Source organism: Centruroides sculpturatus, unplaced genomic scaffold (genome assembly GCF_000671375.1).
Source record: "Centruroides sculpturatus isolate CEXI.00-Female unplaced genomic scaffold, Cexi_2.0 scaffold116, whole genome shotgun sequence".
Lineage (NCBI taxonomy): Eukaryota > Metazoa > Arthropoda > Arachnida > Scorpiones > Buthidae > Centruroides > Centruroides sculpturatus.
The window spans coordinates 817675-889763 of record NW_019384401.1 but is presented as its reverse complement, the minus strand read 5'-3'; the positions used below and the strand labels follow the sequence as shown (position 1 = coordinate 889763).

The 72089-nt window shown below is 32.2% G+C and overlaps 2 protein-coding genes across 3 annotated transcripts; both read left to right on the top strand.

Annotated features, from left to right (window-relative positions):
• Positions 1-13952: 13952 nt before the first annotated feature.
• LOC111618672 (pyruvate dehydrogenase (acetyl-transferring) kinase, mitochondrial-like) lies at positions 13953-38703 on the top strand. Of its 2 annotated transcripts, XM_023360236.1 has the most exons (13): positions 13953-14315; positions 17016-17154; positions 20336-20407; positions 20527-20711; positions 25889-25975; positions 26350-26427; positions 27551-27627; positions 27711-27812; positions 27960-28070; positions 32011-32124; positions 32203-32377; positions 38212-38231; positions 38321-38703. In XM_023360236.1, exons 1-11 carry the CDS (start codon positions 14213-14215, stop codon positions 32371-32373), a joined length of 1239 nt encoding a protein of 412 aa, XP_023216004.1. In that variant the 5' UTR covers positions 13953-14212; the 3' UTR covers positions 32374-32377; positions 38212-38231; positions 38321-38703. The 2 variants fall into 2 exon arrangements, with proteins under 2 accessions (XP_023216004.1, XP_023216003.1); XM_023360235.1 differs by lacking the exon at positions 38212-38231 and having other exon boundaries at positions 13954-14315; positions 38321-38374.
• Positions 38704-61362: 22659 nt separating this feature from the next.
• Positions 61363-70974, top strand: LOC111618656 (gamma-glutamylaminecyclotransferase-like). Its single transcript, XM_023360211.1, has 5 exons — positions 61363-61384; positions 61591-61628; positions 63876-64087; positions 67812-68130; positions 70829-70974. Exons 2-5 carry the CDS (start codon positions 61595-61597, stop codon positions 70972-70974), a joined length of 711 nt encoding a protein of 236 aa, XP_023215979.1. The 5' UTR covers positions 61363-61384; positions 61591-61594.
• Positions 70975-72089: the final 1115 nt, after the last annotated feature.

The following is a 72089-nucleotide window of genomic DNA, read 5'->3' as shown; positions in this document are numbered from 1 at the left end:
TAAGGAAAGGAAAGCAATGGAATTCTTTGTCTAGAGGCGCGAGGTAATAATGCTCACATAACGAGAAACAACGCCACACTGAACAGGAAAACGCGTGGGTCGCCCTTTGTTTTCGCAAAATTAGCAACAAGATCACGTGGCCATGCGACGAAATCCGAGACAAATTTTTCGCAGAAAAAAAATCGACGACAAACGAAGTCAACGAAAACCGAGTATTACTGTACTGTAATAAGGACTGAGAGGGGCATGAAGCCCAAAATGCATATTCATTGTAAATTACAGAAAATAAAAATCTACTTTTTCCATCAAAATGAGTGTTCCTGTATAATTTGTTAGTAACTTTATGCCAAGTTCCAAAAAACATACATTAAAATGTAATACTTTTACTATGTTAGCGCCGCAAATCCTGGATAAAAATCCAGGATTTGTGTAACAACATAATGGTAGTGTGGAAAAACTTTGAATGAATTTGGTAAACTTTTGGGAGTTTATCAAATTTATGTTTTATTATTTAAAAAATGTTTTTGTTGAAAACTCAGAGTATGAACGTAGAAAATATATTCTAAATAGATTAACATGTTTAGAACGGACGGCGCGTCATTTTAAAGTAATGAATTTCAATCAGCATAATGGTAGTGTGGATGATAAAAAGAATGTTAAAGGCTTTCTAAGGTTATGATTTATTGGTTTCCGAAGCTTCAATGCCACCAAAAATACCACTTAAATTTCATATCAAGTTTAGAAACCAAATTTTTCAATATTTGTAATATAACAAGTACTTGTAAAACAATTGATAGGTTTCTGTTGAGTGCCATCAGCGGTTTCAATGAGTGAGCAAAAAGAAATCTTACGTGTGATCGGACTGTGCAAAATTACGAACAGGATGAGTTCCAATCCGTTTCTTACGCTTACTTCTCGATCCCATTCTTCAGAAATGGGTTACGGATTGATAAATAACACAGGGCATATACGAAAATAAATACTTTTACCAAATTTATTCATTCTCAGGTTTCTATTTTGATTTCAGATCGAATCGATTTGTTCGTTACTAATATCTTTCTGTTAGTAGCTTACATAGGCTATATCTGCGTTTAGAGGTCGTCCGTTGATTACGTGTACAGTTTAAAGGGTATTTCATCAAAGGTCGCGAAAAGTACATCATTGTACACGTGGGAAAAGAGGGAATATAAGCATTTCTACGTGGACTTTTTAGTGATATTAGTATATTATGAATTTGGACTTATAAGCCCACTTACTAAATAGGTAAATGAACTATTAAAAACTATTTGCAGAACTTTTTAAAGTCATTTCTTCAATCGAGGTTACGAACTGTTGTATATATAATTAACGGAGAAAAGTTTGACAGTACATCACTGTAGAAAGGAGGCCAAAAGTAGCTAAAAAAATTACACGTAATTAATTAAATTAATAGACGACCATTTATCGAAATCCACATTTTAAAAATATTTCTCTTAATTATTTGGGAACTGCAAATTCGTCGTAATTAATATAAAATTTTTTTCTCCGAAGACAAATACATACTATTTTTCATTTAAATCGGCGCCTTTTGATGATTTGCTGTAAAGTATAACATCGTTTTTCACAAAATTGGCGAAGGGGCATTCGAATAATTTACTAGTGACTATAAAAGCGATTTTACATAAATAAAATAAAATAAAATTTTAAAAAATTCGAATCGAATGCAAATTGTTAGATACGGGGAGAAACCGTGACGTGTGAACGGAGATTTTTGTATTGGGCTTTTTGCCATTTAGAGGAGAGAGAGATTCGATGGAAGAACAAAACTGTTATCAGATGATGTAGCACTTTTGTTTCTCGTCTGGAAATTATTAAAACTCCCAAAATGAGATTAACAAGAATCTGTTTGAAGAATTTTTCGAAACTTTTGGATTATTATTCTCAGTTTAATCCATCTCCTCTATCAATTAAGCAATTCATCGATTTCGGTAAGTGGGCATTTCCTCTAAACACCTTGGATTTTAAGCCATTTTTTTATACATTATTCTGCTCCGTGACGTCAGTTCTTTTTAAAATGTGCATTTCATTGTCAGTTACGTTTTAAAAACAATGTATTGCGTCTTTAACTACAGGAAACAATTCATTATAAATACAGCGTTATTATACGCATTATGTATACTGTATATTTTCCTGTTAAATGTTCAGAGAATTTTTAAAAAAATATTTTTCTTTCAGAACAATCGCAGTTTAAATTAGAAACTTTGTAAAGCCAGATTTATCATTCATAAATATGCATTTAGTTTTTCTTTATCATTAGCATTCACTATTTGTCAAAAGTAAAATAAGATCTATTAATAATCTTTGTCTTATATTTTAGTAAACAGATGCTATTGAAATATCTTTATGTTCATAATGTGTTTTATATATCTCTGTATAAGTTCTTTTCTTTATATTATATTTTTAGTATTTCAGATATGAAGTGTGCATTTAAAGGAAATAGTTTGTTTTTGTTTTCAAAATTTGCCCCCAATAAAATGTGGAACTTTAAAAATGTTTGTGTAAACAAATTATATTTTTGGGTCAGGAATGGACTACTTGAGAAAAATATATTATTTTCAAGTGAAAACTGATATCAATAGCTTCTAATTAATATAATTTTTGTCTTTTGAACTAAAATATCTAATCTAGTTCTACAAATAAATATAAACATATACATACATACGTGTAAAAATTAGGAGTAAAGACCGTCTTTCTGGTGTTAAGAGATGAAATAAAGACAATCTAAGATTCTGTGTTAAGTTCTTAATTTAAAAACTATTTATTCTATTAATAGCTTTTTCTGTTTTCATCTGAAGAAAATGATTATGTATTATCATTGAAAGTAATTGTAATTATATTTGTTTTTTAAACTTAATATTGTCTTTATTTCATTTTATATCATAAAGACAGAGTTTATTTTTGTATGTAAACATAAACATAAATACATGTTGTGAGTATTCTAAAATTGTTTGCATAGTTAATTAAAATTACATTTCATTGTATTCTTTTTTCTTTTGCAAAAATGGATTATAATAAAATGTTAAGAAGTTATATTTATAAAATATATAAGTTATGTAAATAAGTGTCTGTAAATTTTAATTGTCAGCTTAACAAGATATGATAAGAAATTTTCTGCAGTTTGATAACTTTATTTAAGTTATCTGTTTAAAAAACTGATATTGATATCTCTATAAGTGTTCTGGAAGTAAATTATTATTAACAAATGTAAAAATAAAATTTCTTGGAATGACTAAGTTAAATTAATCTATTAGAAGAAAAACTTTTTTCCATTGAATTGATGTATCTTAATTAATATGGTTTTTTTAAATAGGAACTATTCTGACAACTTCTTTCAATAAAACATTTTCTTGTATTAAATATCGAGAGGCTCAAAATAAATTAGAGTAAAAAGAGTTTATTTCAAAATAATATAAAATGTGTTTAAAAATATCTTATCCTCACATAAATTTTTTTCCCCTTTTCTTCAACATTTAAAACATGTGATGTGAATAATTACAAAATTTACATTTCCTGGATGCTATTAGATCTATGATATATTACTTATCTTAGCCAAAAATATAATTTACAAATTTATGAACTGAAATAGGTGAAGCATCATAAGATGCTTAATTTGATCTTTCCAAATTTCTTTTTGGAAATAGTGATTTATCTTCCGTTTCATCTTTTATCTTTATTTTTAAAATTGGTAATGATATCTTTTTTAAAGTATAAATTATATTTTATAATAATTTAAATATTTATCAGCATTATTATGCTGCAAAGATTTCTGAGATATATTTATAATGAAAGTAGTTTTGAGCAAATTTCTTCGATGAATAAATAAAATTCATTTTATTTTTGATAATTACATTTTATTCTTATTTAATATTTTCATTTAACCATAAAATGAGTTTGCTAACATGCAATTTATTGTATGTAGAGGAGAATAAAAGGAACTTTACTATTTTCCATAATTCTTAGCACTTTTAGGTAATTTTGTTCATAGGAGTGAGCTGATAGGCTTGATCATTCAAAAGTACTAGGGAAGTAGTGGAGTTTATTTAATTGTGCACGTACTCTAATAAAGAATTTGGAAAATAAATTAGAAAATATTACATTTATTATGTTTTCATCATATCAGTTATATATAAATTGATAATGTTTATTATATATCAAAATTATTTATTTTTTAAATGGATTTCAAAGTTTCTTCCTTTCATATCTAATATGTTTAATAAATTAATTAATTTTAATGTGTAAATGTTTTATAAATCTTATCTTGACTAATTTCCTCATTAAATAAGTATTACCTACTAAATTTTTTTCTTATTTTTCTTTCTTTTATTTTACTATCTTTCATTACATTTTAATCATATTTGTATGATTTCATTTTCCATGTCTGCAGTTTAATTCCCATGACTGTTGCAATTAATAAAAAAAATATAAAACAAGAACTTTATTTGTACTCAGTTGTTTTTCATATTTGACATTTACAACAATGATAAAGTTTGCCAATTCATATTTGCATTTGCCAGCAGTGTCAAAGATAAAATGACATTGAATTTGACCTTAATGAAAGACAGACATCAAGCTAATTTGATTTAATGAAATTTTAAAATCTTTTAAAATTCAGTATGTAAATTTAAATATTTTATAAAAGTGTTCATATTAAAAAGGGTTTTTTCTTATTTATAGAATTTATAAATTTATAACATAAAATAATTTTCATAAAAAGGTAGATATATTTTTTTCTGTTTATATTTTTTATTCAGAAGATAGCTATATTTTACTTGAAAGTACTGTATTTGAAATTAAAATTTTTTATTTTGAATTCAAATCTGCTTATTAAAAGTTGTAATATATATATTTTTAATATATAACATAGTAATTATAATAACTATTAATACATTCTAAAAATAGTGTTTTTTTTTAAATTACAGTTTTATTTTATAATAAATGTCAAGATTGCTTTTAAATTGCTGAATTCTGTTTCATATAATGCCAACATGAATGAAACATAGAACATTTTGTTTTGATACTTCTTTTTAATTTACAAATTTTAATATATCAGCAATCTATTTTTTGCTTCAGCTATTTCAACATTTTTCCATCTATTGTCATTTTTAATATATTCTTAAATATTCATTCTGAATATAAAAATAAAACTTAAAAATTAAAATTATACATTTTAAGTTTTAAATCAAAATTAATATACTCTTTAGTTGATTAAAAAATTTTATGTATTAATTTATTATGGATATGAAATAATAATTCAGAAATTTTTAAAAAGATATGTAAAACACATTTTCATATTGATGAGATGAGAAGACAAAATGTATGTATTATTTATTATTTAGTAAAATAACATCTCAAGAATGCTGGCAAAATTGTATAGATTTATAGAAAAATCTTTCTTATAATATTGTTTATATTTTATAAATATATCAGTTTTTTGGAAGTAAAATAACAATAAGAATTTTTATAGACATTTATTATTATTCTGTTATTAGATGAAAGATTGAATATTATAATTTTACATTATAAAAATAAGATATTTTTTAAAAATTTCTGAAAGTTGTATACAGACTATAATATTGAATGACAAGCTTAAGAGTTGAGTGCTTAGCTCTTATTTATAGAAAAGAACTAACATACTAGGAATGTTCCGTATCATAAAATCTGTAATCAATATAAATGATATGATATTGAGCAGTAATCTATGAGACAATCAATATTGTAAAAATATTAATTATTAATCAATAAAATTATATCAATGATAATTACAATAAATTACTTAAACAGCTTTATTTTATTTACGTATTTACATACCTCAAAGCCAGTGTGAAACTTAAATAACAACAAAAAAAAAAAAAAAAGAAAACAGTTTTCCACAAATGTTTTTAAACCATAAATGGTTCTTTTTCAGGTGAAGGTGAGGCGATGAAACTAAAATAACATTTTTTCGTTGTTATTTAAGTTTCACACCAGTAACAGACTTTGAGGTATGTAAATAACTTCACTCTGGTGTTGGTTACTATTGATTTGTAAGCTTTATTTTAATATTGTAATCAGAATTATGTTTATTGTCACTAATATAAGTCAGATTACTGCTACTATTTTAAATTAAATTCTAATTTGGTATTAGAGATAGGAATTAGGTGCCATCTCTTATTAAATTTAATAATTATAATTAAATTAATATTTATAAATAATTTAGAATATTCTGGAAGAAAAGAATTAGCTTGGAGTGGAACTCTAACCCGCAACTCCTGCTTACTGTGTGGATGTGTTGCCAGTTACACTACTCAGATATCTATTTGTAAGGTGACCAACTTTTTTACAATGAAAAGGAGGACACTAATAAATTGAAGGAAAAAATATTGTAAATAAAAACATTTTATTCATTGCAACAATAATACACTATAATAATGTCTACTGCATGCATGGGTGCCATGTCATGTTTCGATAAGAAGTAAACAAAGTCATTTGCACACACTCTTTCTCTCTCTCTCAAGGTCTCCTGTGCGAAAAGCATGCGTCTCATAATTGCATCTCATCGCACTGTACAGAGCCTTGATGAATCATCATGTTAAATACAAACACGTCATATCACATCACATGCAACAGACGGTTTGGCATTGATTGAATACGGAGATTTACAGATTAGTCTGCAAATATCAAAAAGGAGGATATGTAGGAGGACACTTTTTGAGGGAGAACAGAACTTACAAAAGGAGGACTGTCCTCCCTAAAGGAGGACGATTGGTCACCTTATTATTTGATCTTCCCTTCCAGACATATTAATTATGATATTTAATCTGGCAATAATTTGGTATATTACTAAAATATTGGGCTTGAGGATGTTTATATATGTATTCCCACTAAGTTGTAAGATTATCAGTTTTTCAGAGTAACAAATTTTGAATGCACTGTGGAAAAACTACTAACTTGAAAAAAGTGATAAGCAAAAGAAAACATACAGATAAACTTGGGAAAATTTTTCTTTTCTTTGATGATGGCTTAATCAAGGTGGTTAAGGTGTCAACCTATCACTCTTAAAAAACCAGAATTAAGTTCTGGGGTGAGCAACTTTCCAGGAATTTTTTATCGGTGGTCTGTCCTGGACAGTGCTTTTTTGGGGGGAAAAAAGGTGGTGGAACGCCCACTAGGGGTGTTCCACCCAGCTACTAGTGAAATATAAAACAGTCGAAATGACAGTCACTAGTCGCAATTAGCACTGTGATTCCTGCATTGCCACCAAATCATGACATGACCAAACACGAGCTGAGCAATATGTCACAGTCACCACAAACTAAGTTTGCAGTATGCATGCATCATACACAAGATTTGGCACACAAACAGGAGCAGGACCGTCCTAATTTTGTTGCCGATCTTCTATGCTCAACAGAGCGATTCAACACGGACCAAAAATCAAATTTTCAAAAATTCTCTTAAAACTTTTAAAATATATTGAAAAAAGGTGATGGAACACCATTCCATTGTGTTCTATGACAAAAAAAGCACTGGTACTGGATATGTTAAGTCCTATCTAGGGTGATTCCATCCCATTAAGAGTCTGATCAAACCTACAATGGGTATAGAAAGAAGGTTCTTAGTGCCTATGAGACAAAGTATAAAAAAAAAAAAACTGAAACCAGTGGGAGTGAAAATAATTAAGAGAGTAATTAGGATTCAAGAATAGCTGTAGCCATGAACAAATTGTTGGGGTTAGATTTAGAAATGAGAGACAACCTGAAGTGGTATTTTTTTTCTTTTCCAGCCAGCACTAAGCCTATTAATTATAATTCACATATAAAAAAAATTAACACTAACCTATTGAATTATATATATACAGGTGAGTATATATACATATATACTCACCTAAATTCAATCCTGGATTGCCTAGAGAAAGAAGCTGACTCCTTAACTGCCTCATCTATCCAGCTGTCTCATCATCATCATCATTGTTGTCATAATAATAATCATCAAAGAAAGGAAAAGCTGTTCTCAAGTTTGTAGAAGGGAGTTTTTTGGTTTTTCAGTATGTTCAGAATTTGTTACTCTGAAAGTTGGCAACTCTGTTTTAAATAGATTGTAATTGTTAATTTCAAACATTGGTAAGTTGTAATGTAAAATAATTACATGTCGAATTTTGGTAATTTCCAATATCAATAGCATTGAACTTCAATAATGATATTAAATATTGTTTGTTTTTCTGATTTTGATATTTGAAAATATAACATTGATAGTCAATTTTTGATAATATTGAAGATTATATTTGATAATAACATGTAATAAAATTGAAAATAGATTTCTAAATAGTTCTCTGAGACTGATAATCATTATGTAGAGAGTTGGAATTATCTGAACCATCACTTCAAAATATAAATTCAAGTAAGACATCTAATAATATCAGTTAAAGTGGGATTGACATAAAGAAAATGAATGGGAAAGAATGAATGGGACATAAAGAAAATGAATGGGAAAGTATATGTACCATTGTTGGTTTCAGGAAAAATCACAATGGCAGATGGATATGCAAAGAATTTTTTATATTTTTGCAAGGTTTAAGGCTCTGATAAAAAGCACTTCAAGCTGGGAGACAGAGAATTTAGTTTACAGTATGTACTACAGCATGGAGACAAGAACAAGAATGAGAACATGTGGTGGTATTTCTGGTGTTGTAAGTACTGTACAGGATGCACTCTGGTAGTAGAACGTGGCATAACCAAAATTAAATTAAAATTTTCTTTAACAGGTTCTTGTAAGTTCAGACAAAAGAAAACTGTTTTGATGAGTTTATAATTGTGAATTAAAATTAGCAGTTAACCTTTACTGTATCAAATTTATTTTGAAATGCAGATAACCCTCAGAGCACAAGTTATTTATGTATAAAAGTTGAATGAAATCATGATATAAAACTGAAATTTTTTTGTGTTATTCATTTTAATGAACTTGTCTTACTTTTTAATAAATTTTATCTAACAAAATTATTATTTTGGTCTTTATTTCATTAGCTTATTAGTTTTATTTGTTATAATAAATTGATAATTTTTCCTATTTATAAATTTAATAATTATTTCTGAACAGATATTTCAATATTTTGATACATATTATTAGATTCAAAATGTCAAAGATAAAATATTAATGATGTTAATAATTTTACTTAATTCAGGGAGGAAAGCATGTGAGCAAACATCATTTGTATTTTTACGAAAAGAACTTCCTGTTCGTCTAGCAAATATTATGAAAGAAATTCAATTGTTACCTGAACATCTGCTACGAATGCCCTCCGTATCTTTAGTACAAAGTTGGTAAGCAATGCAAAGAATATGTTAAATAATGAAAAATATATTTATAATTTAACAAATTTAAAATAGATATTAATACAATATGAAAATGTAATCTTAATTTTCTGATACATAACTATTGATAAATCTTTTTATGTCATTTTTGATCTTAATCAAGATTGAACATGTTTGTTCGTTTGTGTATTATTTCTTACCAGAAGTAAAGGTTTAACAGTGGTGTTTTACATGCACATTTACTAGACCAGTAATTGGTCTAGTAGTTTGCATAGTTATGTATGTAAATTCAAAATACCTATAGTTTTTTTATTATAACTAACTAGGATATCATGTGACTTTCTTGTATTGCAATAGAATTGAGTTGGAGCCAGAAAGAAAGAAGCAATCCTTGCACTTGTTAAGCACAGAAAAGGTGATCCTTGTACCTGATGGTTGAAGACAGGTAAACTTTATACTTGCTGTTACGAAAGAGGCTATCTTTGCATTTGTTAGCCATAGGAGAGGCGATCCTTGTGATTTAGTCTCTGACTAGACCGAGGCCTACCAGGTTAACACACACGATTAGTCGGCTTACAAAATATCTCTTTATTCAATACGGCTCATGTGAACTCTCGGAAAAAAATTCTCATTACACAATCACGTGTCCCGAATACAAATATCCCTCATCCCTTCAATCTCCTTCTCCCTTATTCGCGTAGCATAACAAGGTTCATACTCGTTTACAATAACACGTAAAGAATTTTCATAATAGTCTACTCCTGGAAATCTGGCATTTAAACAATCAGGAATCGGACCAACAGCTATCACACGTGGGGAAAATCTTCGCTTCCGTCGATACCTCAGGTACTCTATCTTCCTTAATTGTTCTGTCCACACTATTCTTTCCGTGTATACCACACTTGAGATTTGGTTCTATCTCCCTTTTCTCAATGTTCGAACGAATCTTCCTTCTCGCTCCAGTCGGTTCCGACTTTCCTCGATGGCGCTGATCAAAACTCTCTCGAATGGAACTCCTCCCAAGGAAAGAAAAAAAGGTGTCTTTGCACACATGGACCTGCTATTTATATCCTGGCTTGCTACCCTCACGTGACCTCTTGGGTAGCCAATCCAGAGGTCTGGTTTTACACAAAGGAGGGAGGTACAAAGTAAGGAGGACGTGTCCAAATGGACGACAAACACAAGAAAACCCGATACAGTGTGACATAATAACTTACGCTAAGTACAAAGAATATTAACTATACAAATAATATTCACATACATTACTAACAACAACCAATAAGTGGCGGAGCACTACACTTGCACTTACCAACATGGAGAGGCAATCCAAGAACAAAAGCAATTGATGCCACCAGTGGCTAAGTGGATAAAAACCACTGAACACTGGTAGTTGGTTGTGAGTTCATGCCTAGCCAACAGGCTGGCTACACAGAGTTTTCCTGGTTTTTTCATGTTAGTAACACCTAAATAGTAGACAGTTTCTCATAAAAGAGCTGCTGAGAGGCATTCTCCCTCAGCAGATCTTCCAAGTGTCACATTACTGTAAACAAATAAAACCAAAACTTAAAAACAAGCAATGTTAATTGCTTTGTTCTTGTGTTCTGTTTATTTTTCTGTTTATTTTTTGTGTCTATTTTCTGTTTATTTTTTTGTGTCTATTTGATTGTTTATTTTTTGTCTATTTTCTGTTAGGTTTATGCAATGTTGTTTTTTTTTATTTGACCTCTAAATTCTTCAAGTAGCAAGGACATTGTCACTTTGACCCTACTTTATATTGAAAAAAAGAAAGCATGGACCCCAATTTTTTTCATTTACATTTATTACATTTCTGGATTCTTCATTGCAATCAATAGAAAATGGCAAAGTTTTATCAAAATCAGCCCATCAAATTTTGAGAATGAACTCAATTCTATAAGCCACATAGATGTGCACATAGACCTTGGGACATTGCACGACTTGCACAATATCACTTTGTCACAAATGCTCTTGTTAGGACCTTGTATCTTCAAAAGTTATGAACCTTCATTTTTTATTTCATTTTTGGATTCTTCATAGTAATTAATGGAAAATGGCAAAGTTTTATCAAAATTGATTGAACAGATTTCGAGAATGAATGTAATTCTGTAAGTCACATAGAAGAGGCTTTGATAACACTCTGCCTCAAGATATAATATATTGTTTAATTTTATTGTATATTGTATATTAATTAATAATAATCTAACCATAAATATGTAATCATTTTTAGAAAATTCACAAAATATATCAATCAATTTATTTTCCTAAATCATACTTGTATAGTAGAGCATCGATTATCCAAAACAATTTGGGACTGGGATTGTTTGGATAAGTGATTTTTCGGATAACTGATCATTTACAAAAAAATATATTAAACACAAAACTGTACTGTATATATTTTGTATCATATGTCTTACAAATACATAACTTATATAAAGTAGTACATTAAAGTGGGCCTACAGTTTAGGTTGGCATGGAGGGAAAGAGTACTGCATTGCCACAGCACTAGCAAAAATTTCAATTTTCTGACTGGAACACTCGGTTAACCAATGTTTTGGTTGATTGGTATTCAGATTGATGCTCTACTGTGTATATAAAATAATCTGAGAAAATTCTTTTGAAATTGCTGAAATTATTAAGGTTATTATAATTAATAATTTATATTTTTATATGAAAAATTGTATTTATGTAATTTTTATTTGACAGAAGTTAGTTTTTGACAAATTATAAAATCAAATTTGCTTAGTTTACACATTTGGTATTGTTTTGTGAAAAATTCTTTTTTATATCTTGTGACTTTTTAGATTTACAATAGTTATATTTGATAAGTCTTATTCTATGTTTTAAATTATTTAGTTATACAGTTATAATCAACGATTAAAATTTCTAAATTGAATGAAATTGTGACTTTGTACTTAACATCAAAATTGTATTTTTGGTTTATTTGAATTAAAGCACTTATGGAAATAAAGCACAATAAAGACAAACTTTTCACAAGTTTGTCTTTTGTGAAAACTAAACATAATGAAAATTTTATTTAGACCATTAAATAATTATTTAAAAGTTTTTTAATAAATATTATATAAGTGGATAAAATTGTAAATTAAGAACTGTCATTATAAATCTAATATTTATATCATAAAGACAGAGTTTATTTTTGTATGTAAACATAAACATAAATACATGTTGTGAGTATTCTAAAATTGTTTGCATAGTTNTCAACGAAAACCGAGTATTACTGTACTGTAATAAGGACTGAGAGGGGCATGAAGCCCAAAATGCATATTCATTGTAAATTACAGAAAATAAAAATCTACTTTTTCCATCAAAATGAGTGTTCCTGTATAATTTGTTAGTAACTTTATGCCAAGTTCCAAAAAACATACATTAAAATGTAATACTTTTACTATGTTAGCGCCGCAAATCCTGGATAAAAATCCAGGATTTGTGTAACAACATAATGGTAGTGTGGAAAAACTTTGAATGAATTTGGTAAACTTTTGGGAGTTTATCAAATTTATGTTTTATTATTTAAAAAATGTTTTTGTTGAAAACTCAGAGTATGAACGTAGAAAATATATTCTAAATAGATTAACATGTTTAGAACGGACGGCGCGTCATTTTAAAGTAATGAATTTCAATCAGCATAATGGTAGTGTGGATGATAAAAAGAATGTTAAAGGCTTTCTAAGGTTATGATTTATTGGTTTCCGAAGCTTCAATGCCACCAAAAATACCACTTAAATTTCATATCAAGTTTAGAAACCAAATTTTTCAATATTTGTAATATAACAAGTACTTGTAAAACAATTGATAGGTTTCTGTTGAGTGCCATCAGCGGTTTCAATGAGTGAGCAAAAAGAAATCTGACGTGTGATCGGACTGTGCAAAATTACGAACAGGATGAGTTCCAATCCGTTTCTTACGCTTACTTCTCGATCCCATTCTTCAGAAATGGGTTACGGATTGATAAATAACACAGGGCATATACGAAAATAAATACTTTTACCAAATTTATTCATTCTCAGGTTTCTATTTTGATTTCAGATCGAATCGATTTGTTCGTTACTAATATCTTTCTGTTAGTAGCTTACATAGGCTATATCTGCGTTTAGAGGTCGTCCGTTGATTACGTGTACAGTTTAAAGGGTATTTCATCAAAGGTCGCGAAAAGTACATCATTGTACACGTGGGAAAAGAGGGAATATAAGCATTTCTACGTGGACTTTTTAGTGATATTAGTATATTATGAATTTGGACTTATAAGCCCACTTACTAAATAGGTAAATGAACTATTAAAAACTATTTGCAGAACTTTTTAAAGTCATTTCTTCAATCGAGGTTACGAACTGTTGTATATATAATTAACGGAGAAAAGTTTGACAGTACAACACTGTAGAAAGGAGGCCAAAAGTAGCTAAAAAAATTACACGTAATTAATTAAATTAATAGACGACCATTTATCGAAATCCACATTTTAAAAATATTTCTCTTAATTATTTGGGAACTGCAAATTCGTCGTAATTAATATAAAATTTTTTTCTCCGAAGACAAATACATACTATTTTTCATTTAAATCGGCGCCTTTTGATGATTTGCTGTAAAGTATAACATCGTTTTTCACAAAATTGGCGAAGGGGCATTCGAATAATTTACTAGTGACTATAAAAGCGATTTTACATAAATAAAATGAAATAAAATTTTAAAAAATTCGAATCGAATAGATACGGGGAGAAACCGTGACGTGTGAACGGAGATTTTTGTATTGGGCTTTTTGCCATTTAGAGGAGAGAGAGATTCGATGGAAGAACAAAACTGTTATCAGATGATGTAGCACTTTTGTTTCTCGTCTGGAAATTATTAAAACTCCCAAAATGAGATTAACAAGAATCTGTTTGAAGAATTTTTCGAAACTTTTGGATTATTATTCTCAGTTTAATCCATCTCCTCTATCAATTAAGCAATTCATCGATTTCGGTAAGTGGGCATTTCCTCTAAACACCTTGGATTTTAAGCCATTTTTTTATACATTATTCTGCTCCGTGACGTCAATTCTTTTTAAAATGTGCATTTCATTGTCAGTTACGTTTTAAAAACAATGTATTGCGTCTTTAACTACAGGAAACAATTCATTATAAATACAGCGTTATTATACGCATTATGTATACTGTATATTTTCCTGTTAAATGTTCAGAGAATTTTTAAAAAAATATTTTTCTTTCAGAACAATCGCAGTTTAAATTAGAAACTTTGTAAAGCCAGATTTATCATTCATAAATATGCATTTAGTTTTTCTTTATCATTAGCATTCACTATTTGTCAAAAGTAAAATAAGATCTATTAATAATCTTTGTCTTATATTTTAGTAAACAGATGCTATTGAAATATCTTTATGTTCATAATGTGTTTTATATATCTCTGTATAAGTTCTTTTCTTTATATTATATTTTTAGTATTTCAGATATGAAGTGTGCATTTAAAGGAAATAGTTTGTTTTTGTTTTCAAAATTTGCCCCCAATAAAATGTGGAACTTTAAAAATGTTTGTGTAAACAAATTATATTTTTGGGTCAGGAATGGACTACTTGAGAAAAATATATTATTTTCAAGTGAAAACTGATATCAATAGCTTCTAATTAATATAATTTTTGTCTTTTGAACTAAAATATCTAATCTAGTTCTACAAATAAATATAAACATATACATACATACGTGTAAAAATTAGGAGTAAAGACCGTCTTTCTGGTGTTAAGAGATGAAATAAAGACAATCTAAGATTCTGTGTTAAGTTCTTAATTTAAAAACTATTTATTCTATTAATAGCTTTTTCTGTTTTCATCTGAAGAAAATGATTATGTATTATCATTGAAAGTAATTGTAATTATATTTGTTTTTTAAACTTAATATTGTCTTTATTTCATTTTATATCATAAAGACAGAGTTTATTTTTGTATGTAAACATAAACATAAATACATGTTGTGAGTATTCTAAAATTGTTTGCATAGTTAATTAAAATTACATTTCATTGTATTCTTTTTTCTTTTGCAAAAATGGATTATAATAAAATGTTAAGAAGTTATATTTATAAAATATATAAGTTATGTAAATAAGTGTCTGTAAATTTTAATTGTCAGCTTAACAAGATATGATAAGAAATTTTCTGCAGTTTGATAACTTTATTTAAGTTATCTGTTTAAAAAACTGATATTGATATCTCTATAAGTGTTCTGGAAGTAAATTATTATTAACAAATGTAAAAATAAAATTTCTTGGAATGACTAAGTTAAATTAATCTATTAGAAGAAAAACTTTTTTCCATTGAATTGATGTATCTTAATTAATATGGTTTTTTTAAATAGGAACTATTCTGACAACTTCTTTCAATAAAACATTTTCTTGTATTAAATATCGAGAGGCTCAAAATAAATTAGAGTAAAAAGAGTTTATTTCAAAATAATATAAAATGTGTTTAAAAATATCTTATCCTCACATAAATTTTTTTCCCCTTTTCTTCAACATTTAAAACATGTGATGTGAATAATTACAAAATTTACATTTCCTGGATGCTATTAGATCTATGATATATTACTTATCTTAGCCAAAAATATAATTTACAAATTTATGAACTGAAATAGGTGAAGCATCATAAGATGCTTAATTTGATCTTTCCAAATTTCTTTTTGGAAATAGTGATTTATCTTCCGTTTCATCTTTTATCTTTATTTTTAAAATTGGTAATGATATCTTTTTTAAAGTATAAATTATATTTTATAATAATTTAAATATTTATCAGCATTATTATGCTGCAAAGATTTCTGAGATATATTTATAATGAAAGTAGTTTTGAGCAAATTTCTTCGATGAATAAATAAAATTCATTTTATTTTTGATAATTACATTTTATTCTTATTTAATATTTTCATTTAACCATAAAATGAGTTTGCTAACATGCAATTTATTGTATGTAGAGGAGAATAAAAGGAACTTTACTATTTTCCATAATTCTTAGCACTTTTAGGTAATTTTGTTCATAGGAGTGAGCTGATAGGCTTGATCATTCAAAAGTACTAGGGAAGTAGTGGAGTTTATTTAATTGTGCACGTACTCTAATAAAGAATTTGGAAAATAAATTAGAAAATATTACATTTATTATGTTTTCATCATATCAGTTATATATAAATTGATAATGTTTATTATATATCAAAATTATTTATTTTTTAAATGGATTTCAAAGTTTCTTCCTTTCATATCTAATATGTTTAATAAATTAATTAATTTTAATGTGTAAATGTTTTATAAATCTTATCTTGACTAATTTCCTCATTAAATAAGTATTACCTACTAAATTTTTTTCTTATTTTTCTTTCTTTTATTTTACTATCTTTCATTACATTTTAATCATATTTGTATGATTTCATTTTCCATGTCTGCAGTTTAATTCCCATGACTGTTGCAATTAATAAAAAAAATATAAAACAAGAACTTTATTTGTACTCAGTTGTTTTTCATATTTGACNAGCTTATTAGTTTTATTTGTTATAATAAATTGATAATTTTTCCTATTTATAAATTTAATAATTATTTCTGAACAGATATTTCAATATTTTGATACATATTATTAGATTCAAAATGTCAAAGATAAAATATTAATGATGTTAATAATTTTACTTAATTCAGGGAGGAAAGCATGTGAGCAAACATCATTTGTATTTTTACGAAAAGAACTTCCTGTTCGTCTAGCAAATATTATGAAAGAAATTCAATTGTTACCTGAACATCTGCTACGAATGCCCTCCGTATCTTTAGTACAAAGTTGGTAAGCAATGCAAAGAATATGTTAAATAATGAAAAATATATTTATAATTTAACAAATTTAAAATAGATATTAATACAATATGAAAATGTAATCTTAATTTTCTGATACATAACTATTGATAAATCTTTTTATGTCATTTTTGATCTTAATCAAGATTGAACATGTTTGTTCGTTTGTGTATTATTTCTTACCAGAAGTAAAGGTTTAACAGTGGTGTTTTACATGCACATTTACTAGACCAGTAATTGGTCTAGTAGTTTGCATAGTTATGTATGTAAATTCAAAATACCTATAGTTTTTTTATTATAACTAACTAGGATATCATGTGACTTTCTTGTATTGCAATAGAATTGAGTTGGAGCCAGAAAGAAAGAAGCAATCCTTGCACTTGTTAAGCACAGAAAAGGTGATCCTTGTACCTGATGGTTGAAGACAGGTAAACTTTATACTTGCTGTTACGAAAGAGGCTATCTTTGCATTTGTTAGCCATAGGAGAGGCGATCCTTGTGATTTAGTCTCTGACTAGACCGAGGCCTACCAGGTTAACACACACGATTAGTCGGCTTACAAAATATCTCTTTATTCAATACGGCTCATGTGAACTCTCGGAAAAAAATTCTCATTACACAATCACGTGTCCCGAATACAAATATCCCTCATCCCTTCAATCTCCTTCTCCCTTATTCGCGTAGCATAACAAGGTTCATACTCGTTTACAATAACACGTAAAGAATTTTCATAATAGTCTACTCCTGGAAATCTGGCATTTAAACAATCAGGAATCGGACCAACAGCTATCACACGTGGGGAAAATCTTCGCTTCCGTCGATACCTCAGGTACTCTATCTTCCTTAATTGTTCTGTCCACACTATTCTTTCCGTGTATACCACACTTGAGATTTGGTTCTATCTCCCTTTTCTCAATGTTCGAACGAATCTTCCTTCTCGCTCCAGTCGGTTCCGACTTTCCTCGATGGCGCTGATCAAAACTCTCTCGAATGGAACTCCTCCCAAGGAAAGAAAAAAAGGTGTCTTTGCACACATGGACCTGCTATTTATATCCTGGCTTGCTACCCTCACGTGACCTCTTGGGTAGCCAATCCAGAGGTCTGGTTTTACACAAAGGAGGGAGGTACAAAGTAAGGAGGACGTGTCCAAATGGACGACAAACACAAGAAAACCCGATACAGTGTGACATAATAACTTACGCTAAGTACAAAGAATATTAACTATACAAATAATATTCACATACATTACTAACAACAACCAATAAGTGGCGGAGCACTACACTTGCACTTACCAACATGGAGAGGCAATCCAAGAACAAAAGCAATTGATGCCACCAGTGGCTAAGTGGATAAAAACCACTGAACACTGGTAGTTGGTTGTGAGTTCATGCCTAGCCAACAGGCTGGCTACACAGAGTTTTCCTGGTTTTTTCATGTTAGTAACACCTAAATAGTAGACAGTTTCTCATAAAAGAGCTGCTGAGAGGCATTCTCCCTCAGCAGATCTTCCAAGTGTCACATTACTGTAAACAAATAAAACCAAAACTTAAAAACAAGCAATGTTAATTGCTTTGTTCTTGTGTTCTGTTTATTTTTCTGTTTATTTTTTGTGTCTATTTTCTGTTTATTTTTTTGTGTCTATTTGATTGTTTATTTTTTGTCTATTTTCTGTTAGGTTTATGCAATGTTGTTTTTTTTTATTTGACCTCTAAATTCTTCAAGTAGCAAGGACATTGTCACTTTGACCCTACTTTATATTGAAAAAAAGAAAGCATGGACCCCAATTTTTTTCATTTACATTTATTACATTTCTGGATTCTTCATTGCAATCAATAGAAAATGGCAAAGTTTTATCAAAATCAGCCCATCAAATTTTGAGAATGAACTCAATTCTATAAGCCACATAGATGTGCACATAGACCTTGGGACATTGCACGACTTGCACAATATCACTTTGTCACAAATGCTCTTGTTAGGACCTTGTATCTTCAAAAGTTATGAACCTTCATTTTTTATTTCATTTTTGGATTCTTCATAGTAATTAATGGAAAATGGCAAAGTTTTATCAAAATTGATTGAACAGATTTCGAGAATGAATGTAATTCTGTAAGTCACATAGAAGAGGCTTTGATAACACTCTGCCTCAAGATATAATATATTGTTTAATTTTATTGTATATTGTATATTAATTAATAATAATCTAACCATAAATATGTAATCATTTTTAGAAAATTCACAAAATATATCAATCAATTTATTTTCCTAAATCATACTTGTATAGTAGAGCATCGATTATCCAAAACAATTTGGGACTGGGATTGTTTGGATAAGTGATTTTTCGGATAACTGATCATTTACAAAAAAATATATTAAACACAAAACTGTACTGTATATATTTTGTATCATATGTCTTACAAATACATAACTTATATAAAGTAGTACATTAAAGTGGGCCTACAGTTTAGGTTGGCATGGAGGGAAAGAGTACTGCATTGCCACAGCACTAGCAAAAATTTCAATTTTCTGACTGGAACACTCGGTTAACCAATGTTTTGGTTGATTGGTATTCAGATTGATGCTCTACTGTGTATATAAAATAATCTGAGAAAATTCTTTTGAAATTGCTGAAATTATTAAGGTTATTATAATTAATAATTTATATTTTTATATGAAAAATTGTATTTATGTAATTTTTATTTGACAGAAGTTAGTTTTTGACAAATTATAAAATCAAATTTGCTTAGTTTACACATTTGGTATTGTTTTGTGAAAAATTCTTTTTTATATCTTGTGACTTTTTAGATTTACAATAGTTATATTTGATAAGTCTTATTCTATGTTTTAAATTATTTAGTTATACAGTTATAATCAACGATTAAAATTTCTAAATTGAATGAAATTGTGACTTTGTACTTAACATCAAAATTGTATTTTTGGTTTATTTGAATTAAAGCACTTATGGAAATAAAGCACAATAAAGACAAACTTTTCACAAGTTTGTCTTTTGTGAAAACTAAACATAATGAAAATTTTATTTAGACCATTAAATAATTATTTAAAAGTTTTTTAATAAATATTATATAAGTGGATAAAATTGTAAATTAAGAACTGTCATTATAAATCTAATATTTTTGGTGATTTAAATTATATAAATGACTAAAAATATTTCATAGGTATGAAAAAAGTTTTGAAGAAATTTTAGAATTTGAAAAAGTAGATGCTCTTAGACCTGATATTTTAAAAAAGTAAGTTATAATAAAGTTCTCATACATATTATAATATCACTTATTTTTAATTTTTTTTAAATTTCTTGTAAAATTTAATTTGTATTTAATTTTTTATTTATATTTTTACATGTTATTAGGTTTTGCAAGACACTTGTAAAAATTCATAATAGACATACAAATGTTGTCCATACAATGGCTCAAGGTATCATTGAATTGAAAGATAGTCATGAATTGGATCAACAGACAGAACACAGTATTCAATATTTCTTAGATCGGTTTTATATGAGTCGTATTTCTATAAGAATGCTTATAAATCAACATAGTAAGCTCTTTCTTAGTTTACTAGTTTATTCATATAGAAATTATAATTTTATATGCATGCACATAAGTCCATCCCGAAAGTAAAGATACAAACAATGAATTTTGAAAAAAAATTTAATAACATCAAATAAAAGCTATTAATGCATATATTTAGTTATTTTGAATATAATCACTTCTTAAAAAATGAACAATTATCTCTGTTTGTCAAGGCTTTGTTTAGTCTGGGTATGAGATTTTGTATATATATATCATAGAATTCAGCTATCTGATTACAAAACCATTTAGTGATTTCATTTTTCATGTTATATTCATCCAATTTTACGTCATTTAGACATATCTTTAAATTAAAAGTCAAACATAAATTATTTGGAGTGAAATTGGTGCTGTGAACTGGATGGTTTAAAACATTCCTGTTGAATCTACAATAATTACTTGGGTGTTTTATGCAGTATGCAGATTGTGTTGTTGTGCAGTAAACAGCCACCATATGATAGCATTTCTTTTCTTTTACTCTGAATTTCAAACCCAACCTTTTTTTTTTTTATTTCACATTAGGCTGTAGCATTTATGGCAGTCCCTTAAAACATAAAATGAAACAAAAAAATTTTCCTTTTGCTTCCAAGAGATGTTTAAAGTGGTTGCTTTGAATTTCTTTGCATTGGGAGAATTTGATACCTCTGCATCAATTGTTTACTCTTGGATATGTTCACCCAGGGTGCAGAATGTTTTCAGGACTCAAAATTTCCTCAAAAATTGTTACACAAACACACGAAATAAAACAAGAATTATGACCTAATTAATAATTGTTATTATATAGTTAGGCCTATTTAATTTAAAATTTTCAATCTTATAATGTGGCATGCAATACTAACATAAAATTTTTTAAATTAAAATAATGCTTTAATTTAAGCATATGTCATCATCACAAGATAGCACATGCAATTACAAAACTGACTTACCATAATATGTTGATTAATAGAAATAAATTTAAGTTGTCACTGATGCCAAGAATGACCAATTTTTAGCATTAATGGATATTTTGACATCCGAAAACACACAATTTCTTTATGGCAATGGCATTGTATAATTTTTTTTCTGGAAAAGTATTTTGCAAAAAAAAAACTTTTAAAGTTTTTGACTGACTTTTTATTATGGTACAATCTTGGTAATATGGCTGTTTGCTAATGTTCACATCCAATAATCTGACAATAGTCACTTTTAGATATTACTGGAACTGTTTCCAAGTCATAGAAAAACTTTTGATTAGTTCAAACTCCAGTTTCCACTAAATTTAAACACTTCTCAACTAAACATAGCTTGGTATTAAGCCTGAACTTGAATACTTAAGTTTAATCACAGTATTAAAGATTGTTAGGATCATCATCTTAGGCTACTAAATTAAGATACACTAGCTTATAACATAATATTGTATAGATATAAAAATTAGTCTTCGAAAATTACTCACCAAATTACTGTACCTTTCACTAAATATTCCATGGTCACTTCTATTTTCCACTATATTTAGTGAGAATCCACTAGCTTATCAACACTGATTACTAATGATGGCAATGCTCTTGGATGCTTTGATTAGTAGTCCAACTTAATACAGTGTGTTAATATAATGCAAATAAACAAATATTTTCTTTTCAAATGAAAAACCTTTGAATTTACCTTACGTCCAATAATTTAACAATCTTCTTAATGCAACAGTGTTTTTGTCCCATATATGTTGGATTACTGAGATTGTGCTTAAACACAGCCATATTTTCATGATTCTTTAAAATATATTTTGACAATGTTTTTTATTTTATAACTAGCTTACCTGTTGCGCATTGCTGCGATCTCAGAAGAAACGAAATTCAAGCAAACTCGTTATGATAAAATTCAATTTACATTTTATTATTTTTATTGAAACTTATTATTATTATTATTCATTTTCATTGGGAAAACATTTCAAAGTATTGTTTCAATTCTATTTATTTATTGGAGTGCTTGTGGATACACGATACTTTTTGTTTTTCCATCTAGTGCGCACACGAATAAATCAGAAGGTTTTCCGATGCATGAGATGGCCACATACAGTTGTCCCTGTGAGAAGCACGGATTCTCCAAATCTAGCCCACACACTTGCAGCGATTGTCAGAAGTGTGATATTCCCCATTTTTATATATATTTTTTTAATCCTTTACAATTTTAATTATTTAATTGCTCCTTCCTCTCTTCCTTGGCATGTTGTGAAATTTCTGATAGTTGGATAATAAACCGTTTTATTGTAATTTGTCTTTTTAAATTATTTTGAGTTAATATTAAAATTTAGAAAAGAGGCTCCCTAGATCGGTAAAATAGGCGAATTTCCTCCTACATATTCGGTTGTTGTTCGGGATACAGTTAAAGTTTTAACAAAGTTTGAGTGAATACATAATTAGCAAAAAATAGTTGAAATAAAGTGATTAAACAAAAATTATTACAAATATCGTNACAAATTCGGTTGTTGTTCGGGATACAGTTAAAGTTTTAACAAAGTTTGAGTGAATACATAATTAGCAAAAAATAGTTGAAATAAAGTGATTAAACAAAAATTATTACAAATATTGTAAATAACAGTTCACAAATGCATATATAGAGATATTTTTTTGGGGGGGAAATGGTCATCACAATTTGAAATCTATCAAACTCACGATGAAATGCTCATATACACTCGCGCCATTCATCGTAGGATAAATGTACTATGCCAGAAACTTTCGCGGGAGTATATTAAACAACTTCCAAAGTTTGATGGCAATCGGATAAAATGCATGAAGGACATACAGACAGACATATATTCATTTTTATATATATAGATAAATCCATGAAAAGATAAAAAAAATACAGGAAAATAATGTTTAAAAAATGACAATAAAATGTCTATACAACTATTTAGTCAAAACAATTCAGAAAAAGTATTTTAATTACTTTGAATAATTTTTTCATTTGTGGAATGAGTGAATATTTCATTTTAATTCAAAGCCAACACAAAATTTCTTCCATTAAATAGCATCAAAAAGAGCTTTGAAATGAAACTGGATTTTAATTTCTCAGTTCTTTTTAAACATTTCAGTTTTGATTTTTTGTAAAAGTTGTAACCATGATTCAGTAAGCAAGTCAGACTTCTCCTTACTGCAAGTGCATAATTGTGTAAGTAGGCAGTGATGCAATGAATGACTGAACTTTCAGAAACAAAGTAAACAATGTATCATTTTCACTTTTAAAGTACAAGATTCCTGCATTTCTTGAATTATTGTCAATAGTTTAGTCAAGATGCTACTATATAAATTTTAAAAAATTTTTATTTAACATGNTTATTACAAATATTGTAAATAACAGTTCACAAATGCATATATAGAGATATTTTTTTGGGGGGGAAATGGTCATCACAATTTGAAATCTATCAAACTCACGATGAAATGCTCATATACACTCGCGCCATTCATCGTAGGATAAATGTACTATGCCAGAAACTTTCGCGGGAGTATATTAAACAACTTCCAAAGTTTGATGGCAATCGGATAAAATGCATGAAGGACATACAGACAGACATATATTCATTTTTATATATATAGATAAATCCATGAAAAGATAAAAAAAATACAGGAAAATAATGTTTAAAAAATGACAATAAAATGTCTATACAACTATTTAGTCAAAACAATTCAGAAAAAGTATTTTAATTACTTTGAATAATTTTTTCATTTGTGGAATGAGTGAATATTTCATTTTAATTCAAAGCCAACACAAAATTTCTTCCATTAAATAGCATCAAAAAGAGCTTTGAAATGAAACTGGATTTTAATTTCTCAGTTCTTTTTAAACATTTCAGTTTTGATTTTTTGTAAAAGTTGTAACCATGATTCAGTAAGCAAGTCAGACTTCTCCTTACTGCAAGTGCATAATTGTGTAAGTAGGCAGTGATGCAATGAATGACTGAACTTTCAGAAACAAAGTAAACAATGTATCATTTTCACTTTTAAAGTACAAGATTCCTGCATTTCTTGAATTATTGTCAATAGTTTAGTCAAGATGCTACTATATAAATTTTAAAAAATTTTTATTTAACATGGTTTTATTATATTTTCATATATAAATATATATATTATTTTGTAAATTTTTTTGTCCAATGGAGATTATTATTATTAAAATTAAAGACAAAGTACAAAGTTCTTTAAAAAACACAAATATATTGATATATTTGTGTTTTTTAAAGGACTTTTTTAAAATTCTGGCAGCATGTAGCCTCTAAGGGAAGGTCTGTTGCCATGAATGTGTAGTCTGGAACACAAGAAATAAATGATGGTCCCTTTTGGGCAGACTTTGTCTTTAATTTTAATAATATATATATAACAGAAAAAATATGGTTATATATTATTATTAATTTAAATTTTTCCAGAATTTTTTAAATTTCTTTCAAACCTAGTTTGCATGATTGGACATATTCTGCACTTCTGGTTCACCTATTCCTGTTACTATGGAAGTCATAGACTTTATTGCCTTCTAAGTAGTGTATGATAAAATTGAGAAAAATTTAGTAATTTAATTTTTTATGGGTTTTTTAGACACCCATTGGGCATGTAGCTTGAAATAACTTAATCTTTCTTCTCAAAATCTCATGAAAAAGGACTTGGATACTTCAGGAATGATTGCCTGTTAAATCCCTGTCACTCTAGTTTTTCTTTAGCTTTTTCAACAATTTTATAATTACTCAAAGATGACCTATTGATTCTTTGTTCATCATAAACCTCATCCTTAGTTGTTCCTACAGTAAATTCTCATCAACAGTTTACAACAATTCTGCCTGTTCATAACATCGTTATTACTGTAAATAAATTGCAGCCCAATAATTTGTTGATGAGTTTTTACAGGAGTTTCTCTTTCTATATTGAGATATTGAAAAATGGAATGCATTTCATATTGAGTGGGAGTTTGAATTGGCACATTTATTTTGGAATGAATTCACATAACACACAACTAAGTCACTGAGAGTAATTTTAACTAATGAAGCAGTCATGTAAGTGTATGCTAGACAAGGTAATGCTGTCATCTTTATAATGGTGTTTTCTCTTCTGTCACACACTTTGTATCTTTACTTTCTGGATGCCTTTTATATATATAAAGATCTAATAAATTAATTTTTTTATCTATTAGCATTGTTGTTTGGAGATGATGTTAGTGTTCCTTCAAGTCATATTGGATGTCTCGATCCAAACTGCCGAATATCAACGATTGTTGAAGGTAAATTAATACAAAACACCTAGAAAAGATTCCTAATTCATAGAACAATTTACACATAAATTACATTATTTGTAATAAATAAATATATTTAAGAATGCATAAGAAATTTATTGCAATGAATATTTTTATAGTCTTAAGGATATTTTTTTCAATATGATGCATTTTGGGAGAAAATTTGATTTTTGTCCCTGGACTGGAAGTCATTTGATTTTTTTTTAAATTAAAAGATTATTAAAAATTGTAGCTTGGCAATTTGATGATGTCACAATAAATAATTTTTAAAATAAAGCAAAATTATTTTATAAACTTATTTGTATTTTAGTAAATTTTTTAAGAATTTATTATTTATTATTTTATAAATTTTATTTTTTCAGATGCATATGAAAATGCAAAATTTTTATGTGATCAATATTACCTAACATCACCAAATTTATTTATTGAAGAACATAATGGTAAAAAGTAATATTTTATTTTAATATAAGAAAATTATTCTTATTTTCATTAAAATGGTACAATCAAATGTTTATTAGTACTTTAATAAAAATACATAGAAAGACTAAAATGTCTTCACTCTTGCCATGTCCAATTACCAGGAATGACAATCTTCCACTGCAGAGATGAATTTTCTCTAGAGTCTGCACCTCTGCATAAACATGCAAAACAGTCTAAAAGTTCTCCAGTGACAAGCCCAAAACAATTAAAAATACAATATTTAAAAACTGGTTGACAGATTTTAAATAGAAAAAGTTTTATTCTAAACAGTACTAATAAATTTATATCTATGAAGATAAGAATGGAAAAAAAATGGAAAATTAATATAAAGAATTGTAATTTTGCAGTTTTCTTGTATACCTAGTATATATTTTAAGATGCTTAATAAATTCAAACTAAAATTTTAAAAAACTGGAATAAAATTGAAGGAATCAATATTGGACTTTTTTTGAAAAAAATATAACATTTTAATTGGCCTATGATCTCATTATAGGTATTGTTACTTAATGTCTTGCAAGCATTTCCACTAATTAATTCTGTCATTTCAAACGAGAATATTTGCTAAAACTAGAATTAGCAAATATTCTCATTTTAATAAACTTCAGTAATACTGTTTATATTTTTAAAATTTATATGGTGCTTTTTTATTTATCATACTAAAAATTAAATTATAAGCTACATTTTTTTCTTTTAGAAAAAAAAAAATACACCAAATAAATTTTAAATATATAGAACTCTATTGAACTCACCATTATATATCATTTGTATAACCAAACATTGTTGGACTTTAGATAACTGTTTTTATGCTAGAATTTTTAATTATTTAATATTGAGGTGTTGATATGATTATTTCTAGGTTAAAAGTATTAGTAATTAAAAATTCTAGTGTAAAAAATAACCAAATACTGTTGGATTTTTTTTCTGATTTTGTTTCTTTATAAAAAGTTTTTATTTTGCATTTTAACTTTAAACAACAAGTCTCATTATAATTTTTACATGAGAAACAAAAAATATTTTAGAAATCTGAAATTCATAATAAAATAAAGCAATGACAAATCTATAATTCTGGCTTTTATATTTTAGCTCTAGATTTTAATAGTCCCATTAGTTTTGTATATGTACCCTCTCATCTCTATCACATGTTATTTGAATTATTTAAGGTGAGAAAACTTTTTTAAATGTGTCAAATAAAATTAAAATACCCAATATGTGTTTTATATTGGGTATTTTTTGTCTTATATAGAATTCTATGCGTGCTGTTGTTGAATATCATGGTACTGCAGCAGATTCATATCCACCATTACATGTTTTAGTTGCTAAGGGAAAAGAGGATCTAACAATTAAGGTATTTACATTCATATAGATTGCATCCTGATTGATAAGAAAGTTATTCTGATTTTCTGCTGAAAGAAGAAAAATTTATATTGACAGTTATATTTTTGAATAATAAAAAGGCTGTGTATAAAAGAAAAATTTGATTTATCTATTTTAGGTATCTGATAAGGGTGGTGGCATTTCACGATCAACCATTGAACTTCTTTTTCAATATATGTATTCTACAGCTCCACAACCATCAACTTCTGGCGATAATTCAGCACCATTAGTAAGTTTTTAATATAATATAAGCTATGAAAAGATTGTTTATAAAAAGAATTTTCATAATTTAGTAATTTTGCTGATTTTGATTGATAAAATTTTTTCAATATTGAAAAAATTAATTTTGAAATAATTGTAGTACTTATCCTTCTTTTTTTTACTTTCCTGGCTGTTATATATAACAAGGAAGGTATGGAAATACAGTAGAGCATTGATTTTCGGAATCAATTGGGGACTGGGGTTGTCCGGATAACTGATATTTTGGATAACTGATTTACGTATGAAAAAATAGTTTAACGTATCCGATGTCGAAATTTTTATCCATTGCGTGTCGCTTTGCGTTGAATTTTCGTTGATAAGCCTAACAAAGACTATTGTATCGTTAAAAATTATTTTTTTATTTTGTACAAACAAAATAAATATATTGAAAAATATAAAAATAATAAAAAATTATGCTATTAAAAAAATAAAAAATAATAAATTTAGTATCAAAAACGTAAAATATTTGAGTAGCCCAAGACATAGCCAAAGATTGAGGCGCCACAGTACTGGCAAAAATTTAAATTTGCTGACTGGAATTCTTTCGGATGATTGACTTTCGGAAAATCGACGCTGTACTTAGGATAAAAAAAATGACCCCAAGATTTTTACATTTTTGGACTTAAGACCTTGAAATGGCAAAATGTTGTGTATTTTTATGTATGAAAGTTGATTTTGTTCATCCTCTTTGAAGCTTAATAACTCCTATGCTTTTTGTTGAAAATTTCTGAAATTTTGCAGAGAGGTTTGTTTGTTAGGAAGATTGATGCTATTAAAGTTTGGTGATTTAAGGGTCAAGTTATAAACTCTGTAACGTAACCGTATCTGTATTTGTAAATGTTTGCTACACTAGATATCTATAGCAATAGTTATAAACTACCGTAAGGACTTTTCCGTAACAAACTTTTTTACGGTTTACGAAGCAGTCCATCGTGAGCATGCACAAAATCATCGGTAGTTACTGCTAGATCTAACACTATAATTATTTATTCATTTTATTATTTTTCTAATTTTTTTTATGACAAAAGTAATTCTTACCTTAAAATTTTATATTATTCAGAAGCAGCATTGTCGGTCAAAAGTTACGTTTCCATCAATTTGTCAAAGTTTCGCCAGTTGCTTCCGGCACAACTTCCAATTGTACATCAACTGATGGCGACTTAGCGCATGTGCAGTTGGTCAATTCTCCATATCCCTACCGTAAAAGTTTGATCAATCCAAACTTTTCTTATGGAATACGGTACGGCCATACGGATACAATACAGAGTTTATAACCACGCTATATGGATACGCTTACAGATACAGTTACGTTACAGAGTTTATAATTCGACCCTAAAAGTTGAGAGGGTGGGGAGATAAAGGGGATCATGTGTATTTCCAATAGGGTCAGATTTAATGATGATTTTACTCATTATTAGCATTTACAGTTTTTTATAAAACATGTCCCTACTCTCAAAATTAAGCTTTTTGCCATTTTATAGTAGTTAAAAATATAAAAAGTTTTTAAAATACAATATGATAACAGAGGGCACCACTGAATATTGCTGAAAAAGTTAAGCAACTTTTTGAGCAAACTTTTTATAATTTATTGACTTAATTTTAAAAGATTAAGTCAATAAATTATAAAAACTCAAACATACTTTAAAAAATTTAAAAATCTTTTACTTTTTGAGAATATGTTGTTAATTATAATATTGATATAAGCTATCTTTTCTTTGCTTGTACTGTACATAGTGTTCTACTTAAAATTAGCTTGACTGAGATGATGAAACATTAATGATGTAAATTTTATAGGAATATTTAAAAGAAAGTGTATGAGACTGTTCCCAGAACTATATTCAAACCAAAGGAAACCATTTGCAGAAGTATTAAAGCTATTGATATTGACATCAATAGCTTTTAACTCAGTATTTTATATAATGTCAGTCTGAACATAATTGTGTGTGTGCAAATTTGCACAGACATCAAGGTTATCACTTTCAGCACCTTCTGTATATTTAAATATTGTTAGTTTTTGGAACCCACTCATTGGAAATGATAAAATAAATTTAGTCTTTTGACTAAATTTATTTTATCATTTCCAATGAGTGGGGCCTGATTTTAGGTGAGAGACCTGTGGAATTAAATTTAAATATTAACAAATGTATTTAGAAATAAACTCAACATCAGTAACATTTCCTAAAATATATATTTAATATTTTTTGTAAAATTATGAATTATGCTCTACATACATATTTGAATTTAAATATGTCTGTCTCTGAGTATCAAGTGAGAACAGCAGAACCAATTTATACCAACTTTGTACTTATATTAAGGTTAGCCCTAGAAAGGAAGGATAAAATACTATTTTTATTTCTAAAATAATTCTATTTTAAAAGCTTCGATAGAATTATGATATTGATTGCAAGTATAATGGTTTACATTTGGATCTTATCAGGTCTTTAAATATAGTAAATTCTGCTTTGGTGTGATGAATATAGTAATGTTCATCACACCAAATATAGTAAATTTAAATATAGTAAATTCTGCTTTGGTGAAATATGAATATAGTAATGTTGTGATCATTAACAAGTAAAAGTAAACATCAGTGAAAGCTCATCAAATAAAATTTGATTGGTCTTCCTGTCGTTTGAACAGAATGTTTGCAATACTGGATATATGACCATTGCCAGTCTAAACCTGTCTGTCACCAGAATTTTTTTGATACTGAATTTTGTTTAAGTCAAATTATGCTGCATTGGATTTTTAGTTTGGTTTTGTGTGTTTTGAACTAAATTGTGAAGAATTATTTTTTAGTTTTCCACAAAAATCTCTGGATTTATATATGTAACTAATTTCAAATTAATTTTACAAGAATTTAATCTCTACAATTATATTGTATGGGACAGTTTTTTTCAACCTGTGGGTCCCACAGGTTTACATGGGGGTCGCGGGTAAGAACCAAAAGCTTTACACGGGGGTCGCAGGTAAAAGAAAAAGACAAGTGTTTGTAGGTCCTACACTGCAATAAATAAAACTACAATTTCAGTGAGAAGGCTTTGCGTTTTTATTTTAAAGTACAATTGGTTTTTTGATTGATATTTAGGTCTCATCAGAAAGAAAATTAAATATATAGTTTTTAAAATCACTGATATAGTTTTAATAGGGCCTTGGAGTTTGCCAGAATTTTTTTAACTTGTAAAGGGGTTGCATATTCAAGGAGGTTGAAAAACACTGGTATGGGAAGTTTGGAAAAGATGTGACAAAGAAGTTTAGAACAATTACATTTTGACTCAAAATGAATCAATGGCATTATGCAATAGATTTCTAGGAAAGAATAATGAATTGATGCATTAACAGTGAAATTTAGTTTAAAAAAAGCTTGGCAAATACCAAAGTTAGAAAAGTACAATTTTGAAATTTTTTGTTTCAAATTTCATTGACCCAAGAAATTGCTTTAAAACTATGAAGGAAGACCATTAGCCTTGACTTCAGTTTTAAGATCTATTAGATGCCATTATTTTTCAAACACTGAACATGTGGCTTGAATTTATTGATTGCTTGGTGATGCAACTCCAAGCAAAAAATCTGACAAATTGATTTCTCTTCATTTTTCTGCTGCACAGTCATGTTGAACAATCATTAATGTGTTGCAAATTTGTTCAAACTAACTAAATATGTGCATATTGTGATTTTTGAGTATATATTAATTTTACTTAATCTGTATATCATTTTCCTGCATGAAGCCATGCATCTCAGCTAGAATACAAATATATTTCAAAAATTTTGCTAAATCTTAAATAATCATAAATTTGAAGTTTTTGATATCTTTTAGTAAGTTTTGGAAATATTGTTAATCTGTACATTTCCAAAAATTTTTGATTTTTAATTTCATTTTTTTTATGATATCATATGATAATTTTTTCTAGGCTGGTTTTGGATATGGTTTACCTTTATCAAGACTCTATGCTCGTTATTTTCATGGAGATCTTATTGTTACATCTTATGAGGGTTATGGTACTGATGCAATTATATATTTGAAGGTAGAGTATGCAATTAATTATTGTAATTTTATTGATTTATAATTATTAAACAATTTAAACTCTATCCATCTTTTTCAGGCACTATCTAATGAAGCAAATGAATTATTACCAGTTTTTAATAAAACTTCAAGAAAGCATTATCAAAATGCACTTGGTACCCATGATTGGAGTACTCCTCCATTTCATACTCATCACTCTCTTATTCCTCTGAATGTAAGACACTTTACAACTGTGATACATAAGCACTAGGGAGGTAAGAAGTAAATATATGATTGTTCAATAAAAGTCAATGAAATAAAATATAAAAATATATCCAAATAAATACTCAAATTCTTTATAAGTTCATATGGTTCACTGAATACTAATGCTACTAAGGTAGAATTATATGAACTATTGAATATGAATATTCTATATTGAAATTAACAAATGAAATTCTTTTACTATTTTTGAATAGACTTGTTTATAATTCATTTATATCCAAGGCCAATTGATGGCGAGTTTCAGGAATTACAAATAAACATTAATAGAATTCATTATTAAACAAATTGCAATATGCCATCATTCGATCTTGGAAATAATTTGTGGATGATACAACATACTTTGCAAGATTATATATTGATAGTTCATTTTATCTAGGGTTTCACTAACACAAAATTTACCAAATGAATTTAATTAACTTTCAAATGTATTATTTAAGTGATTATAATTGTTCTGAAAATTGAATCTATGATTTTGAAAATGTGAAATGTTTTAGATTTTATATTAAACTAATTTAACTAAACTAGATCATATTAGTATATACTAGATAAGTAGTAAAAACTTGCACAAAGTTTGAATTTTTCCACTACTTTACTATGTAATTCATAGGTTAATTCAAAGTAATTAAAGTGTTTCTACTTTGTGGGAGAATTGTGTGTGATTGAAAAAAATATGCATCATTTTCATGTTCAGTATGAATTAAAACAAAACCAGCTATGACCTTGCAGATTCATGAAACATGTAAACCTATATAATTAATGGCAATTTCCAACCAACATTACTTCACCCAACTAGATTACATTAATTGAAGACATGAGTAGATGAAGGTGTTATGTTAAAAAATGTAAGTTTTTGAATGAACTGATGTGTAAATTTTTATTATGTAATTATTTTGGTGTAAACATATCCATGAAATAGTTGTCACAGAGAATATTAGTGTCATTTAATTTCTGAGATCTTTGATGATGGAATGTGGGAGATAGATATAGTATAGGGGAGGGTCAGGTAGTACCGGATGATGGCTAGTATCAGACAAACATTGTTTCCAACATTTGCTGCAAGTGGCAGAACCTGTAAAAACACCAGCATGTTGGGTAAATAAAGAAAGTTCAGATTCCTGCCATATTTAGTCAATCAGTAGAGTTGTTGACACATGGCAGAAAATTTGGTAGTTTTAATAGTGTTTTGAGTGAATGAAGGTTTGAATGACTTCTGGTAGTCATAGCTTGCCCGAAAATGAGAATAAGTTTGTTTTTTTCTTTATTGTTGAAAACAACATTTATTGTTCTTTAAGTTGTAGGCCTGAAATCTCCTTAAGCTTACTAATACATATGTGGTAACCGATGTTTTGTCCTATGATGTTTCGGGTTGTATCGGACAGATACATTGCATATTGTATTAGACAAGAATGTTGCGGTTTGTATGAGACAGAGGTGTTATGGGTTGTATTGGAAACAGTTTAAAATTGATAAGAATTATATTCTCACAGAATGTTTTTGTTTTACAAGAAAATATGGGTAAACTATGGCAGAATAAAGGAAAGAAAGAATTTATGCATTTAAAAGAAAACTGCTGGGGGAAAATTGTCTACATAAAGAGAAAAAAAGGAAGAAAACAGTAAATAGGCCTAAATCGGTTCAAGAAAAGAGAGAAGACCAAGAGACTCATTGCATCATATGTGGTGAAACCTTTGAAAAAGACTGGATTCAATGTAGGATTTGTGTGCTCACAAAAATTGCGCTGATCTTGAAGGAAACAGATTTTTTATGAACGTGATGTTTGCATTACCAAAAAAATAAATACAAAATGCATTTTTCATTAAAATGAATTGTTAAATTTTCAGACTGATAATTTTTAAAATTTTTTTCATTTATATCACTTTCTTATCATGTAATAACTTAGTTTTACGATCTGTAATTTGTACTTTTATAAATTTCTCAATAATAACTCTGTCTAATAATAAAAAGTTGTTTGTGAAACTAAAAGTAATTCTCTTCTTGCAGATTTTTCTCATGTCCGATACAACCCTCCAAAATTAAACTTGGTAAAAATGTAATGACTGTAAAAAGTGTAAAAAAATTAATAATTTTATCTTAGAAAAATGAGTTTTAACAGTGTTTTTATAAGACTGACATTTTGTATGGAATGTAATCTGGACCAATTGAGCTGTAAAATTTTTTTTATAATAGAGGAGAAGCTTAGGTGTCTGGTGCTACCTGACTTTCCTCTACTTATATCCATGCAGGATAATTAGGTTTTGAATGATTGTAACATAACGGAGGTTGAAAAACACTGGTATGGGAAGTTTGGAAAAGATGTGACAAAGAAGTTTAGAACAATTACATTTTGACTCAAAATGAATCAATGGCATTATGCAATAGATTTCTAGGAAAGAATAATGAATTGATGCTTTAACAGTGAAATTTAGTTTAAAAAAAGCTTGGCAAATACCAAAGTTAGAAAAGTACAATTTTGAAATTTTTTGTTTCAAATTTCATTGACCCAAGAAATTGCTTTAAAACTATGAAGGAAGACCATTAGCCTTGACTTCAGTTTTAAGATCTATTAGATGCCATTATTTTTCAAACACTGAACATGTGGCTTGAATTTATTGATTGCTTGGTGATGCAACTCCAAGCAAAAAATCTGACAAATTGATTTCTCTTCATTTTTCTGCTGCACAGTCATGTTGAACAATCATTAATGTGTTGCAAATTTGTTCAAACTAACTAAATATGTGCATATTGTGATTTTGAGTATATATTAATTTTACTTAATCTGTATATCATTTTCCTGCATGAAGCCATGCATCTCAGCTAGAATACAAATATATTTCAAAAATTTTTCTAAATCTTAAATAATCATAAATTTGAAGTTTTTGATATCTTTTAGTAAGTTTTGGAAATATTGTTAATCTGTACATTTCCAAAAATTTTTGATTTTTAATTTCATTTTTTTTATGATATCATATGATAATTTTTTCTAGGCTGGTTTTGGATATGGTTTACCTTTATCAAGACTCTATGCTCGTTATTNACCTCGTTTCAGTGGAGATTGAAACGAGGTTCAATCGCAATCGACTCGACAGAGTTCTCGAAACTAGATCCAGTCATAAGAGAGATCCCACAATCCCACGCGCGCGAGAAAATGCAAGATGGCTGCGGAACACGTGTCGAGCTATCGACAGCGAAATAAGAAAGATATTGTATTTCGAGAGACGATGACATCTGTTATTTATATTATTATATCTATTATTATAATAATACCTAACGATAAAATAAATGATTTAGAAAAAGTTTTTCTTGTGTAACTGCTTTCCCTATGACTTTTTCTGATTAAAAAAAAGCCAATTTTTATGTTTATAAAATATTTTGAATGAAAAATATTAAAATATGAACCAAATAAACCATTTTGAACACTCTTTTTTATTATTTATAAAAAAAATATAGTTCTGGCATAAACAATGTTAAATTTTAACTGACTTAATTTTGCGAACGCAACTTTTTTATTTATATTTTCTTAAGGTCAGTTTTTGCGCTAATGTTGCTAATGCACCATTTGAGCGAAAAAAAATTGTTAAGGAAAAATTTTCTGTTAGCGAACCCTTTGTTAAATATTTCGAATATCACCACTGTATATATATAAAGGCATATACCTCAAATTGAATACAAGAATTCTGTTTATATATATATATATATATATACACGGGGTCACAACTGTAAGGGGTGATGGTGATAGATCTTGCCAAAATAACAACTTTAACCATTCAACGTGAATCAAAAAGCAAATGGCAAGATGCGAGAGGGTGCCTGCTTGGTGAAAATGGAGAATACAATAAAGATGAGTAATAAAGAACAAAGAATCTTCATTTATTGAAAACTTTACAACAAATGCTCAAATGAGCAACCACCAGCTGCAATACAGGCTTCACATTGGCAACGGACATGTTGGAAGATTCCTGGCAGTTCACAATCGTCTGTAGCTGCAACGCTAATTCGGGCAACAATGTTCTCTGGTGACTCGATGGGTGTTTCATAAATGATGCTTTTTATCTGTCCCCAGAGAAAAAATCTAGGCAGGACAGATTGGGAGATCTGGGAGACCAAGAGACAGGCTCATCGTGGCTAAAATTTGGAAATTGCTCCTGGTAGTCTTACCGCTTCTGCAACATTGCTGTTTGCAGTCCTGTACATAAGGTGCATATTGGCCTTCTCCACATTCAAATAATGCTGCATCTCTGGTGATGAACAGAAGCTAAATGATGGGTTCTGCGAAAGATGATGTTTCATCTACTCCAGAGAAAGCACCCTCTTGCGACTCATTGTTTATTTTCTGACCCCACATTGCATGGTGAAAGTTGTTTGTTCTGGCAAGGTCTATCACCCCTTACAGTTGTGACCATTAGTTTTGTTACACCTTGTATATATGAAAAACATCAAATAAAAGAATTTGATATTTTTATATATTATGTATAATGCATATACGCTGAAGTGCCAGAAAAACTCGAATACTTATCTAATATCTGGTAGATCCACATCTGGATCATAGAACTGTAGAAATACAATGGGGCATGAACTCTGAGCTTTCTAAGGAGGACTCATGACAATGAACATGAAGAACAGTCCACAATTCTGTAATATTCCTAGGTGGTGGATCTCTGCTTTGAATGGAATCATACACGGCATCCCAGATATACTTGATAGCGTTCATATCAGGAGAACAAGGGGGTCACTTCATGATTGCAAACTTGGATGAATGTTCTTCAAACCATAATTTGGTGGCTGTGAAATTGTGTGCTGTTGCATCCTCATGTTGGAAGAGGAAAAACCTATCAGAGTGAATACATGACATGAATGAGTGTAACATATTTGCAAGGATATTAACAATGTTCACCACTCTAACCTTTGTAGCTATAATGGGTTTGAATTCATTCCAGCAGAACACATACCATATCATTACTGAGCCACCATCAGTCTGTACAGTCCTTTGTTGACATGCTAGATCCATTGATTCATGGGGGTTTCTCTACATGCAGACGCTTCCATCTGCCCAAATCAGTTGGAAACATCACTCGTCAGACCAGACTACTCATTTCTAGTGTCTAGTGGTAGTAGCCTGAGCCCGGACAAGGCACAGAGTTCTGTGTCATGGGATAAGCAATGGGTATTGGCTGTTAAAGGCCATATCATACAGGGAATGCTGTATAGTCCTCAAGCTGATGTTAGTAGAGGCTCCAGCATTGAACTATGATTTTATTTGTGCCAGTGTTGCTTGTATATCACTTGAAATGATTCTCAATAGGCAATGCAGATTACAATCATTGAGACTTTTTTGACAGCCACATTATGTCTGTAAGTTCTGTGTTTTGCTGGAATTCTTGTATTCAAGTTATATTCTAGAAATGGTCAAACATGAAAATCCAAACTGTATCTCTGAAATGCTATGACCCATTTCAAGAGCACCTGCTATCATACCATGTTGAAATTCACGTAAATCATCATAACTTGCCATTCTCACTGCACAATCACTCTATACTTCCAAAGATGTCTGTTGCTATGTACACTTTGTATATAGATAAAAACATATATGAGAAAGGGGTGGGATTGACTATCCTAGTTTTCTGGTACTTTAGTGGTGTGTGTATATATACGTATGTACTGTAGAGAATATGTGAGAAAGTAAAAATCAAATATCACATAATTCTGATACATCAGTTCCAGCATGACAAAAGTATTAAATTACTAGAAATTATTATTATTAAGTCAAATTTTTTAAAATTCTTATAATAAATAGAAATGACAATAATAGATTTTATTATTATTATTTAAGCTTTGAAGACAGTAGTAAAAGTGTGTATAAATTTCTTGCTTATATCTTTAATGTTTTTATATGTTATTTCACTTCATATTAATTTCACATTATTTAATTTTATTTCTAGTCGTTTTGTGATAACTGAGCTTCCATTTTATTGTGACGGTCACTGCCATAGATATAACAAAGTAAGAATTGTTGATAATGATCACCAATGCAATTACTACTATTAAAACATATATAAGTTTAAAATTTTAAAAAGAAATTATTCATTTATATATCTTTTGTTGATTTTTTTTATGATAGTTAGCCAAGATGAATATAAATATATTATAATATAATCATTCCAAATAAAACTGGAAACAAATCTTTTGTCATTAGCATAGATTTAATTGTATTAGAATTGAATTAATGTTCAGTAATTTAGTTATCAATAAAGAAAATATATAAAGTGCCAAACTGTCAACTTTTTTTTAATGTTTAGAATTGATATTTGTGACAAAATTGTGAAATATAGATTACAAATCTGAAATAAAGATATAAACTAAAACAAAATAATGTCTGTTTTTCTTTAATTTAAATATTTTCAATAGTATTTTAAATAGTATCAATTATTTTTTATTATTTTTATTACATGATTGTTATACATTACACTTTTTTTACAAATTATAAATAAAAATATCATTAATTACATATTAAATATTAAACATGTTGTTATGGAATATGAGTAAAATAAACATCAAAAGTTTTGGTTTTTGTATGATATTTAACAGTTAATACATACTTTCTTATTTATTAAAGTTATAAAAATATGTTAATAAATTGGAGAATTAAAACACAAAAATGATATGATTAATTATAATAATTTAACATGTAATTTGTCCTGGGTGAGCAAAAGATATATTTACTCACAAGAAGTATATTGCCAAACTCCATGAGAGTTTGGCAATATCATGAGTCCTCTGAGTCTTGCTTCTAAGCAAGACTCATGGAGAAAAATGCTCATGACAGATGAAGCTTACATGAGCTTTATTCTGGATGGGCTCAAGTAAAATAGGAAAGGAGTCTATTGTCATCTTAGTACATCTAAAACATCACCAATTTACATGTAATTGTATTAATAAAGTTTACTCAAATTTTTATGGAAAACATTCTGAACTATGATGCTTTTCATTGTTAAGCTTGAGAAAAGAGAACTTGATAATTAACTTTCCATTGATAAGCTTGAATCAAAATATTTTTTTGAATAATTTCTTTTAAAGCCTTATCCTGTACCTTTTATTTTGATCTGGACATAACAGTTAACACACATAACCACATAAGATAAACATTGTAAATTTTGATTAATCAATTTATTATAATCATTTGAAAATTTATCTTGGCATGTAATAATTATAGAAAATTTTAGCAGAATATTGTAGAATTGCATCTCTTTTTAATCATCGTCAATGGCAAGATTAAAAAGGATGCAATTCTACAATAATTCTAGGACTACATAACTTTGAAGAATTAAGTTAATTATGTTTTTTTTTTTTTAATGGAATGCTTAATAAACTGTGTGAGAATACAGTTATACATATATAAGCATTTTATAAGCATGTTTTAAAAAGTGCTGAAATTTTAAATTTTCAAATAAATAATTCCACTCTACCCTTCTGGAAGTACAGAGAATTTTAATATTACTGAAATTGCCTTAGTACTTTTGAGCTAGTTAGCTCATCTTTAGAGGCAGCAAACTTTAAAAATTTAAATGTTTATAAAATTCTGATAGGTTGAAAAGCTTAAAGAATATTTAAGGTTTGAAAAATTCAAGGCTTATGAGGTGAAGTTATGTTCCATAAAAAAACTCACAAATAAGCATAAGACTAAAACAAAGTAAAAACAAACCAACCAACCAAACAATACTACATGGAGCCTCTAATTCAAATTTGACCAGGTCCCACGAAACAGTTACATGTAAGAGTGTTATATGTATATTATGGAAGCAAGGTGAGTCATTAGTCCTGGAATATTATTTTGTAGTTGGCAAAGTTGATGCTGTAAACAGCAGACTTGAAGTTTTAGTCCTAAAATTAAAATACAGTAATTTGAAAAAATTGTAAGAATTATACATAGAAATGTAAAATTTAAATTTCTACACAATATTTTTGAAAATAAAAGAAATCTAAATTTTATATTTACTGACTAAAGAATTGTCCATAAATTACATCCACATTTTTCTTGAAATTTTTACTCCCTCTTTCCTCTTGTCTCAGTTTGTACAAGTTAACCCCCTCCCCTCTTTTGACATCCAACAAAACTTGATCCCCATTAACTTTTATCATACTTGTCAACCTTTAGAATGGGGAATAGCTGGGATGTTGGTAGAAAAATGCTGACAGCATAAAAAGCAAATTTTTATGATTTTTTTTCTACCAACATCTCAACTATTCCCCATTCTAAATTCTTTATTAACATTGATATTGCACAATACTTAACATTAAATTTTGTATATTAAAGGTAGAAGGTATTTAATATATCTCTGCATATGATATCTTAGAAAGCTATTGCCATAAACACTCAAGAGTATGGCAATAGCTTTATACTCTTTAACATTACAATTTAAAAAAGGTCAAATATTTTACGGGACATATCATAAATCTACACCTAGATTTATGATGTGTTCTATCTTAATATTGCATGATGAGTGCTGTCTGTTATATGCCTTTGTGTAATGTTTTGCTTTGTTAATTGATCCTCAGGCATATTTTTCTTTTCCAAGATATGTAAATCTACTTACCTTTACAACCAAGGGATATTCTTTACTCCATAAATTGTTACTAATACAGTACTATTTTATCTGACCCAAGAACAGTACCACTTCACTTCCAGAATGTGCTGATCCACGGGCCGAACAACCAGTCACCATATGAAATTTTTCACCTAATTCAACTAACCTTCCATCGTAGGACATACCGACCAAGTATCCTCTTCCCGAAGATTTTGCCAATAGTCTAATCGAGAAATTCACCAATCAACAAACCAGCGCTGACAAACAACTTAAGAAAACGCTGTTAATGACCTTAACCCATAAATATTGTCGCCAGTTTAACGCGTGCCGGGATAAAATTATATGTACACCTAGTTCTAATTTCTACGCCTAAATATCAACCAATAAATTAAATGTTCTTATCAATAGATGAGAGAGATGGAAAAAAAAGGGAATAGATTTCTAAGCTTTTTGTAATTACAGTATACCTCTAACCGGGAAAATCAATCAACCATCTAATTTTTAAAATTGCACTATCTAAGTACAATTTTAAAGAAAGCAAAGAGTGATGTGAAATTCGAAGTTTATATAATTTCATAAAGGAATTTATTTCTTTAAATTTAAAATAAATTCCTTTAAATAGAGGAATTTTGAACCTATAGCGTGCGTGAGAAATTTATAACTCTTTGTATTTAACTATAAACATTCTCACGATCAAACCGTGTGTAGTTTACAAGTATCGGCGAAATTCGTCATATTGTTGTCATTTTAACACCAACTTTAACCCCACACCTGCTAAAACAATTGGTCACCCGACAAATTTTCCCACCACAAAATGTATAAAATCCATCCTCCTTCCTCTCTCGGGAGAGTCGCTGATCGGGGAGTCGCTCGAAGTCAATCAAAGGAAATCAACACTGCGTAATCGCCAGACCTATTCCGAAACTCGAAGGACCTGTGCATATTTACCGAAGAATAATCATCTCGATAAGTTCGCCGGATGTATGAATGCTTTATTGTAAATTCTCTTTCTCATATGCGAATTAGAAGTACCATGTTAGAATCTTTGTTTTCTTATTCGACTTTAATAAACTGTTAGTTTAGAAAAAATGGTGTCTTTATTCGACTATGCCAACGTCCCCTCCGACTCTCCTCCACTCGCGTAATGCGTAACCGTACGCAAACGGCATCCTTGACAAGAAAGTAGGTCACTGACCTGTGGCCGGGTAGGAGAGGAACTTCTTCCCTCCCCGGTGGCTCACAGTATTGATTGGCAAATTCCGATTATTAAAAAAAGTTTTACTCGAGAGCATTTCCATTTGGATATGAATTTAAAACTATTCGAAGTATGGAACGAAATTCTTTTTAAATACGCTTCCATAATTTCGAATTCCGTTATTCTACTTATTTCGTTCTGCAGAAAAAAGTAGTAAGATGAACGGTTCTCCCAGCGAACGAAGGAAAAGAAGCCGCGGTCGCTCCAAATCGGAAGAGGTGTAAGGTCGCCGACTTTAGGGGTAATACGTTAATTGCGCGTCAGGAAAACCTAGGGCCAAACCGTATGTGGGTGGTGGCGGTAGGAGACAAAGATGACAAGTGTCTTACACAAAAACCGTTTATTTTCACATAAGGTTAACTTACATAATGACAATAACAATGCGATCTAGATCGGCTTTGTTGGGAGCTCCTCGATGTCGACGAACGGGCGCTGACTGGTGTCCCAGGCTTGACAGGAGTGTCCGTCGCACAGGGGTCTCTGTCCGGTGATGTTGCGGATGCACGTGGATTTTGGTCACTGGTGGAGAACTGCGGAGAATCGGCTGAGAATCCCCTCGTTGTCCTTGAGATTCGGGGGTTATATAAGATTTTCCCCGAATCTCACCCTTTTGATTGGTCCCGTTCACCCTCTCCCTTATCCCGATTGGTCATTCTTTTGTTTCTAGGCGAAACTTGAGACCGATCCGGTTCGGGAAAAGGTCGGAGAGGNGATTCGGACGATAGAGGGCACAAGAAAAGAAAAAGCAAACTTTGAACTGGTCACCCACTTTCCGACCAACAGCTACTGGGAACAGACATTAGGACAAGCGGTCAGTGCAAACAACTGTAACCTTTGATCAATGTCAAGCTGTATGTACATTGATTGTACATTACTGTATATATTCGCAAATAAAGAAAGAGGTATTAAATTCTGACTAACGTATTTTCAACAGTATCGAGTGATTCGCATAGGGGATCAAACCCCAAAACACTATTACCTTTGGTTAGTGCAATGAAATTTTTTGGTGAATGTGTGGATTTTTTATTAGACCAAATACAACAGTTGTATCTGTTCACATCACCATAAAAATGAAAATGAACCTCATCATTCCATAGAATTTGCTAGGACCATGCATCATTAATTATAATTTAAGGTAAGAATTTTCATGGCAAATATTTTCTGCTTACCATTATCATCAGAAATCAATTTTTGACTGTGGGATATTTTATATGGAAAAAATGCAAGATTTTTCATATAACTTTTTATCGATTTTTCATATAACTTTACAAAACATGCATATTAAGAGGTGTAAGTTCACCGATTTTAGGGGCAATACGTTAATTGCGCGTCAGGAAAACCTAGGGTCAAACCGTATGTGGGTGGTGGCGGTAGGAGACAAAGATGACAAGTGTCTTACACAAAAACCGTTTATTTTCACATAAGGTTAACTTACATATGATATATATATATATATATATAATTAAGATACACAACAGGAATTTTGCGTTACCTGGTCATCAGTTCCCCCTTTCTTTCACCCCCTTTTTTTCTCTACGGCTGTGCCAACCTCTCGCTCGCCCCGTCGCTGCGAACATAGCTTCTCTCTCCTGTTCTTGTTTTATTATTATTTTTTTAATCCTGTTCAATATCTCTTGATCTCTTTGGATATTGTTCATTATTTCCTGGTCCCGCCCCTCTCCTCGTTGTCGTGGAGGGGAGAAGACTCCGGGGACCTTCGGGTTAGGAGGCCGCGGGTCTTCTCCGCGGTTGGAGTTTTGATTCCACCTGTATTGGTTTCTTTCCGCCTGGATTTGTAACGCTCTCTTGGTGGCCAAAGCCATCGCTTCTTTGATGTCTCCCCTCAGGTCGGAGTCTGAGCCGGAGATGTTCACCCTGCAGGGGCAAGATGAACATCTCCGGAGACGTTGCGTTGGGAGAGTCTTTGCTTTTTCTAATGACGTGATTGATGCACATGATCTATTACAAATTTTATTTCCTCCTCCTGTTGGGAAAGGTCGAGGGCTTTCATATTGACTTCTTCTAATTGCCAGAGTCCGGTGGCCATTGTATTATATGTCAAACATAAAAGAGAAAAAGGTTAAATGATTAGAACGCGTAAATGCCGGGTTCTCTCCTCCTCCTTCTCCTCCTTGGAAGAGCAAGTTCCATTCGCGATGTCTCCCGAATATACGTGTGGAGTTCCGTTTTGAGGAGGGGAACCTCGTTCATTTCCGAATAGATACATGACAAAGCTATAATTTCGGCTTAATACAAAATGCTACCTCTTTAGGAGGTTTAATTTTCTCGCGCCGTTTTAAAATCGTCTAATTTGTGAGGGAATTGTTTCAAATTCGACGGGAAGTGCTACGGATTCTTCCCGTTTAGATATGGTTATTGGCTCCCGCTCGTCCTCTCTCTCCTCAGAGATGTTGGAAGCGGTCTAGCTTTCACAGTAATTGGTAACCGTTCGATCATCTCCGTTATGTCGGGTTCTATTCGCTCTTCCCTTTTGAAGGAGAGGTAAAAGCTTGTTGATCTTTGTCTCCCCAGGCAGCGTAGCCGCCTGCGGCTTCTCCAAACCATCAGAAGTGTCACTATTATGATAACAGGAGCTATAAGACTTAAATTCCACATAGAAAATGGGTGGTTTACCACGTCTGGTGTCGACGAAGAAATACCCGTCTTTACTGATTTGTAATTCCCGTATTTCTTGTAACATTCGCTTCGAAAATTCTATCGACCCGTCATATTCTCTGGGCTGGAGGACGTCTGGAGTGATTTTTCCTTGGATGTATTCCCGCAGAATTTTCACTTCTGTAAGATTGAGAACATCCGATATTGCGGGTATCACGTAATGGTTACGAAGCACAACTTTAAAGGAAGTTCGTGACTGGAAATGTGCCGTGAGTCGCACACCAGTTCATGACGGTGCAAGTCATTGGCAATTTAAAGATTTCCGTGTTGTTCAACTTAATCATCTTGACTGGCGAACGTTGTAGGTCACTTTCTATGTTGCATTCGATAACTAAATTTAAAGGTGATGGAGTGGAATATATCCAAGTTCCTTCCTCGTCGATGCGACGGAACATTGGTTTTGGATTGACTGACACTTTTCTTTTACATAGCTTGTTTACTATTAGCTCATCCGCTATGAATTAAGCATATTCACATGATTGATACAAAAGTCTCCAAACAGCGACCTCCGGCGCACAGATCGTGGTCAGTCCGGATCTACATTTTTGTAAGTCATGGTCTTCTAGTAACATGTAAAGTTGTCGATTTCTTGATAAGGAGATATACGGATATTCGGTCTGGTAATGAGCAAACGTTTTCGAAATGGGGAAATATGCGGGGAACTCCACTACTTCATATAAGTCAAAATATCCTTCGGGAGTGATTAATGGAAACTTTGCGAAAATTCTCAGTGTTGACGGAAGTGCCACTGCTGTGGTGTTATCCACTGATAGTATTTAAAGACGTTGTCTTCGTTTAGAGTCTCAATCAGCGAAATTCCGCTGGGTAAATGTTTATTTACGTTCGTTAGTGCTTCTAACAACTGTGACCTTGGCAGGAAGTAGGAGCTAAGTCTGTCTTTTTCTAACATCTCAACTGCCTGTCTTAAATTTGTGACGCCGATTCTCAATTCTGTAACGGCGTTTTCCACGTATCGAAGTGCTGTATTTCGACGAACGTATAAACGACGAATGAATAACTGAACACCTGGAGTTGTTCCTCTAAATAGTTCTGTCGTCGGATCATGTCGATGTAGTTCCGGTTATCCTTGACCGCTTGTAGGGTTTGGTTCATGACGGCTGTTTGGGCTTCTAAAATGTGCAGAAATTTTTGTTGATTTAGGGATAAACTATCTATTCATTGCTTCGACTTCCTCTGATGTAGCCGTTCCGAAAAGAAATTTTAAGATTTTTCCTCCAACGTCGATTAATCCTCGTTTCGTTCGAGAGGGATTTCCTATGGTTACGATAGATTTTAATTCTTTATATTCTGCCTCGAAATCGGCAAGGGATCGTTGTAGGTTTGTCAGTTCTGCGTCAGCTAAAGTCTACAAAGGTTGCATGGGGTCATCTTGTCTCTGTTTTCCTTTCTTAACAACGGGAGATAGGGCGGCCAGGTGACGATGCACACCACGGAGGTATTTGTCGTATTCTTCGAATGATATTTCTATAACCATAGTCCATTGGCTTGTGGTCATAAGAAAGTTTCCTTGATGCAAGAATATGATACCTTTGGTTAAGGCAGGTACAATCGTCGATACGTCGCTTACAGTGCGACTCAGCAATATGAACAAATAGATTACTATAAATTTCCCCATCGTTATCTACCAAAAAGGGAGTTTACATTATTATTAGTTTGATTTCGCGACAATTGATTTAGATGCGCACGCGTATTTACAATAGACCTCGCTCCATTTGGAAGATGATACCCTCCCTTTCACAAGAAAGAGAAGTTACCATTTACAATCAGCGAATAGTCCACTAGGAGTAGGGTGTGGCAGCCGCGGGAGGCCTTCACTCCGCTGAGCGATCTCGCTGACCTCCGCGTCCCTTAACACTTCCACCTTTGGTTGTGCAATTCCCGAAGATCTGGGAAGCACCCAGGGATACTCGCTTACTGGTCCTTGACTTCGGAGAGCATAGTTGTGTGTAGGTTGCGACGAAGTCACGGGTGGTTCAACTTCCGTGTCTCCGGCGGTGTTTGTGATATCTAACTGACTTTGCTGAGGTGACTCTAAAATAATTTCATCCCAGGGGTCAACCTGTTCTGTGTGAGATTGCTCCTCCGTTAGGGGTGATGGATCGGCGTTTCACGCATCTGGGTTTCCTTCTCCTGCATCGGGTGGTACGAATTCCAACCTAGCGATTGCAGGTTTTAACCTATTAGCATGCGTATGCAATTTCTTTCCGGATTGAATGTGTTGGACTATAAAATCTACAGGACTCGTTTCCGCGATTATTCTATAGGGACCGTGCCATCGCGGGGCTAATTTTCACTTCACTCCCGCGGGTATAGCTACCTCATTAACGAAAACTCTTATCTCCGATTGAGAATTTATATGGCTTATGCTTACGTTGATGATAGGTATTCCTATCGTACGCAGCCTTTTCTGCGTGTTTCTGGGCTAATTTGTGAGCTGAGGCCATCCTCGCTCTCAATTCGCTCGCGTAATTTTCACTTAGGTCATATCAAGGTCAATTAGGTTCAATAATGATGTCAAAGGGGTAAGTTGGATCGCTTCCATACAAAAGGAAAAAGGGAGTTTCATTCGTTCTCGAATGCACGGTAGTATTATACGCGAAAAGAGCATAAGGGATCATTTCATCCCAATTGTGCTGATCCGCGTCAACATAATGAGTTAAAATATCTATTAGGGTCTTATTAAGGCGTTCTACCATTCCGTTACACTGGGGGTGATATACTGTAGGAAGAAGTCTTTCTACTTTTAATAGCTCGCAGACCTCCTTCATAACTCTGGAGACAAAATTGGATCCTCTATCTGTTAACAACTGCTTCGAAACCGAATGTCTGAGAATAATTTGCGTGACGAACGCTTTTGCCACTGTTTTTGCCGTAATGTCGGGTAACGGGAATGCTTCGGCCCATCTAGAAAAGTGATCGATAAAGACTAGCAGATATTTGTTGCCGTTACTAGTAATAGGAAGAGGACCCAGGATATCCAGTGTAGTGCGCTCGAAGAGTCTTGACACTCGCGGGAATGTCTGCAGTGGGGCCTGATGTCCGTGTTGGGGCCTTTTCCTCTTCGCACACTCTTGACAGCTATCGCAATAATGGGATATGTTTTTATTCATTTCTGGCCAAAAGAACTATGTCTGTAATATCTTTCGCATTTTTTTCTTGCCTACATGTCGTGAACTGGGAATATCATGAAACATTTTTAAAACATAATCTATCATAACCTTAGGTACGACTATTCTATCCCATTTTTCCTTTCTTTCGGGATATTCTTTTCTATGATAGAGTATTTCGTCTGCATCTAAATAATAATCTTTATCTAGGTTTGTTTCCTGGGAGGACGGATCTTCCATTAATTGTTGTCTAATTCGCCTACAAAAAGCATCTTTTAACTGTTGTTCCTTTATCTGTTCCTTATTGTATATGGGTTGCATCTCGCAGACCGTCGCTATGGGTATTCAGTTTAACGCGTCTGCATTCGTGTGAGCTTTACCCGGTTTATGGATTATCTTGAATTGATACTCTTGTAATGCCAAATTCCATCGACTAAGTCTCGAACTTTCATCTTTAACATTAATAAGCCATCTAAGGGGTCTATGATCTGTGATAATAGTGAATTTTCTCCTGTAAAGATAGGGTCTAAAGTGTTTAATTGACCAAATCACGGCTAAACATTCCTTTTCTGTGGTACTGTATTTTTTCTCAGCTGGTTTTAACAATCTACTGGCATATGCTACGGGAAGTTCTCCTCTCTCATCCTTCTGTGACAACACTGCACCTATCGCTGTGTTGGAAGCATTTGGTTCTCTAAACGTGACCAATGTGACTCTGTCCGAGTCTCGCGTTTGTTTATTGTTTACGGGTCTATTTTCCGGTGCGGGTTACGCTAAAAATCGAGGGGCGGCTACGTTGTTCGGTGCGCGCTCCTTATCGAAGCTGCTTCCAGGCCAACCTAGACCGTAACGCAGGGGATAAAAGGGCAACAGAATACCTTGTCCACTGTTTTCGTACTCAAATTGTCTAAATCGTGCAGGGGAAAAGGGTATCTGTTCTGACTGACTAACTCTAAAGGGGTTCGGCAAGTTTCTACCGGGAATCTGCCATTCGGGAGCTTATTGATTCACTTCCCACCTTCCGGGATACTGAGAAAAGGCGTTTCCTCTGTACCAATCGAGAGGCGTCGGCATATAATCTCCGTATTCTGCATAATTAGGATTCGTCGTATGAAATCTTGGCGATCTATCTCCATTCTTTCTCCAAGGGGGTATCGGACCTTGTTTCGAAAAGGGACCGTAGCAAGGATATCGCGCACGGGATTGTCCTTGCGAATTAGCGGGCTGAGATCGCGGGAAAAATTGTTGCGGTGGGCGTTGCTGTGGGCTCAGGGGATGCCGCGGGTTTCGAATTCGATCATTCGCTCTATCAGTTTCCTGTATCCGATTTGTTCGCGAGGGTTCTCCCCTTTTGAAATTGTTTATTGGCTTAGGCGCAGGCGGTTGATCGAGTCTTTTTCCTAATGTCGCTAATTGTTTCGAAATTTGCGCGATTTTTGCGTCGAGAGCTGATTCTTTTCGCGAATTGGATTCTTCCGCCAGTATTTCGTGATCCTCTACTGCATCATTGATGCCGGCAACTAAATTTCGTGTTTTTCCCGCCAATTGATCTATCGTTTCTTCACGAATAGCTATCTTAAGTGCTCCGGCGAAAGTCGCGGGGTCATGCGTCATAACCCGTCTTTTTAGCCTGTCCGTTAGACCATGCAGAAATTGGACGCGTAATTTTTCGTCTAGTTCTCGCTGTTGACAGCGTTTGATAATTGCGTTCTCCTCTTCGTTCGCACCTGTCTGTTCTATGCTGGTCGCGCTAGCGAGAGATTGCAAGCGGACCGCGAATTCCTGAACCATCTCATCTCTTTTTTTGAGTACATGTATGGAACTTCTGGACACGTAAGGAGTATGGTTCTTGGTCGAAACGCTGAATCATCAGCTTCCGAAAAGTTTCAAACTCCGTTACACTCTTCATACTGAGGTCGCGCCATGCAAAATCTCGGGCTACACCTGTGAGCTTGCACTTGGCTATGCTCAGGCACTGCCGAAGAGTCCATCCCGCCAGACTAGCGATCTCTCCCAGCGTGTCAAAGAAATCGGTGACACGCCCTGTTTCACCCGAAAACGTTGGGATCAATCCTCCAAACGCGGAAAAGGAGGGAAGAGAGCCGCTACTGCCACCGTCACGAGGTCGCGTCGGGACACTTGCATCTGCCTCCATCGCTCGACCCACTTTTTAGAAAAATTCTTTGTTGGCATAACTTACTCAAATTTTTGTGTGGGACTATTAAATCCCAAGCTTCTGACACCACTGTAAGGTCACCGATTTTAGGGGCAATACGTTAATTGCGCGTCAGGAAAACCTAGGGTCAAACCGTATGTGGGTGGTGGCGGTAGGAGACAAAGATGACAAGTGTCTTACACAAAAACCGTTTATTTTGACATAAGGTTAACTTACATAATGACAATAACAATGCGATCTAGATCGGCTTTGTTGGGAGCTCCTTGATGTCGACGTACGGGCGCTGACTGGTGTCCCAGGCTTAACAGGAGTGTCCGTCGCACAGGGGTCTTTGTCCGGTGATGTTGCGGATGCACGTAGATTTTGGTCACTGGTGGAGAACTGCGGAGAATCGGCTGAGAATCTCCTCGTTGTCCTTGAGATTCGGGGGTTATATAAGATTTTCCCCGAATCTCACCCTTTTGGTTGGTCCCGTTCACCCTCTCCCTTACCCCGATTGGTCATTCTTTTGTTTCTAGGCGAAACTTGAGACCGATCCGGGTCGGGAAAAGGTCGGAGAGGTGATGACGGGGCTTTTAATGTTCGCGCTCGTAATTTTCTCCGTTATGGCTCTTCTCCCGGACATCTTTGAACTTAAACGGTCCACCAGATGTTCTTGTGGCCATTTATCCCCTACCGCGTTCGGACTTAACAGATGTCCCTTTTGTTCTTATCCCCCCCTTTTTCTCGATTGCTTCGACCCGACACTTGTTCGCGATCATCTCGACAAAGCTCTTTCTCTCTGTCGACATTCCCCCCTGCGTCGCGATTGATTTACAATTCGAAAAAGTGTTTGTCCCATCTGGGTCTGTCATTAACACACCCTCTTGACCCGATTCTATCTTCGAAACTCTCTGACGTAAAAGTTTCGTAATTAGTCGTAATTTCGACGCGCTTTTACGACCCTCACAGAGGAAATGGAGAAAGTAAGTCCTTTGGATAAGAAAACAAATATAGACTCCATCCAAAACTACATCGGGGAAGTGGATGGAGACTACATTGTTGAAAAACAGGCAATGTGCCCCGAAGAAAGAGGTTGGAGAACGGGGAAAGGCAAAGCGCAAAGCATAGAAGGAAGCTTTCAAAGCTCATGAAACGAAGAAACAGAAAGGGAAGTGGAGCCAAGCTGAGGAGAAAAGTAAGAATTAGAAGAAAAAGATCAATCCAAAGGAAAAGCAGATATAAGAAACGAACATCTCGCAGAAGGGGCGCCTCCAACTATGGACAACGGCATTGCTAGACTTTTATAGTTTAGTTACCAAAAGGCTCTTTTCAGAGCCATTTTTAACATATGTTAAACAATTCTTTTATAATTAAGACACTGAGGATGGGTTGGGATGTATCGCTCCAACCTGAAATGCATTTGTCAATTTTGAGAATAAAATTGTAGTTCCTAACTGAAAATTTGCTGTGAGTCCGTCTACCATTTGTTGGATTACAGAGACGTATTACATAGAGATCCATGACACATGACACGCCAAACTTCATCATGTATGGGTTCAATCCTACCTTCTCGCATGAAGTTAACATCGAGACACCACCCAGGAAAGGCGAAAGTATCGAGTCATATCGTGAACGACTTGTGGAGAAGATGCGTGTAGTGTATTAATCTGCTAAGAGAATCAGCGAGGAAAGAAAGCAAAAATCACGCGAATATTGGAATAAAAAAAGGAACTTAAGGAAATTCGTAGTAGGTCAAAGGGTTTCGTTGTTAAGACCCCGCTGCGACCCAAAAAAAAAGTTCTCCCCGAAATACATGGGTCCATATCGCATAACTAAAGTTATCAATGATGTTTAATGTGAAATTAGTAGGAGGAATAGTGATGATGAGAAGACCGTCCACATAGATAGGATTAAACCTTACTTCAGACCTCAGCCTGAAAGGACTATAAACTGTAGAAGCAAGGGAAAAACATCCCTAATGCAAATGGACCATAGATTAGCCATTACCGATGAAGGGGAGGAGGACTGTGAAATTGATCCTCGCACCATCCCAATTACCAGAGACAATTAGAAGGGTGCCAGAGACCAACCGGGCCGCAACACGATGTAGTCAGAAGACAATCCGAAGAGGATCAGCCGGGGGTCTCCAAGCAGTACAACTTGAGGGGTCGACGCATAGATTATCACCTATTACATCACGGACACTAGTGTTTTGTCAACATTACCAAATTACTTGTCGGTGGGGGATAATGTGGTTTATCCCATCATGTATATATATGTTTATTCGCTAATATTCTAAGTTATCTGTAATTTCTTCACCTACGTAAATATCCCGCACTATTTTTCCTTGTTTAACTCTTCCAACCTATATGTGCTTTCTGGCTAGTTTTGGGCTGAAAGGGGCATCGACCGACAAGGCAGCGTAGGAAGACTGTTCTTCTTTGTTCATTCTTGGAGAAGCAAGCGAGGGGAGAACCACGCGAGGAGAGAAGGGAACGTGTCCATGCGGTCAGGTAGTATACGCTAAATTCATCGTGGTAAACGTCGGAAGATTGCCCAACTCGTGGTAAGATTTACCCTCCGAATGAGGAGGTCGCCACCCCCAAAGGGTAGCCCTCCCCCGTGCGAACAATAAATGTCTAATGAACTACCCCCCTACGCGCGACCCTTCGCAAGATATAGCCCTCCGAAAATTGTTCTACGGGTCACGTGACCGCCTGTTAACCACAATTTACGCTGCGAATGAGCGGGTCGGCGACCCCCCGAATTGAAGACCCCCTCCGTGCGAACGAAAAAGTCAAAGGAACCATACCCCTGCGCGCAACCCTTTACGAGATATAGCCCTGTAAATAATCGCCTACGTCATTTCCGGCGATCGGGATCGACGAGTCGCGTCGCTCTCTCCATTAAGCCTATCGACCTATTCTAACGTTACTGCAGTCTAATTACTGTATTGCAGAGTTAGGTCCTTTTCGCACGACCCCGCGCTCAATTCTACCTCGGGGCCTAGGGCCCTTCATTCGCATACACAGTCGGTTTCGCTCGCGGTCGGCTAGTACTACGCGCCGCTTTTGCGGCTTGTCCAAACCACCTGACCTACCTCTTCGGAGGTGACTACTTAGGCTAATAGAAAATCGTTTTGAAACCAGATTGTACACTCACCTTCAACAGCGTCTCTCGCCACGTCCTTTCGCTACCTGGCGACGCCTAGCCTATTCCCGATGTTGCGTAGGTGAGGACGGGGAAAGGCCGCTGGTCCCCGCCTCGGCTAGGTTCTGGGAGTCGATGACGAAGGTGTTGTTGGCGCCCGATGTTGTCTGAAAAATCACATAATCCAGGTTTCACATACGCAAATAGGTATCCTTTGGTCAAGCGCACTATACACAAGCTGCACTATCCACTGGGCGGTCGTCATCCCTTGTTGTTCTTCTTCGTCGCCCTCATGCACGGGTACATCAGAAAACATACGTATATAAATGATATAGACATGTCGGCGAAGACAGAAACATCGGTCGAGCGTCACGTGTAAATCTTCACCGCCAAACATTCTGTTGCTGCTAATAAAAGTAGTTCGCTTCCGTTCTTGGAAAAAGCGAAATAAACAATCTTTTATTAGAGACAAAGCAACCATTCGTCCACCGTTGATTTCTCGTGAAATAAAAGCCCGCAATGTGAAAAGCGACATAAAAAATCTTTGGACCACAAACAGTCGAAAGTACGGCCATTTTGAAACCGTTGATAACATTAAAACCGCTATCCTGTTTCGATATTTGACCACGCGAGTTAATAGTAGTAGCATTGGTAAACATTAACTGCCAATGTTCCAATTTACTAGTTTTTCGATATTTTTGTCGTAATTTGTAGGCATTGTGCGGAAAGAACCGTCTCCATCTGATAGGTTCGGATTCGTCTACCGCCGCGAAAAAGTCTAGCAGAAAAAGAAAATGAGTAGACGGACAGGAAATAAACAAACTGTTATGAGAAACAGAGCAAATCACGCCTCCACCATTGATTTCCTGTTTGTGGTCCAGACGGTTAAAAATGTAGCTAATGTAACGGAAACGAAACGAACCTAACTATTTTCGAACCATTAGTAACATTAACCCAGATAACTGCAGATAGCACTCGTGTAAACGCGGGAATCGAGGAAAGGCTTACCTCCGCACTTAAGACATGGCGGAAAGAAACCGTTTAGGTTCGGATGTGGCACGAGCCCCCGAGCCCACGAGATGGTAAAATTTCTGTGCGGTTCTTCGGTGGGGAGGTAGCAAAGAAAGTTATATCATGTTATATTATTGAATATTGTGGCGGAGACGCCGAAATATCGCATGAATAAGGCATAACTTTGCTAAGTATTAACATATACTGGGTTCGAGGATATAAAGGCGACTACGGCTTATATAACCGCAGGAAACTGTTACGTTTCACGTGACCCGCGGCTGGCACCTCATTGGTCCGCGAAGCCTCGGGAGACGGGTCCGAGTGTCACGTGACCCGCGTCCCATTGGCCCTCGGAGTGCGCTGCATCTCTATGGCTGAGGAACGACCACGTGATTTGGCTGTCATGTGCTGTCCAGTGCTGTCCTTGGGCTTGTTTGTCTCAAATATAAGTTCCGAAATGTTTCTGGTAAGAGGACGTGATGGACAGTGGAGAAAGGTTTCGACTACAGTCAACATAGGCTGGGCCAAGGTAAGACTAATAAATAATAATCTATAGTTGTATTTACAGGCAATAAATGGCGACCACCGATGACTTCAGGCGGGTGACGTGGAACGCGGGCCGGCGCGGAAGGGACAGACGGCAAAGGCAGAGCGGGGAAGCACGAGGAGAGAGAGACCTAAGGAAGGAGTGCGCGTTTAAATTTTTTTTCGCGCGGTAAACTGCCTTTTGACCACGATGTCACGTGACCGTATAAGACGTAGGCGAATCTTCAGGGGCTTATATCTCGCGAAGGGTCGCGCGTAGGGGACTGGTTCAACGTATTGTTCGCACGGAGGAGGGCTACCCTTTGGGAGGTGGCGACCCACACATTCGGAGGGTAAATCTTACCGTCGCCGTCGCGGACGAACAGGCAGAACACGACCAAACAGAAAGCGTCAGCTCGGACGAGCTGTCACTTTCAACATCCTCCACAGCAAAGTCTGTGCCTGATGACCCCCGAAGACCTCAGCCAAGCGCACTGGACCCAGGGTGTAGCGTCGCATCATCCCGACTCCGGGAGGATGCCACGCCACGCGCACTTGGCGAAGGTCTTCTTCACCCGCTGCCTGTCGCTCGTCGAGCCCCCGCTCCTCCAACGGCACGAAACGACAGACTCGTTCCGCGTCGTCCGAGGAACCCTCTCCCTCCGGCGCCACCGCCTGCCTCCGCTGGAACCGCCTCCAACAACGCACCAACGTCTTCATCCTGTAAAAAAAAAAATTTGCAATTAGTCCAGTGAAAACAAAAGCTTAAATTAATGCTTAAATTCTTCAGAGTAAAAGCAAACTGCTCACCGCAGCCGCCTTTTTAAATCTAAAAGATTCGAGTCCGAAGCGCAAACGGTCGACCATCGAACGATGTGCCGAGATGTCTTCTGGGACCGATTCTCCAAGTAATATTAAATAAATTCTTACGTCTAGGGTCAATACGGACTTAGACTTATCTAAAAAATCTTCAAACTTCTCTGTAAAAGTCTTTAAACCGCAAAAAACAGCACGCAATCCAAGAGCGAAAGAAAAGCACGTATGATCACAACAAAAAACACAATCGAACTGCGATTCGTCACGTGTGACGTATTTCGAACAAACATTAAAAAAACGCGTCAACAATGTTCGAATTTCGTAAAAATTAGAATTTTTAAAAAAAATCAATTTTTAAAATTAATGGCACCTAAAATTGCTTCGAAATTAGGCTAAATTCGATAAAACTATGTAATTTTTACCCGAACTTTTACCTATGCTAATGATTCGTATAATGAAATTTGTTTTTTACTTCTCATCTCATTACTAAAGAACAATGATGTATTCTATCTATTTTATCAATTACTTTAACTTAGAAAATTTACACCGTTTAAATAGTTATATAGAACACGAATGCAGTTTTATTTTCTTAAATTATCTGAAGTATATTCAGCTGCATTCGTTTCCTATAGACAATTAACTTCAGGAGGAGTTGGAGATAAAATATTCATTATCGAATGGATTTTACATTTAAATCGAAATCAGTTTTTATGAATATTAAAGAGTTAAACGAGAAGAAAAATAAGAAGAATTTCAGTTGAATTTTTAAAAGCAAGAAAGACAAACTAATAGAGATCGAGTATTCTCTATAAGAAAGTGAATCCTAAGGGAGTACCTTTACAACCTCGTCTGGAGGAACATTAAGTTAGCAGCAACCTAAAATATTCACAACACCTCTAACCCCAGATTTAGTTAATACTGTAGTAGTACTAGTAGCAGTCGGGTAAGCAATTCCTAATTGTAGGTAGCAAACTTCCTCCATTAATCAAGCAAAGAGACAGATGAATCAAATTTTGATGAGAGATTTGCAGGGGTAAGATTTGTTAACCGCTAACTTTCTCTTAAGTTAATTTAATTAATTAACAATTACCCACAGCAAACGTTTTGCTTGTATCATCATCCAAATTGTTTCTATTCTACTAAATCATTCAAGTTTCTCTCCTGTTTAATTAACCTAACATCCTGTAATTACTCACCTGCCCTCTACTAGTTCATGGGTGAATTAAAGCAACTTGTCTCAACAGATGTAGCTAAAGGTCGAAATCTTCACAGGAAAAATAATTACGAACGGTCTAACCCGTGTAATATTACTGATTCTTTTTCTATTTAACCTTCTGAAATTTAAATATGTTTCGGTTTCTTTCTTAATCTCCATCTTCTAAACAGTTTAAAATCCAAAGTTAATTGTTGTCTTCACTTCGTGTTTGGAGGAAAATTTATAATCTGGAGTCATGTTAATATACTTATTAACTTTTTACTATACTAATTACATTTAAATTCGCTTCTAGTAAGCATTGGATATTGCTTGAATTTCTATATTCGAGGATTCCTCTACGAAAGAAGACTTTTCAAAGGAAATATTGATTGCATTTATATAGATTTGTAGAAATATATAACCATAAAGTGGTAAAAATTCAGAAAAATTGTTATAGTCTGTAGGTCCGGTAACAATATGACCGTAAAGTAAAATCATATAAAAATGGCTACAGATTTTTCTCTTTTTTTGCCATAATTATTGACATACTTGGCTATATAATAGATATCACTTGTATCATAAATATCCCTTCTTGTCATATGTATTACGCTTGAGGAACGTTGGGGATTTCCAGATGGATGAAGTATAAGTCATTTTTTTACTAACTATAGATTCTAGAACATAAAAAACTGTTTCTTTTTCTGCTCTATTGATGTAGAAATTGTATATATATGGAAAAATGACGTTAGAAGATAAGAGAATTAAAGAATGAACTAACTGTCAAAATGTCTTCCTATTGGGATGGAGTCTTTCTCTACCCCATGCAATGGTTCGTAAATTCCGTATTAGTTCCTCCAGCACCGTGCTGGATTATAAGATTATTAGAAGCAATTCAAATAGATGAATTATCGTCAATTGTCTGAAAACTAGCTATTAAAGTATAAATTATATTCAACAATGTTATTCTTCTTTGCTTTATTATCAACAGAAAAAATACAGCTTGATAAAATTTTGAAGCTGTTGCACAAATTTTATTTATTCTAAACCATTTTTGTATTGTGTAAATTCATTATTTTATTATTTTTCAAAATTTTAAGCATTCGAGTTATACAGTGAAGTGTGTTTTACAGGAGCAATTACCGAAGTAAAGTTTAATTTTATAACTAGGGAAAAAAACCCATAATTTCTTTTGAGAAATACCGTAAATTATATTTAGTATTTTATTGTTTGCTATTTAATTTTTCATAAAAAAAAGTTAATTATTTATACCATAATTAATCATATAAACAATTTTCTACAGTCACGATGCTGAAGTCCAAAATTTTTCACTTGATTACATGTTTTTAATATATAAAAATCAATTAGATTAAAGATAAATTGGTTTATCTATTAGAAATTTATATTAGATCATAATATTTATGGATACATGTATTCATTTCTATATTAATATCGATTTAAAAATAAATATTTTATGAACTTCACGAAAATTTTAATGGATTGAAAGGCTCTATCGCTGATTGTTTTTCTGACTAATTTTTAAAAAAAGTTTCTTATCTTATATTTTTTTTAAAAAAGCTTTCTATTTTATGCATTCGCAGGTCTTAAATGACACACATCTCGTCTTCAAATTTTCTGATAAAAAAAATAATAAATTAAAACCGCGGAAACGATTTAAAATACGACGTAACTGATTTAATTATTATTGGTGTTAAATTAGAGATTTATTGCATATTTGATTAAAGTGGAAGCAAGTTTAAAGTTAGATGAAGAACTGGTAGAAAATAAAAGTTGTTAACAGTTAACCCATCCCAACGTACGTCATGCGTTAAATTATTGATGTTCTCGGTGCATCAAAAATTAAAATATCGTTAAGTGCTCACTTCAATCTACTGATTGTTGAAAGTTCAATTTTTGTTAGAAGTGTTTCGAATGACAATGTAATCGAAACAGTTATTTCTCGTCCCGAACTATTCTCTATGATCTTAAAGGTCCGTTCCTTAACGTCAGCAATTCAATTAGCGTACTCGGTATAGAGGCATTTTCCTCGATTTGGTGGTCGACCCCAGCACCCTTGGGGTGAGCAATAAATTTCATTGCTATCTCGATGTCCATAGTAGCTTATNGTGCACTTTAGAAAATTAAATTTAAATATAATTTATTATTATTTTGATACTAGAAATCTCCGCCAAGCATGATGGACTACTTTTAATGAGAAAGTAGAGATTTAAGAATTGAAAAGAGTAGCTAATGTTTCTACAAATTAAATATTCTGTATTGCCCATAGAGGTATAATTAATGCGCGTTAACATTTTAAACAACAGGCTAGTTAGATTACTTCCGATTGGATAATAAAACGTTACGTATTCACTATAAAAAGTTGTTTTCTTTTTTTTAATTGTTGTAGAAGCGACACGATGCGGCTATTTAAAAAAAATAAATTTAAAGAAGTTTAAAATACGCAATTTGAAAAAATATTCAAAAACGCAGCTTAAGGGGAATTCTGCCAAGCATGAACGTCACGTGGTTACTGACGTCACTGCAATGTAAGTGCGATCACAACTTTTAATATCAAAAGGAAAGGTAAATGATAATTGATCTGTCCACCTGTTTTGCTTATTTAGATCTTCACGAATTATGTGTTTTACCTGCAGCTGAAGTTCAAAGACAATGGTGAGAATAAAATTAGTGTTACCACCCGTCCGGTTTTCACCCGGACAGTCCGGGAATTGACTCATTGTGCGGGTGAACTATTAATTTTGTCCGGGAATTACGTAGAAATTGTAAAATTACGATGAAACAATGTTCTTGCAAATATTTTTACAAATTTACACTATTTTAACAGCGAAAGAACTCACTCACTGAAACTCATCTGCAATTCTGCCATGTTAGTCTGTCTATTCCGACGTGTGGCGCGCAACCTGTCGACCTTCTTTTTTGCATGTACGATCGTACACGTCTCCAATAGAGCTAAGTTATCTGTACTGTACCTGTTCTTTCTTAATTGATGTTACTTACGTTACTCCTACGCATGGGCGTAGCCAGAGTTTTGTTGTGGGGGGCCTAGTAGAGGCCAACCTAACACAAAATTGAATTATTTCAAATTATTCATAACATTGGGCACAGTAGACCTTTTTTTTTTATTAGTATTCAAAATTTTTAGCTTTAAGTTTTTTGTTGTTTTCAAATCGGCTTAAAACTTTTTCGGCTGTGATTTTCTGGGGGGGGCACCAGGTTCACTGGGGAGGGCCGTGCCCACCCAGGCTCCCCCCTCGCTACGCCCATGGATGACGAAGAAATCGCCACAGGTCATACCGAGAGGAATCTTTCCGAATCTCTTCATGAAATTCAGTATCTACATGAAAATTTCATATTTAGTAGACAGAATTATTTAAGTAATTATGAATATTTGAAATGATTACTTTTAAGTTCTTAGTGATGCAGATTTGCAGATAACTGAATTTCCTGATTTCTTGAAACGATCCGTAGGCCTAAACATGAAAATAATGTCAGTGAAATTTTAAGTTTCATAAAAAAATATATTCTTCTAACTATTGAAAATAAAATAAATCTCTATAATTTAAGTCTAATAGTAAACAGAACAGAATTTCGCCTGCAGACAGCCGTAGTCCGTAAACTTGACGCGTGTCGGGTTGTGATTGGAAGGATTCGTAAGAAATCGGATTCCTAGAGAATGGAACGTATCTCTATCTTATAGGGGGGTCGACTGTAGTTTTTATTAAATGTAATTGCAAAAAAATACGTTCAACTGCTGCACTTGAATGAGGAAGCAATAAAAAAAATCTATTAACTACCAAAGTAAAGTAAAAAAAAAAAATACAGAAATATAGAATAAAAATGAATGTTTTGAAAGGAAAGATATTAGGATTTCATGAATGGTACTAGGAATATGGTGTTGGGTATCTTGGGGCACGTTCGTAAAGTCGAACGAGTTAAACGAGAATGATGTCATCGTTATTCTTATTTCGTTAGACTTTTCGAACAATTCGTTTAGAACTAAATGGCTGTTTCTAAAATCGAAGATACGAATGTTGCTAGTACAGCCTTATCCGAAATATTTTTCTTAGATTGCTTCGAGTGGACAGTTACTTCAATCATTTCATCTTTTAATTCACAATTTAAACACTGGAGTAGATTTAGAAACATCGATATCGTCGGGCGCCATTTTCTTAACGAAATAAACTAACTCTTTCCTTCGTGAACTTCGTTAGAGTTTCGTTCGAAACGTCATCACCGCAGAGCATGCGCACTGAGCGAGATTACTACTATTCGAACGATTCGTTACTAACGTGTTTAACTCGTTTGACTTTACGAACGTAACCTTGGTACTGTGACAAGTAGATTAGTAGAAAAGTACTACGTAAAACAACGCCTAGTACAAAAATAGCCCAAAAGTAGCCAAGTGCTCGAGCAGTTGGCTACTTTTGGGCTACTTTTTAAAAATTATTTGGCTACAAGGGCAAAAAACATCTGGCAACGCTAGTCACATGTTAGAGGACTGATAATTATTTATTCTCTCTCTCTCTCTTTTTTTTTTTTATCTTTTTATTTTTTATTTTCGAGATGATTGATATAAGTTATTATAAGATATTCTTATAAGTTATTTTATGTAATTTACCTACTTCCTATAACATAAGTAGTATATTGTTCATTCATTTATTTATGTAAATAATTTAAAATTTTCTCTCTAATCAGCTGGATGTTCTTAAGGTTTCCTATACAAATCTTTAAAAGTAAGTAAATAGGTAAAATAATAATTGTCAGATTTCATAAGACTAATGGGTTAATCTTTACCTATGTGCACCGTCATGGCCGCACAGTGGGGATCCAAGTTCTAACCTAACTTAACCTATTCTAATAAATTACCAATAATTTGTTTGGTAATTTGGTAATTTATTAGAATAGGTTAAGTTAGGTTAGAACGTGGGTCCCCACAGTGTGGCCATGACGGTGCACATAGGTAAAGATTGACCGACTAATGTAACTTACAATTCTTAGAAGATGGTATGGTCACAAGTGGAGAATTCTGTAAATTGAAATTTTGACCTCCCCTTAATTTGATCATGCTTCAAACAGAAAATGCAAGAAGATTGAATCTCCATTCTCTAGTTTTTCGGACGAAATATCTGAAACATAGTATATATTGGATTTTTATGCTTTCCTAGTGTGTGATCTGATAGTGATAGGTTAGGATTGAAACTACATCATAACCATATAAATCAAAAGTAGAGATGGGCAGTAGTTAACTACTAATGTAATTAAATTACATAATTATCTACTCTCAATGTACTACTTTAACTACTACTTACAATTACTATCCTAATTTAGTAATTAAACTACTAAGTTAAGTACATGTTCAGTTTCAATTATTAAGCAGAACATACATCTTGATTTTTATGAAAATTGATTCAAGTTAACAAGCTTGGTTCAATGTTTTTACTTGTTTTTGAGCAATTGTAGCATTTGAAATTTGGTTATTATTAATTTGAATTTTAAATCAGGTTTCACTAATATTTTACCATGCATATATGTAAGAAAATATGTTTTATTATGTAAGTATATTTTTAGTTTGTTTTGTACTCATATCAAGTCATTACTTCTTAAATTGGTTGGCAGGAATTTTCAAGTAAAATTTGAAACTTAGGGTACATTCGTAAAGTTGAATGAGTTAAACGAGAATGATGTCATTGTTATTCTTATTTCGTTAGACTTTTTGACCAATTCATTTATAAATAAATGGCTTTTTCTAAAATCAAAGATATGAATGTTGCTAGTGCAGCATTATTCAAAATATTTTTTTTAGATTGCTTCGGTTGGACAGTTATTACTATCATTTTATCTTTTAATTCACAATTTAAACACTCGAATAGATTCAGAAACATCGATATCGTCAGGCATCGTTTTCTTAACGAAGTAAACTAACTCTTTCCTTCATGAACTTTGTTAGTTCAAAACATCATTACTGCAGAGCATACTCACTGATAGAGACTACTACTTTTTGACCAATTTGTTACTAACACATTTAACTCGTTCGACTTTACAAATGTACCATGATAGTTTGAGTGTGTTACACATTACTAGCATGATAGTTTGAGTGTGTTACACAATTACTAGCATGTAAAGAATGCATTTTTAGAATACAACACTATTGCCAGTAGTGCTGCAGTGAAACATCTATTTTCCTTGTTGGGACATAAAACATAGACTGCAGAATGCTGGATGAAAAATTTGAAAACTTGTATTCTGAGCCATCTGTTAAAAAAAAAAAAGCTTTAGAAGTGTGGGATAATAAAGATGAAATGAAAACAAAGATATTATTTTAATCCAGTCTAATATATTTTTTCTATTTATGAATAGTTTAAATGTAGTTAACTAGTAGTTTTGACTATTTTATAAAAATAAAGTGTGTACTGTAAAGTTCACACTTTATTTTTATACTCTATACTCTACTGTAAAGTTCAGTACATTAGAGTACTGTATAGTAACTATATAGTATAATTTGACTACTAGTTAAATTACATTGCCTACATAATGTAACTTAACTACTATTTATTAGTTAGTGCTCATCATTACTTGAGAATGAGAGTTCAGCCAGCTCTTTTATATTTATCATGGACAAAAGAAAGGATGAGCCAAAGGGGAGATCAAAATTTCAATTTACAGAATTCTCCACTCGTACCACTGATATTATTCCTCTATAATAAGAGTTCAGATAATTTTCAAAAACTACCAAGTGATATATACTTGGTGCTTTTCTTGGTGCATATCTCCTGCTTTCACTTGGTAAATGCTTGTTAAGAGAGAATTGAATATAGATATAAATGATTCAACTGCCCAATTCGAAATTTGATACAAAAAATTCATGACCGTAAGATAAAAAATTTAAAATATCATAAATGAAGTCAATCATAACATTTTTTTATTTTAGCAGGGTTATGATTACACACTTTCTATATTTATATTAGATTTTTGTTTTATAGGAATACATTATTACAGAAATATGGCAGAAAAAAATTTGGTATTTGTCTATGGCACCCTGAAATCTGGAGAACCAAACTATGATATTCTTACTAATGAAGACAATGGGATTTGTAATTATATTGGAAAAGCAAAAACGTATGACAAATGGCCACTTGTAATTGCTTCACGATATAATATTCCTTTCTTGCTATATGCTAAAAATAAAGGAAAGGTATGTTTAGATTATAAACATGTGAAAAAATATATTTTACATTTTTTAATTTACATTGTAATTACATATTTTAATTACATTTTTATCAGATTTAAATTTGATAAATATGAATAATTTTTATTTAAAAACTTTTGAGATCAGATCTATTTTCACATGATAGAACACATTACTAAATGCATATAACATCTCACACAATTGATCTAACAATTTATATTTAATGATTATTTATTTCAGAATAAAATCAAATTCAATTCAACAAACAGTAATAAACAAACTGCTAATGCCATTATAATGTTTTAGATCTTAATTATAAGTTAATGTATAAGATTAAAATATAGTTAATAAGTAACATCATTCAGTTTAACTAAATTATTATTAAAAAATGCATGATGTTCACTTTGAAAAATTTATGAAATAGAAACAAAGCACAATACAAGAAGGTTTTGAATATAAATTTCATTTTATATTTATTCTGTGTATGAAGATCAAATTAATGACAATTTCCAAATCAACAGCAAAAATAACACAAAAATAACAAAACTTGGCAAAAGACAAAAACAAAGGTGCAATGAGTATGCAGTGTTCGCAACTGTTTTTTGCATTATATTCTATAATATTGTTGATAGAGATTACAAAGCAATATAGGCTTTGATTATATATGAATAATGTAAGAACTGCTAAAAAATGAGTTTTGCTAATAGTATTTAAACAATAAATTAAAATGACATCTAAAAGCTAAGAAAGACATCAAATTGGCTCTACAGTCACTTACTATTAAGGAGAAAAATGGAAATGATTTATGCATTGGATAAGGTGAATATCATTCTTAAGTGTGTAAAACATTTAAAATTTGATCCTTCTAAACACAGTTATGACAATAACTAATATACATAACAATTTCTGTGTGCAAATACAGTAAGACCCCGCTTAACACTGCCTTGCTTAACGCAGATTCAATATAACGTGGTCTGCTCGAAGCCTAAAAAAAGCTCAAAATTTAAACTGATTTAAATTATCACAGCATTTCATTGATTGGTATATAATTGATTATTTATGAACACGAACCAATCAGCAAAACATGGCAAAAAAAGTGTACTTTTTTTAAATCTGTTTGTTTGGTGCAATTTTGGAAAAAATATAACATCATGGATGCCATAGGAAATATTGACTTTGCTTGGCAAGAATTAACTGATACATGCACGAATGAAGTACGGAAGAAGTTATGGTTGAAGATACCTAAGAATTCTGAACGAGAAGAGCCTATTGCTGTATCGTTAGGTTGGCCAAACTCAACCTAATCGATATAACAGGACTAGGAGATATAGACGAGCAGGATATTGAGGAGTTACTGCAAGTTTCTGGTGAGAGCCTTACCAACGATGACCTTCAAGAACTGGCAGAACATGGAATTCATGTGGAACTGGAAAATAGAGATTCTGAAAATGAAGAACCCAAAATATTTCTCTACAGATTTCTTAGTAGAAGTTTGGTAAGATAACTGAAATCGTTGATCAAATTGTAGCAAATGGTCCAGATTTTGAAAGGCAAAATGAGGGATTTTGGATGCAGGCTTCTGCTACCGACATTTGCTTAAGGAAAGAAAAAAGCGACAAATAAAACTTCACGACTTTATTACAAAGGAACAAGAATTTCAGAAAAGTCAGGACCTTCATCACAAAAAATGAACTTTACATTTCTGTGTGCATATGCTTATGTGTTATTTAACATATATTATTATACAAATTAATATAAAAATAACTTAAAATTAAAGTAAAATTTGTTTATTTTTGGTCACGTGTTTCCCTATCCCTATTTATTCTGTTAAAATGACCTCATTTAATGCTGTTTTGCTTAGCTCTTTGTTGTCTAGGAATACATCCCCCACGTTAAGTGGGGTCTTACTGTACTTTATCTTAATACCAATGACCATATTCAAGATATGAAGTAATGGAAAAATTTTATGCCATGGATTGTCACCGTGAATTAAAACATTTCTGCCACTTGAGCTCAAACTGCCTTAATTCCATAAAGTGATTATAAAATAACCATAATTTGTTATAAAAATTAAGTTATAGAGGTCAATTTTTGTACTGAAAGAACCAATTGTATTTGAATAAATTAAAATTTTTCTTCATTTTATGAACATTGGACTGGGAATCTAACACACTTATGAAATAAGGCCTTCTTGCATTCAATTAGGATCAATACTCAATGGATCAGATGGGGGTCAAGCTAATGGATCAGATGGGGTAATATAATAAATGGAAAATGCAGATTTGAAACCTCATTCTTTTCTTCCAATTATTCTAAATTAGATTATTTATATTGATAGATGAACTGCCTACCTTTAGGCCAGATTATATATTTAGTCCAATAAATCTGGCAATTAGGTATTTGGTTACTATTGATAAATGAGTAAATAAATGATTGTTAATGTAAATGGTCATCAGTATCAAAATTTAAAAATTAAAATTGTCTTGTCATTTTAAGTTCAATCATATCTTTGTATATTATGTGTAAATGACCAAGGTACTTACTCGGTACAAAGTCCACCATCTAGGTGGAATGAAGGAATAGCTACACACATAAAAAGAAAAAAAGGATAACAGAAAATTTTATGATGATGCAGTATTTGAAAATAAATTCCTGTTTCTTCACAGAAATGTAAATATAGACACAAATAAACACAAGTATATTGAAGGGCATTTGAAACACTGCAGTTAATTCACTGTATGAACCAGCTTTTGCAATGTGTCTGTTAGTAATGTTGGACTGATCCTTTCAAAACTATGATTATTGTTTTCATCTTAAAATGAATGTAATTTTCAAAACAACATTCATAAAACACATCTTGATTTTTCATGTAATAATAAAGTCTAGTTTTCACTTATAAAATAGTATAATATTCTGTAAATATTGTAGAAATATCACAGAAAATCATAGTTACTATTTGAAGAAGAAACAAATAGAAAACAAAGTGTTTTATAACATTTTCAGAAAACACTTGAGATGTAATGTCTGTTTTGCAGAAGACAAATTCAAGTAATGTCCATTATTAGTGCATTGAAATGACATGAGAATTCCAAATTAGTAGTAGCATGGTTGATAATATAATGACAAGCAAATAATTTATCATCGTGTTCTGGATTCATTCCTTTTTATGCACTTTTTCAAAAGTTAAATATTGTTGGATATCTAAAAAGTTACTAATATAATGGTATGTTTACATTTCATTGTAAGCAATTTGACATATATGGGTTTGTTGTCTACCATATTAACCTTTCAATATCTTTATTTACAACTATTGCTTTCTGTTGGCTATCAAGCTTCTATTTCTGTGTGCACAGTAGAAAAATAAAATATTTTTAACTTTGTTTTCTAGACTGTGATATGGAAACAAAATTTTTATTTTCTGTTTCTGCATTGTTTTTCCACAGTAATTTTTTTCTTTTAGTGGGGATGAAGCTTTAAATATTTTTTCATGTCAATTTACTAGATTCACTTGCCAAGTGGTAGTGAAATTGGTTGTACAACATATCTATTAAAAATTTCCATTAATTAGAATATTAGTTTCAAAATAATAATTATTTAGCAATAATGTTTAACAACAACTAAGCTAACAAATTAGAAATACATTTTTAAATAATAAAATAATTTGTTATAAAATTTTACATATTTTTTCTTTCTTTTATGATTGAGATGATTAAAAATTCTCTTTTCACAGCATGTTATAGGTGAACTGTATTTAGTAGATGATGTAATGCTTAAAAAAATGGATGAATTAGAATGCCATCCAACATATTATGAACGAAAAGAAGAAAATGTTCAGGTCTTAGAAAGCAAGGACAAAACATATTGTACAGATGGAAAGACTTTAAAGCCATGGATTTATTTCTTGACAGAATATAAATCTTATATGATGGAACTTCCACATTTAGAGGAATATTCATCTGAAGGATCTCATGGCTTAAAATATGTTTCAAGGTATAACAGAACTGGCCCACCATATATTTTAGAATGTAAAAATATTCATTTTATTTTAGGTAAGGTTATTATCAAGTAAGTTNTTTTTTTAATTAATTAATTTATAATTATTTTTCTTTTTTAAATTTGATAAATAAATTATCTTCTGCATTTACTTGGTGCAGAATGTCGACCGTGGAGAGGTAAAAGACGATCTTTTTAAATTCTACTTCTCGAGGCTTGACCATCTCCGAAATTCGTTCGAATAAATATCTTTTTCGTTCATTTTCGACCATGGCATGAAATAAATCAAATTCTTAGGATTTCGCTTTGCGGAAAGATTCCTCGGTCGCCATCGGGGTTGCGGGTTTCGCCTATTAATGCAACATCAAACATGATAAAGTTAATATTAAAAATACCGAAAAACCTTTATAATACGGCCGAACGAAAATTAAGTCCGAGACAACGGGAGATCGACACAGAGGATAAACGGACTGAGCTAGGGGTAAAACGACCATTCTTTCTCCTTGAATTTCTGACTTTTTAAAGGATCTCTCCTTTAAATTCTTAATGTGATCGCTTAATCAATTTGACACATCCGCAAGTGTTGTTGATCCAACTTTGAAACTTTCGCTCGTACCTCTCGTGCCATGATATTTTATTTCCTGACCGCTGATAATTTTTTTTACTTACAACGCGACAATTTTGCTTTGGGGGGAATGCTACATTTATTTCCAAATTTTGTCATTGTCGTCCGTCCGCATGTCTTAACCTCGAGAACGGAATTATATGAAATCCGAGACCAGATGTGGAAACTTTAGAGACAGGAGCCCCAATTAACTATATATGATCTTCCGATTCAAACCGAAAGTCTCGTTTTTTTTTAATTCAAAACGTCAGTTAACAGATGACTATTATTAAAAGTGTGATGTACAGGCACGAGCCACTACTAATTTGAGGTGGAGACCGTATATTTTAAATTAAATAATTTCAAAATATGATTAAGAACTGCAGCCCGGCATTGTGACCATGACACAATAAATAATTGCTTGTACTTATAGTTTTTTTGTGAAAACTTTGGCTTCAACTTGTGAAAATATTACAATGAAAAACCACATTTTGACCGTTGTCGTGTTACGAACCACAATATTGAAGTTAAAATCCTTCTAAGAGGTAATAAGAAGTTAATAACTGTGAAAAATGAAAGAAAGCGTTGCATTTGCCTATCAAAAATAGACAAAGAAAGCATGCCAGTAAGAGAAAGAGACTGATAACTACAAACTACACCATTAGGATGTGTACAAATTGTGCACTATATCCATCATTTTGCCTAACAAAAGTATATTAAGACGAACTAACCTTTTGTTCGTTATATTGGAGACACTAAAGCCGTGAGCCCGAATAAGGATTAGAAAATTACCAATCCGAAATGCATTCTTAAATAGGCGAAATAAAGAAAACTGTTTTAATGTCAATCTCTGTTAGTTGTGCATAATTAAGAAAGGTTTGGTTTGTTTGAGTTATGGCAACGCAACACTTGGACGATCTCTGCCTAGGGGGAGATGCCTTCCGGGAGGTCCATGTTACAGACGTGGAGAAAGCCCGGAAAACTCCACGTGGCCAGCCCGTCCGAGCGACCCACGATCGAATTAACAGTGTTCAGGGAACGAAGACCGCTTGGTCACTGGTAGGCTAGTTAAGAAAGACGTGATAAATATTACTAGTCTCACTATTGGAAGAAGAAACCTTCTCTTATAACTTTTTATACGCTCTGCAGCCTGACAAAATAGTCTGTTTCCTTGAAGTTAACTACCGTCGTTCTCCCGAAGGCTTAGTAAGTTTCTAACCTTTCAAATTGTTTAGGCCGAGACAATATTTTCTTTCGATTAGGGGCGTGCCGTGACATTTGATGATAGGGAAGCTGTGTTTTTTGTAACAAGCCGACTTCCAGGGGCAATCAGTCAGTGATGGTCTAGGGTCCATTCGTATTCGTTTGTTCGATAAGCCAGTAAAAACTGTAGACTTCTCTAAATGTATTTTTAATTAATTATTAATGTGTAGAGAAGGCACTGATTGTAAGTATAACGTAACTGTTTACTATTGCATAATTATGCAAATTAAATTGATGAGATTGTTCCCATCCTTTGCATTCTTTACCGCTATCTCATTAAAAATGAAAACGAAATAGAAACCTATAAAGTTAATTTTATTAATCATTTCAAACAATATTTATGCTTACACGTAAGGAATGATTGCAAAAACATCTAAACAATTGATGTTGGTGCGCTGTACATTAAAATACAACAAAACACTCGAATACTATTCGCGTTAGTTATTTCCAATTTAGGACAATACATCAAACGTGCTTAACTGTAATGCTTATTTAGTGCTTTTTGTCATTTAATAAAAAAATTATAGTCTATGGATAGCGTGTTATGTAATATATAATAGTGTACAGTGGTTAATAAAATTGTCGCTGACAATAGCTACACTACTTGTGTATTAATTGTATTTATCTAAATAATCAGTATCAACCTGTGCAGTACTTAATTTGAAATAACTATAAGATTCCATAAGAAAAGTGAAATTATCAGATTATTTCTAATAATATGTTTCTTTACAACGTTAGAATCGAAGTACCACAACGACGCGACGATCTTCTTATATCGCAAATAATAGAAAATGCAGAATAGAACGCTTTGGTCATCTGAAATATTAAAAGATTATAAAACATAGAATTGTAATTTACTCATAATCTCAGAAATTCGTACCTTTAAGGGAGTTTTTCTGGTGATGACGAAGAAATCGCCACAGGTCATGCCGAGAGGAATCTTTCCGAATCTCTTCATGAAATTCAGTATCTACATGAAAATTTCATATTTAGTAGACAGAATGATTTAAGTAATTATGAATATTTGAAATGATTACTTTAACTTCTTAGTGATGCAGATTTGCAGATAACTGAATTTCCTGATTTCTTGAAACGATCCGTAGGCCTAAACATGAAAATAATGTCAGTGAAATTTTAAGTTTCATAAAAAAATATATTCTTCTAACTATTGAAAATAAAATAAATCTCTATAATTTAAGTCTAATAGTAAACAGAACAGAATTTCGCCTGCAGACAAAGCAAGAATACTTACAGCAGTAGAAACGGTGGAGACGATAAAGATAAAATAAAGCCATGCAATTATGGCGATGCAAAAACAAACAATTGCTGTTGAAGTGGTTACGATGTGATATGTTCTAAATGTCGCGAAAATATTGAGAATAATTGCAAATAACCAGATGAATGAAGTGTATATCAAAAATATCGAACTTTTAAAAGAGTCATTCAAGCGATGAACCTGTTCCATTAACTCTGTATGCTTTACTATTATAATTTCTAATTCTGCATACGCTCGGTAACTTTTAACGTTCTCTAATTCTTCAGACAATGCTATAAAACAGTCTTTAGTGATGGTCACGATTACGAAGAATAACATGGCATAAATTATAATATAACTAGCCATGAGAGAATCATGCGTTATCATGAACGTTGTGCAGATCAGCGCCATCGTTCCTCCCTCCGCTTTATAAATATTGAAATATCTTGCTGTAATTATCTGAAAAAATTGACCAAACGTAATGAAGATAACAATTGCCAATTGTAATTTCAGTACGATATTGATGATATTTTCTATTTTGTACTTTTTTTCAGGATGACTTGTCTGTATTGAGAAAATAAGCAACTTGCGGCGGTTGATAGAAAATACGGCCGAGAGCATGAAGCTAAAAATAACTATTGATGTCATATAAAGGAATTTAATTTCTGAAAAATCGTTCAACCACGATTCGCAAGATATTCGTATTGTACTGTCATAAAACAATATCATCAGAATATACATAGTCACGTTGATCCACAATAGGAACTCCATAATCTGAGAACAGAATTTCCGCATTCTGTTGGATCGCGAAGGCAAATGAGAACAAGCTGCCAAACTTTCGCATCCATAAAATCGAATAATTTCGCAAAGAGGATCGATTGTGCATCGGACAC

Excerpts from the sequence above, each read along its gene's own strand:
- LOC111618672 (XM_023360236.1), top strand. The coding sequence starts at position 14,213 with ATGAGATTAACAAGAATCTGTTTGAAGAATTTTTCGAAACTTTTGGAT. Across the intron at positions 25,976-26,349 it reads AATATCAACGATTGTTGAAG|ATGCATATGAAAATGCAAAA; the intron begins GTAAATTAATAC and ends TTATTTTTTCAG. Across the intron at positions 32,125-32,202 it reads ATGCAATTATATATTTGAAG|GCACTATCTAATGAAGCAAA; the intron begins GTAGAGTATGCA and ends CATCTTTTTCAG.
- LOC111618656 (XM_023360211.1), top strand. The coding sequence starts at position 61,595 with ATGTTCTTAAGGTTTCCTATACAAATCTTTAAAA. Across the intron at positions 61,629-63,875 it reads TCCTATACAAATCTTTAAAA|GAATACATTATTACAGAAAT; the intron begins GTAAGTAAATAG and ends TTTGTTTTATAG. Across the intron at positions 64,088-67,811 it reads ATGCTAAAAATAAAGGAAAG|CATGTTATAGGTGAACTGTA; the intron begins GTATGTTTAGAT and ends CTCTTTTCACAG.